Source organism: Cyanistes caeruleus, chromosome Z (assembly GCF_971803275.1).
Source record: "Cyanistes caeruleus chromosome Z, bCyaCae1.hap1.1, whole genome shotgun sequence".
NCBI lineage: Eukaryota > Metazoa > Chordata > Aves > Passeriformes > Paridae > Cyanistes > Cyanistes caeruleus.
In genome coordinates, this window is record NC_141732.1 from 17,096,904 (window position 1) to 17,157,851 (window position 60,948).

The 60,948-nt window shown below is 37.5% G+C and overlaps 1 long non-coding RNA gene across 1 annotated transcript; it reads right to left on the minus strand.

Moving 5' to 3' along the window:
- Positions 1-26,239: 26,239 nt before the first annotated feature.
- On the minus strand, positions 26,240-49,891 carry LOC147648179 (uncharacterized). Its single transcript, XR_015280824.1, has 3 exons — positions 48,831-49,891; positions 33,222-33,276; positions 26,240-28,265 (listed from the first exon to the last, which is right to left on the minus strand). It is a non-coding gene; the product is annotated as an uncharacterized LOC147648179 (long non-coding RNA).
- Positions 49,892-60,948: the final 11,057 nt, after the last annotated feature.

A 60,948-nucleotide genomic window follows, 5' to 3' on the forward strand; every position in this document is an offset into this window, starting at 1 on the left:
TGGTTAGTATAACATTTATTTCTGCTTCCTACTCAGTGAGAGCAAGTTTTGCCTCTACTTTGTAGTTGCCAAAGTTTCCAAGACATAAATTATGAGATTCAAAAGGAAAGTTAGGGTTCATATTCTCTTTTTTTTGATGGAAGTTCACTCCATGGAAAATACTGCTGCAGACTGCAGAGAGGCAGAGACAGGTAGAAGAGGTATGCAACAAAGAAAAAAATAAAACCAAAAAACAAACCCAAACAAACAAAAAAAAAAACCCAAGAACAACAAAAAACAACCCCCCAAAACCACAAACAAACAAACACACACAAAAAAAACCCCACCAACCTGAAAACTAGGAAACCAAAAAACACATCAAAACCAAACAACAAAACAATAGAACTCCATAGATCCCTTATTTCAACCCCCCATTAAGGAAAAATAAGGCTGAACTGTTCAATGAGATGGTTCTCCACTGCTCCTTTTTCTTCCCCTGCTGTGACAGCCCCTTTTTGTCCAGTTCCTTTCCAGAGAGTTTAGTTAGGTGTAAGGTTGCTCCAGGAAGAATCAATGATCTACAGGAGAAGTAAATTCTGCCTTTTCATATAACTATATCACACACACTGCAGTATTTAAGAAACTTTCAATGGAGGCCAAAGATTTGATTAAGAAAGTATGGTTGAACATAAAGAGGAAAAAGAGATTAATCCAAGCCTCAAAACAAGACCACCAAGCCCACAGGTGTTTTGCAGCAGTGGGAAGATGATGCTAACTTCAGTGCAAAACCAGTATTTTTGCAGCTCTTTGCTCTCTGTCCTCCCTTACCCCTCTCCATATGCAGCTCTATAAGGAAGATTATAACTAGAGCTGGGAGGGATGTTCCTGCAGCATTCTCCAGAAGATGCTAATTGATTAAAATTTGAAGAATTTGTTTATAAGATGAGTATTTGCAAAATGAGACATTCAGAGGGAGAAATGGAAAAATTTTTCTTCACCCCATTTCATTGTTATTTTAGTGAAAAGTTCAAATTTTTAGCTTTCAGAAAATACAGGAAGACTTATGTGAAAACAAAAAATTAAATTATAGATCACAGTCTTTTTCCAAGTTTCAGCTTGTAAAACTTAGAGAGACTGCAATTTCTCCTCCTGACTTAGCTCTATTTTCAGTGAGAGCACATGCAGTTCTAATGAGTGCCATTAGGTCCATGACAAATTTTCTGTGTATCAAACCAGCTTATGGTAAAACACAGACTTCACAAAATTAAAAATAGAGTACTGAGTTCTTTAGGAGATTGAAAGGCAAACATTCTGAACTGTGAATAAGTCATTTTTTTAAAACCTGTAAGAAATCTCAAATTTAGAGAGGAGCTGAATTTGCATGCAAGATTTACTGTAAATTTTGAACACAAATGTCATCAAAATGTTCACAGAATTAGGTTACACAAAAGACAAATTCTGACTGAAGACTATTATTTGTAAGTATAACATAGACAGATAGCTAAAGCAGTTATGAGTATGAGTTTAAAGTCTGTGGATCAAGGCTTGGATTCTCTGAACACATCAAAAAGTCTCATAGCAGCTCCCAAGGTTCTGCTGATTAACCCAGTAGGATATTAATTAAGGAAACATCTGCCATCCATACTCAGCATTCTCTTTCACCAATTAGGAGAGATCTGGGTAATTCAGACTTCTGAAGCACATCTTTTTTTTTCTTTTTTTTTTTTTTTTTTTTCTTTCTTTTTTTCCACTGAGAATTAAGTCTGTACAGCCCTGACTGAAATAAGCCAGTTTACTGCTAAAACACACTGTAATACCTACTGGAAGTAGCAGAACTGAAGGAAAAAGGAGATTATCATTTTAAAAATAGTTCAAGCTACCTGACCCAGTTTTGTGTAGCTGCTGGATTCCCATGCTGACATCTTCCTGTTCCTGTACTGGAAGAACAAGCAGTTAGCTAGTTCCTTCCCAGAGAAAAAGCTCTGAAGCAAAGCAAAACAACCAAACAATTCAGAGGAGCTCCCCAAAAACAAAACAAAACAAAACAAAAAACCCTAAAACAGAACAAAAAAGCACTAGTTAAGATGAATATTTTTTTGACCAACTTTCAAGTTCACTACAAAGAGGTCAAATTTAGAAATATGCTAGTCACTTTCCTTGTAGTGTACTTGCCTTCATATGATCTTGTGGTGCTATATAAAACGCTGAAGGTGACATTTGTGTGACTAGTCAAAGGTAGAGTGATGCTTCTGTGACATCTGCTTTACAGTGGTTTATATATTTCAATTAATTATACACCAGAGCTCCGCAGATTAGTAGTAGAACATTTTTATTCTTCTTGACAGGGGATAGCCTTACCAGTTTCACACCCTTCCATCTTGTCTTCTCTAACCAAAGCCAGGCAAACACTGAAGCCAATTATGCCTACACAGAGCTTGCAGAGACTTGCCACTCTCCCAGAGCTGCCATATCATCTTCCTTGCAGTCCATTTAGTTTCCCCTTCTTTAACCTGCTGCAATCTTCAGCGTGCACTCCCACACTGTCCAGGTTATGTCTCCTTGGACTCTGCTGAGATCCCAAAACCTCCAACTGGCCAGTGGCAGACACTTCCCTTGTGCTTTCACACTCTCTGTGAGAACTTGGGGCTGGAAAATAACCATTTAATTTTCATGTTTCAAAACTAACCTTAAAAATTCTCCTCTGCCATGATGCTTGAAAAAAATTGTCCATGGTTAAGCAGTTGGTGTGCCAAGACCACTGCATACTGTGCCAGTCAATTTCCTCTTATTTTTAACACTCCCCTTGTAAGACCAGCCATCTGTTTCTTGTTTTATCTCTTGATTGCAATCTTTTGGGGATGGGTTTATTTCTGTACATTTAGCACCAGCCAGACTGGGGTCAATGAACCCAGGCAGCCCCATTCAGTAGTTTATAAATAAATCATATAGACCTTCATACTATAGTGGTGGGGATTTGGTATATTTTTCTTTGCCATTGCAATGGGAAGCAATCCAGCATTTTCCCCTCAGTTCATTTTATTCATTTTTTAATTAGGGTCCAATGAATGCAGAAAAAAATAATAAAAAATTGTTCAAGTATTAGACACCATGAAGTAACAACATTTAAGAATGTAATTGGTTGCTGAATAACAACTGCAGTGAACCTTTCTCCCTCACATAAGAACACTGAATACTAAAGCAATCTATGACACATTAGGTTTGTTCTGTAATTCTTAATTACCACTGAGAAAGATTGTATGTTTGTCTGTGATTATCTTTACCACAAAAGAAGTGAAAGTAGAGAAGAACTGGAATAAAATGATAACAATTGGGAGCCTTGAAAGACATGTCTAAAAAGGCTTAACTTCAGCGACTGCAGCAAGACCTGCTTTGGATCAGTGGAAGATCTACAAAGCAGAATTACAGAACTCAGGTAGATTGTGCCCATTACAAAACTCGCATAGATTGTGCCCTCTGGGTGGTGCCATCCAATTCATTGCTAAGTTTCAGGATGCATCAAACAGATGCCAAGCTTTTCCAAACTACCTGTCACTGCTGCCACCAAAGAGATGACTTTTTTTTCCCCTGCTTGTTTCACAGAGCCTTTGTCCTTCTGCTTTGCAAAGTATGGGCATGGCATGTGACAGATCATTTTGTGAATAGACGTTCTTATTACAACAGAAAAAAGTGAGACAGGGAATTTCACACGTTCTTTTTGCCTTAGAAAGCTTGAAGTCTGTGATGAATCTACACTAACTGCTTCCCCTGAAAATTTTGCATTCCTTTAGGCAATACTTAGTAGCTTTTACAACAAACTCTACTCCTTTTTGGAGTAGAATTTTGTGTGTTGTGTACCATCTCATATATTTTCCTGCCATTTGTCCACAACCCAGTGTATTTTCACAGATATGAAGTGTTGGAATACTTACTTTATAAAGGTCAGAGGGAATTAAACATGTTGGTGAGTATTTCTCAGAACTGAAATGTCTTGCTTATTCCCAGCCATGCAGAGAAGATGAAATTTCTGACGAAATTTCTCTTCTGAAAAGGCAGGCTAGAATGGATTTGAGTTTCAGAAGTTACATGTTGAAGAGATGAATTTAATCATCAGAATTTTGGCCTGAGGTGAAGAATGGTGATTAATCACCTAATCACGTAATTTTCAATATCTACTTATGCATACAGTACTCTCCGATTTCTAAAATAGTCCTGTAGGAAAAATAGCAGTGTGGTACAGCTGTTATACAGAAACAAAAAAAGATAATGAAGTTAAAATACACACACACATATATGTGTGTGTGTGTATATGTGTATATATATATAAGAGAGAGAGAGAAGTCCAAGTTAGTACAGAAGAGAGAAGAGAGATAGAAAAAAAAAAGACAAACTACAGTTAGCCTGTCATTTTATCTTGCTGTCATTCTTGACTTATGAAATCCAAGAGAAAAACAGTACTTAAAATAAAAAAATCTGTCCCTTAAATGTTTGCTGGGATTTCAGGTCACACTACAAAAGCTACCTTATTTTAAGAATTTTGAGAGGATTATTTCTCACATATCTCTGAGATCTCTTGGCTATCTGCTTTGAATCCGACATCCACGAAAAGGATAGGTAAATAAAATTAATCAGGTCCACCCTTGAACAAAATTGTGCAATCTGTCACACATCCAAACACAAACAAAAAAACCCCTCAAAACAGGCGCACAGTCCTGCAGGGTTTTCCTCGATGAAATCTTATTTCCCTAAAGACAACCCTAGAATACAGTTCATGTTATTTCACAAAAACAATATGTACAATCCCTCACATCTGGAGTACTCTGAAGCAGAAACTTAAAAGTGCCAAGTTATGTGGTGCTTTTTGTAGTAACAAATGTCTGCTAGGGATTTACAGGAAAAAAATTAGCTCTGGCTAGAATAATAAAAATGTACTCATGTACTAATACTTCTCCACCTCAAACATTCATCTGTGGGTAGACAGAGACCAAACAAACATGACCAACAAACTTGTCCATTCCTGATCTAAATCAAAGAATTAGCCAAGAGGTGAAACCTACTCTACCAATAAATATTTTTTTACTATCCTGGATTCACAGGTTGCAGAATAAGGGAATTAAAGCCACCATTCATTTTGGCTTGTTCCTAGTGTTCTGTATGAAAGCAATGGCTGATGAGCAGCTGCATCATCCTAGCTCAAACCCAAGGAATTTGACCCAAAATAAACACAGAACACTTCAGTTATCAAGAGAAAATATAAACAATCACTAGAAGAGGAGATAATTATTCTGCCATATTTTACTATGCTCTAAAATGTCTTGATTTTGCTTGATTTTTCCCCAGGAAGTGCCAGAAAGCTGGCTGTCAACAACTTTCAGGTTTCTTTTACAAAGCCATAGATTTTCCAAGACTGTGCACCAAACCAGAATTTGTGATGATTTACACCCACTCATGCTGTATGTGCAGATGGAAATCTAAACAATGAAATAAGGCCCATATATATATCCTCCCTTTCCTGACCTGCACTGCAGTGCTTTATGCAGAACACCCAGCAGTATGAGTGGTTTTGTATTGAGTATTGTCTACAGATTTTTGTAATCTAGGGATTACAAAAATATTACAGCTCACCTCAAAACAAACAAACAAAGGCCACCAAAAACAAACACACCCCCCCCCCAAAAAAAAAACAAACAAGCAAAAAACCTAGTTCCTGACAGTAATAGGCACAAGAATGTTTCTATTCATTTTGTGAAGACCAAGGTGTTTTACCACTTGCTTAACGGACAGTTTTATTTCTGAACTGTGAGATTTGTGAGCTTTGGGCAATGGAGAAACCCTACCCTATATCGTTTTTTCCCTGATTACATATCAATGTATCCCTTTCTTGCTTATGGTCCACAGCTATGCAAAAAAGTGAAGTCTATCTCTGCTTACATGCGCCAGATTTGATCACCTGGAGAGGAGAGAAGCAGAACTGAAACTTTCCCTTCAGAAATCTCTTGGCTCTGGTTTTCATCAATTACCAGTCAATTGATACTCAAAAGGACCCACATTGTTAGGCTTTTCCTTCATATGATGAATGAATGCTGCTAAAGAAGTTAAACTGTGAGTTCACATAGATAAACCACCAAATCTAGCTATAAATCTGAGTAGATAAGAGCTTCTTAGCCATTTAGATTCTTAGCTAAATTAAGTAATTTAGCACACAAGTAGCATAAAAGACTCGAACTTGCCCTCAGAATTTACTGGGGGTATTTCTGGATTTCTTGGAAAGAACCAAGAACTTCTTGTGTTTTCTATATTTCATACTTTCCAGGTATTTTTTACTCCATCACTGGTATTTGCCAATATTACCATCAATACCAATATCAATTTCTCCATTCAGAATGGCACTTCAAACCACCTAATTTTAGATAACACTTCTGTCTTACACAAGAATTAGAAGAATATGTATCATATATATACCTTCTGATATGTAGAATACAAGAATTAGAACTAATCTCACTGGTTTTTTTGGTGAACATAAATAATTTGCAATATTATTTTATTATTAAGAAATAGTGACAGAACAAATCAGGTTAATTATTTTAATTCCTGTCAATGATTTGACTAATGCCTAAGTTGTTCTTTGTTTTGGGAATGGAGACAACGTTAAAATCTCAACACAATATCTTAATGTAATCTTATATTACCAGACTTATTGTGATGAGTTGAGTCTATTCTATTAAAAACTGGCATTACAACTGAAGTGAGCCATACCTGTAATTCTGACCAAAAGTGATGTGCAGCTCTGTGTGATTTGGGTGGTAAGGAACCCACTTTCAGACTTCATGGTATTCAACAAAAAAGGCTACAATTCTTATACTTCCCTTCCATCTTCATATATCTTCAAGCAATATAATTTTTTTAATTGCGTAATCAGCAAGCCATTGTCATTAAGGCAAGCATGCTGTTAGCCAATTCCTGCCTTTAGAGCACTGCATGATGCACACCCAGCCTATACACCCAGTGTAAGGTTTGTCTGTCAGCAGAGGCTGTCACCATCCGTTTCAGATTGTCACAGGACTGATGGATCTCAGGGCCAGCACTGCCTATGCTGACAAGCACAACATAAAATTAAGATGCAAAAAGCCCAGATCCTGAAAATCTCCATATTCATGTTTGGACTTTAGACCATTATTGTATCAGATAGGCTACAAATTGATGCTCTTTACCTGTTCTGGTCATGAGTGGAAACTTTAATGGTCAAAGAGAAATGCCTAAGCACTCACTGTTTCCCTCTCTTAAATGTATTTCGTGCTTCTTAAGCTGGTTGGGTCAGGAAAAAAAAAGTGAAATCCACAGTGTGCCTTGAACTGTTAGGATGTCTACCAACTTATTTGACAGCACCGAAGCATCACTTTCTTCAAAATGTGATGGCCTAACAATATAGCCCATACAGAAGTAAAGTCTCTCGGATCTTTTGGGATAAAATTCCTCCCTCTCCTTTTCTTTGCTTTCATTTGTGCTTCCAAACACCCACTCAATACTGGAAAAATTTGTCCAAAAGAGGAATGGTGCCAGGAAAAGTCAGTCTATGCAGCTACACTGCAAGAGGCACCACAAACCCATTGCACCTGCTGTGAAGAGGGGAAAAATATCCCAGAGAACACACATTCCCTTTCAAAGAACAGACTATTCATTACTATTATTATTATTATTATTATTATTATTATTATTATTATTATTATTATTATTTTTGCATCTCTTCTCAGTCCACAATAATGTTGTAAAACAACAAAAAGTGACCTTAAGCCATATTATTGCTTTTGTGTATGCTCAAGTAGTTTTGACTCTGAATGCTTCCTTTAACAACCAGGATTGTGTTGGATTTTTTTTCCATAGATATTTCTTTGTTGACCACTGTTAATCACATATGTAACAATATTCTGAACTAAAATAAATTTATTCAGTTTGAAAAACTGTTATGCTCCCTTCCCTTATCCCTGTGCCTGTTACCACAAGTAATTTTCACAGGTGGGTTTTTTGAAGGGCTGTTTGGTGGTGGTTGGGGTTGGTTGGTTTTTTTTTTTTTCCTTCATCTAAATACATCCTTCCAAAGCTGTCATTGTAAAAACAGAAAGGTGTTTCGTTTTCATTATTTGCTGACACTGTCTACTTGTATTGGAAAGAATAGAATGTACCAGGTAATGTCCCCATGATTCCTGGGTATGAAAGAAGCTTGCCTGTTTTGTGAATTTGGGCCTTAAGGACCTAATTTAACCCAAAAAATCAGTAGCACTCTGATTTATAAACAATGGATTCCCTTAAGGTTTCAATACTTCCATACATCTCAACTTGCCCAAGCCAAGGAAGCTGAAAAGGTTTCATAGTATTGCTTCTTGTTGAAGGTCTTTACTGCAAACTATTAACTTAAATACATGGTGGAGAAACAATGCAGAGGTCCCACCACTCTCAACCACATGGAAGTTGCAGGGACGATTTTTAAGTTTCACATCTGGGGGGACTTTTATAAGTAATACTGGATGAGAAGGTAAAGGCAGTAACTTAATTTCATTTCACAAGAGCCCTGTTTACTAAAAGTCAAATTTTCCAGTAGTAGTTAGACATATAGAAGATGCAACCAATCATTAGCTGTATTGAAATATAGAGAAAAATTACCTCCTACACCCCCCTGCTGCTCTTGAAAAAGGAGATGGGAACAAGTAGACAACAGCAGGCAGCAAACAGACATCGACTGTCTGCTCTAAAACAGGTCAGCAAGACAGAGTTATTGATCAGAGGAGCATCAGGACAGTTAATGGAAAAATTTTTTTGGCTATCTTTATCTTTCCTTTCTTTACAGTGTTGAGCACGAGCTGTATGGGGCTAAAATCTACATGATGAGAGCAGCAAGGTCCACTTCATGAGGAATTTGCACAGAGCATTTTCATCGACTCACAAACCTATGCCTTATGAAGCTCCTGGTAGATATCCAGACGGTTAATTAAGATAATAATAATAATTAATAATTTTAATAATAAAAATATTTGCCTCAGTTTCTTTTTTTTTACCCATCATGATGCAGAGATATTATTGACCAAATATGTCTTTTTTTCGTAGATATGTTAGGTTTCAGTAGAAGATTCCTGTAAATTGAAAATTCGTGGTAGGTCTAATTTGGCTTCTGAAAATGTGTAATAAAATAGATACTGCACAATGTGAAAAGCAACCACATTGGAGGAAAAGGAGAAGCAGGAGAGAGCAACATCTTTACCATCCCCAGACTATGATGAACCACCAATTAAACACTGAAGTTTTGTGAGGCAGATAGTAATTTCCTCAGGCTTAGAATAATGAAAAGTTTAATTCAATACAACAAAAGTTCTGAGGGGAGCCAGAGAAGGTTGAATACATCTTGTACAGGAGCTCTCACCCATCCTTAATGGCCCATTCTCACAAAAGCTCCCTCTTTTAAGGATATGAGTTCCAGTATAAACTGGAAACAAAGTAGTACACAAGTTCAGTGGTGTGAAAGCTTATTTTCTTCTAGGAAGGACCTGTTTCACAAACCTTGTAGAGTTTACAATGAGCAATACTCAATAGCAATAACATTGCTACAACTTGTGATTGCATTAAGGAGTAGTGTTATATTTGAGGAGATGGTTTCCCACGAGCCCTTGGCAGAGAGCTTTCTTTCATCAGACACCCTCTCTCTGGAAGGGACTGATTTCTTTCCCCTAGTGCCTTTACAGAGTGAAGTTCTGTTTGTTACATTTAACCCCTAGGACTCTAAACTTCTGTAAAGAACCAAACTTGACTGATTTTCTGTTCTAGTTCCCTTCTATCAAACATCACACTTTTTCCAACAGCAGTAACAATGTTAAACACTCCATATTTCAAACCAGAGAGGTAAAATATAATATTTTTTCCTTTAAAAAAAGACCTGAAAACCACACCTGTAGGTTTTATCTTTTATCTGACAAAAAGCCATTGAAAATTCTGTCCATTCCCAGTTTTTAAAATTACTTGAAATGTCAGTAGCAGAGGTATTATCCCACATACTGTGCCAAATGGAAGCAACTCTATTCCACTCTCCTATCTTCTTTCTTTAGTTTAATTGAATAGTTTAATTGAAATGTTTTCATTTCCTGCACTAAAATGGTGTGCAACATCCCATCTCAGATTTACCCACCTTCTTTCAATCAGCAGTGTGTTTCTGCAGAAAGGTAAACCATTCCAATATGTGTATAAAATAATTTGTCATCTCAGGTGCTAAGATACTGATTAAAGGCATTATTTAGCCTCAATTTAATACAGTGGGCAGGATCATTGTTTGGGCTTTATGGCTTGCCAATACTCCCAGTGGCTCTAACAAATGAGCCCACTCAAGACAAAAGTTATAAAGAAACAACCTTCAGCCTTTCAGTTATTTAACATCCAAATAAATCAAACAGATACAGAAAATATTGAAAAGGTTTGTGCAGACAAGCGAGCGAGCCAGAATTATTCTTGCCAGCCTTTGCCTACCAAACACATTTAGGAAGTTTCTTTGCATCTAATATTGGAGAGCAGAATTGGACCTCTAGCTACTGTCTCCAGAAAGTCACTCAGCAGGAATGAATGTGGCTCCACATGAGATGACACAAGAATACATATGTTGTGCCAGGCTATCACTAAGCTTCAGATGGGTTATCAGAGATGATGCCAGAGGACGGATGCTGCCGAGAGCGATGAGTTTTTCCTGTAGAAGGAGGGAAGTTACTCCAATCAAGAATAACCTACAATGCTACCATGATTCTGAAAAGGTCCCTTCAGTGTTGCGGGGGCCTTGGAGATGATGGGCCGAGGGCAGCGACAATAGCTCATTAACTATTTCTCTCCAGTGTATTCCAAAAAATAGTTTATAATTGAAAAATATCCCAACGACAGAGAAAATGATCTGAAAATAACTTACTTCTTTTACTAACTCTCGCTCCCTCCCCCCTCCCCATTTCTTCAAATTTCTTGGCTTTAAGACTTTCCACACTCCTCTCTCTGCTTCCCCCTCTCCCACCTCTCACCTCCTCCCTCTCCAATCTGTCTTCCCCGCCTCCCTTGGCAGGCTCTTTAGCTTTAATTCAATAGTTAAAAGGCTGAATCAAAACTTGTATAATCTGCTTGAACCAACTTTTATTCCATGTCAGAAAAGGAGAAGAGGCTAAGAACAGCCCAGGTTTTATTCTGCATCCATGGGAGTGAGCGCAGTGACCTACCAAAATTTCCTCCTTCACATGGATATGTTATTTGCCAGGTGTTAAATGTTACCTGTGTGGTCAAGAGCAGCAGTGGGGGAATCTGAGTGACAGGTATGAAGCACCACAGGGCTGTTCCTTAGGCCCTTCTTATCTGAGACATTTCATTAATGCTGTGATTTGAAACCCAAAACCTACAATCTGCTTTAGCTTTAGTGGAAGGCAAATTTCAGGGAGAAAAAGGCAGAACAAGGTAAGGACATTAGACAGATAGAAGTAAGAAAAAGTGGAAAAAGACTGCCTAGATTTATTATTTGAATCCAAAGCAACTCAATTTCAGCTTAAATAAGTGTAGAACATGCAGATAGGCACTATGAGAAGTCTGCCATGCAGGGAAGAGCAGAAAATGCCTTGATTATCCAAATAAAAATGCTGATGTGCTATGACTGCTGAATTTAATTGTAAAGAATGAGCATAAGTTACAAGAATGAGAAAATCCATCAGTGCTAGTAGGCAGTATTAACACAAAACCAAGTGTAAACATGCTGTTGGCCAGTTTCAACACTCTGAATAATTCACATATGCTGAGACCAGGAACAGAGTCTCTATAACCTGGCAACCCCTGCTGATCCAGCAGCTGGCTTGTCATAGGAGGATCACAACCTGATACCAATCAGGACTCAAATAACTGGGTGTAATGAGGTTCAGGTAACAGTATAATGCAAACAGGAATCAGCAAGTGATGAGAGTGTCTGAAACTGCTGGAAAAGTATTAGATACCATTGGAGTTGATTTTATTTTTGTCCCTGCTATAAAACAGTATAAATATAAGGAAGAAGTTCTTGATTCTGCTAGTGGCCATGCACTGAAACATATTGCCCAGAGAGGTTGTGGAGTATCCCTCAGTGAAGATATTTAAGAACTGTCTGGACCAAATTCAGTGCCATGTGCTCTATGATGACTCCTCTTGAGGCAGGGAGGTTGGATCAGATGGTTAACCACAGCCCTTTCCAACCTGAACCATTCTGTGATTCCGTGATTTAGATTATTTGGGTAGAAAAAGGGGGAAACAAGTTTTACTTACTTGGGAGAACTGCATTGGCTTTAGCTTAAAAATTAAAAAAGGAAATAAATCATGTCTCTTTATACAGCTAGCAAACAGAGCAAAACCACTACACAGATTTTTTACCATGCTTTTCTCTAAAAGAATCAGGCTGATTTTTTCCCAAAGGTTAGCAACGTACCACTTGAGTTTCATGAACTCTGAAAAAAAAGTTATATATTACAGGTGTTGGAGCTTCGGTCCTCTCTTTAAACTATTTCCTTTAAGGTAAATGGAAAATTAAAAATACAGACTATATGAATTTATTCTGGCTGTTCTTGGTTTTGTTTGTTTTTTTTCCCCAGCAATTTAAGCATTTAAAAATAAATGAGCCATACTGACTTGCTTGAGAAAAAAAAAATCTTAGATCTCAGATATAACTTCCAAAGAGAATTTTTTCTTTTTTTTATATATATATATATATATATATATATACATTTTTTTTTTTTTTAATTAATCCTAGGATTTTAAAATCTGCAGGGCATGTGGGGGGTGCACACATATCTTCACTTGCACTGAAGTCTGGCACCTGTACAGGGACTAAATTTTAGGTGTGAGTGAGACTATAAGGACCTTCCATCATCTGGGAAATGGGAAACACACCACAGCAGCAGATCCCCACCACACATGGCCACATGTGTTTTGCATACAAAATATTCAAATTACACATACTTTACAGAGCAGGTTAAAGTTTTTACCAAGTTGCAATCAGTGTCACAACAATTGCATATTTTGACTTTTTCCTTTGGTTGGATTTTTCTACCTATCCATTCTTCCTGAATGTAGTAACAATATACAAAACAAGCCCATTATTTCCTTGTGATCTAGGGGAAAATAAAACAACCTAAGCAATCAGAAAACACATTAGTTACCATCACCCAAAGAACAGTACACATTTTTTTGAGACCAATATTTAGGACACCTTTTCCAACCACTTTTCCCAGATTTCTTCTTAAAACATAGGAAAAAACCTAAGTTTTTATGTAATTTTTACTTACTTATTGACAACTTAATAAAAAAAAAATGAAAATAAACCAAGGAAAGCAAAAACTTTGACTACATCCTGTTATTATACGGGTTTTTTTATTGCAAAGAAAAAAACAAAAGTTGCATTCATTTCATCTCCTTTTCCCATGTTTTCCTCTTCCCTTGTACATACAAATCTGCCCTACACACAGTGAGTGCATATGGGACACTGGAACTAGTATTAGCTCAGTGTGGAAGCTTTGATGTGTGATACCTTGCAGAGCTGCCAGCAGAATGACAGCCTACTTACCATAACACAGACTATTCTTCATCTATTCAGCTCACTTCCAGCAGTCTTATATCAGTGTCACAAAGTTTCCCCCTTCCAAAAGAAGGACTTGCAGCCCTGAGGGTTAGTTCTTTCTCCCAGAGGACTGAATGTCAGTTCTGAAGATTTTTAGAATTTTTATCTGATGAAAATAAGGATGAAATGCAATCAAATGAAGACAAGTAAATACAAACAGACCAAAATAAAATGATTAGATAAACTAGAATTCATATTCTTACTGCATTGTTTCCAGAGGGGAGTACTTGGTTTTTGTAGCATATCTTTTTTTTTTGTAGCAGTGAAGTTGGGACTTCCACTTTGAACATATAAAGAATATTGCACTTTGAATTCAAATGTACAGATTGCAGCAGTTAAACATTAACTGTTTTCTCCTGGAGAATTCATTGCAATGTACTGTTCTATGAGATAGATTTGTTGCATTTAAAACTATAAATGGTGCTACATATGGACACCAGAAGACCATGAGAAATACCTCAGAGGCTAACCTATCCGTTAGAACCTGTGTCTCCATTCTGGAGACAGACATGGCATGCAAAATTTTCCTTTGAGTGGGTTTGTAGATCCAAGGAGAGAAGGTGCCACGTAATTTGCCAAACATATTCTTGCTGAGGTTACAGGACCACAATGCCAGGTGCTATAGACAAAAAAAAAGAATCCATCTGGAAGATTTACAGCAGAGACCAAATAAGATGTATAAGTAACTTCCTGTAGTGATATAGCAATATGGTGGTAGAGACAAGAACAAAGCAAAGGTCCTAAGTCCTAGTCTAGCAGTTCCCTCCTCCCCACTCCATTCCCCACCACGGTATTAACTGTACTTTTGAGGACAAATTTTTAAGGCTGTATTACCTGTAAGTGTGGGAACATTTTGTGTGGAGGAGTGCTACTAAAAGGCTATTTAAAAGAACAAAAATACCATATGCTTCCTGGATTAATTTTGAAGCCTCATTAAGGTCAACATAAAAGACTCAGATACACTAGTGATTTGGCATGTACTTGATCAGAGAGGGGTGGTATTTTTGTAAACAAAGTTGCTAATTTAACCCAGTCCTGAATAAACTTGTGTGTAAATATTCTGAGCTGCAATATTGCTGTACCTTGGGAGAAGAAATGCCAAATAGATGCTGAGTTTACTAATCTGAAATAATGATGGCACTTCATTTATAAATACAACTGAGAATTAAAAAAATTTATATTATCTAGCAACTCCTAAGCAGTTTCCTACCAAACTAGCAGCCATTGCTGCAAACTTGTAATTCTAAACTCACATAGAGTCTGTGTCAGAAAGGGTGGGTAATGTTGTTCCTGTTAATAGCAAATTATGTTTTAAATAAGGTTAACACCTTCAAATACTGTCATTTTATTCTTACTACTAGCTATAAAATGCATGAGAAGCAAAGTCTGAAAAGCTACCCTGAAATATTCCAGTGATACCAAATTTAGTTCCAATATCCATGAATATTTTAAAAAAAAGTAATATATTAACTACAGCCATATAAAATCCAAATGCATAATTCTACCCCAGTATTGGTTCTGCAAATAAAATACTATTGATGTTAGTTAACACATACTAAATTTTTTCAGACTGGAAAATATTTACTTTCAAATTGCCAGCCAAATACCTAGGATTCCATTCTGAAAGCTCTGACATTTATTTTCATGTTAACAAAGCTTTTTTTATTATTATTATTTCAGTGACCAATCAATTAAAAAAAGTAAGAAAAATCATAATTTCTAATCTGACAGAGTGAACTGTTTTGCATAACTTTACCTTGAAACTAATGAATTCATTATTTGAAGAACAACATCTACATAAACTTCATTTAACCCTAGAGATCACAGAATCTTATTTGATGTAAAGAGAGAAGCAAGGACAGGCACATTTGATCAAACCAAAAGTATTTGTTCCTCTTTTTCACTGAAAGTTTGTATTCATATTTTGAGTTTTAATAGGAAATTGAATTCAAACAATTTTAATTTTAAATCATCTTTAAAATGTACATTTTCCAGGTAGTAATTACAACACCAAAGGGCAAAGCCTGGCAGGTAATATAAATAAATTTTATATTAGGGGAAAAATCAGATGGACAAAACAGTAAATACAGCTGTTCAATTTTTCCAGCTTTCAAGTTTATGTTTCTATTTACAATTTTTTTATGAACACCTTTCCTTAAAAAGAAAAAAAAAAAAAAAAGAGAAAACAAAAAAAAAAACAAAAAAAACTTGTGCAAACCCATTTTCCCTTTGAAAACAGACCTTACTTTCAGTCTAAAGAATATTGAGCAACAAAAATCTTTAATTTGAAAAAAAACCAATCAGTAACAAATTTGAAACTTTCCCAAGGGACATCTTGATTTCGTACATTGTTTATTAGACCACACTCTTTAATTCTAAATTTTTCTGTATTTTTTCTGCATCTAATTACTTCTACTGATGTTAATTTAGGATATGTTTCTTTGCTGACAGAATTTGTATCCACATGTCAAAGCTATGCTACTTTAGTCACAGAAGAATAATTATTCCCCTGTAAGATGTTTAACTGAAAATTATTGTGTGAGTGAATTTCACTTAAATTCAAGAAGATCTGAATGTTGACGAGCCCTCAGGAAAACACTTCAACAGACCTACCCCATTGACTACATGCTCTAATCTATTACATACCTCTAAAGTCTTCTAAGATGCAATTTAGAGGGTATTAAGAGTGTATTAAGACACCTGCTTTGGAGGAATTCTCAACTAACAGGAAAAATACACCTTCATAAGGCTGAGTTTAAAGCATCTGAATTTAGTAATGAAAAGTCAGTAAGTGTCAGCTACGTAGTTTGCTATTAGGAATGTACTAGCAGTAGGAGCTGTGGCAGGCCAATCGTTCCATGATGGCAAAAGCCCAATTCTCCCTCATCGCACCTGGCACTTGTGTCAAATTTCCCACCTAAAAGCCTTTGATGAAAGATCCTGCCTGGAAAGATCACAATACCTTTTCTAATGCTTCCCTTTTCTGCTACCCTTGTCCTAATAGAGAGTTAAAATATTTTGCAGTTTAAATGCTTACTTTTTTTTATCTGCTTCTTGGGCACAGGGAAACTTTGTAAACCTTCTCATTGCACAACTGGTGTGTTATTAAACCCTTTGCTATGATAATATCATTCAGAGCTACATAAGCCCAAATCACTCAGTCCTTCCTAGCAATCACTGTCTCACAAAGAACCATACTAAAAGCCAAGAATCCAGACTTTCCTGAGGAGATGCACAAATTATTGGACTTTTCTTCAACTATAATGTCATCAGATATAATGTTTTCTTCCTCTCTTACAGACAAGTTTTGTTTCAGTATAGATTTGCATATTTTGACCTTTTTTCTTTTTTTTTTCTGTACACAATAACGCAGGCAATTCATTCCAGCTGCAAATGACCCCACAGCCCTGTATCATCCAGACAGAAGGCATGTACAGATATTTAGCTTCTACCAAATACAGGTGTTTATAGTTGTTCTTGTTGCAGTGCATCATCACTAATTTGCCAAGGCTCTTTTTGTTTCTGAATTCCAGCCTGCAAGATTTCTTCAACCTCCCATGCTATGCATAAACCTAAAAAGACCACAATACATGGTCATACAGGATTTCAGACTTTTGGTTAGGGTTATATATCAAGAGTGATCCTTACAGAAACTTGTTTTGACAGAAATAATTTCAAACAGCTTTGAGTGTCAATTTTCAAATAGATTCTTGCTTTTTTTTCCTGTGCTTTAATTTAGATCAATTGCAAAGAACTGTCAAAAGCCTTACTATGTTAATGATATATATCTATGACAATTAACATGACTCTAAGTGCCATTCCTCTAACCAAATTGTTGGCTTCCTTATTATGGAACAGGAAATCAGTGAGAAGAATACCTGATTCCAAACTATTTCTTAAATTAGCAATCTGAAATTAATTTTTTTTCCTGTAAAACTGAAGAGAAACAAATTTTAAAAATAAAAATATTGCCTCCAACAATTTGTGTACTCTTTTTGTGCCAAGTATTACTGTGTTCTCTGCAATTTTGAGGAACCAGAAATTGCAATGACATCACCACAAGAAGGGAAATGCAAAAGAAATACTCAAAATGTACATTAAAATGTACAGAACAGGTTTAAAAAGAGCCTGAAGGTTTCTAATTGAGCATGTTCTAGAGAATGTAGGACAAGTACATGGTAATGGGAGGTTGACAGGAGGGAAAACAGAGGTGAGCAAACAATTTAAAAGCCGTACATCAAAGAAAAGCAGAGCACACTATCACAGCATGAACAGGCAATGCCTCACAGGAATGCTTATTTTTCTGTATGTTCCTAAGACAAAGACAAAGAACAATAATCATTTCAATGCTAAAACAAAAATAAAAAAGAGAAAAAGCACAACATAGCTTGTAACAGTCTGAGAAGCTGATCAATCAGTACACTAGCAAAAGAAAAATTCATATGCAATAATTTGCTTAAAGTGCAAAAAAATTTTTTTAAAAAACACACAGAAACAATTAACACACATTTGGGTATTGTTTTCAGATTTCTTTTTTGATGAAAAGTAAGCAAACATGAGGAAGGCAAGGACTAATTACCTTTTCTTTTTAGGCCAGTCCCAAAGCCATTATCAGGTCTTGTTGAATTTAATCTTCATCAGCCTTTAAAAGAGTGGGTGAGAATATTGAGTTTCCCATCCACATACCTGCCCAGCAGCACAAGAAATCACTGGGCACCTTTAGCCACTATGAACATGTAGGATCTCCAATAGAAACGAGATCTGGGGTCTGTTCAGGAGGCTCTCTGGATAAAGCGCAGGCACAATCTTGAATACATTTTGACAACAACAGCAGAGCTTCATCAGTGAACAGGAAGAGTCCCATCAACTTTTTTTCCAGGACCCCACAATTTTCCCCTTCCACCCTCTGCTCAATGTAGACCATACTGCTTTAATGCCAGAGCAGATCTTAATACTCCTTTGGACATTGACCTGTAATTTTTACAAGAAAGTCTTTGCAATTCTCTGGAGCTATATAAATAATTGACAACAATCAACTACTGCTTCACCTACCCAAAAAGTGAAGAAGGTTATCTATCATCAGAAGTGGAAAATTACTGAGGTCTTTACTTCAGCCAAGCTCTACAAAAGGATGTTTCTCTATTCCTTTCTGTTGTGTTTTTCATTGTTTTACAATATATATATATATTAAATAGTACTTTCTGCAACAAAAATATTTCATTAGATTTCAGAGATTTTCAGAGGTATGTGCAGCAGCTAGGGCACCAATATCAATATGCTGCTGCTCATAATTCCTGCTTTTAACAATGCACAAAGCTTGGAATGATGCTTCTTTTTCTAAGTCATAGGTTGGACTCAATGATCTCAAAGTTCTTTTCCAACTTAGTTCATTCTGCGATTCTGTGATTCTTATTTTACTTACAAGGGGTGCCAAGTCTAAAGACACCACAACATCTCACATTTATTTGCACAACCACATTCTAGACATTAGCATTTTTTAAACAGGTGACCAAGGTGACCTTGCAGCCTCTTACCAGCAGGAATTTTTCTTCTATGTTTGCATAGTCTAATGCAAGGAGATGTTATCTACAATTTTCTCTTGCCACAACATGATGCAAGTCATACTTGGTTAGAACAAGAGCTGAGTTGTAGATAGGAAAGATAATCCAACACTCTGTGCTGAAAGAATAAACCAGCATCTATAGGTAGTTAAAATTCCAATTTCCAGGCCCTCTTGCCTTTCTTGTCAACTCCTGACAAGAAAGATCTTGTAAGCATAGGTATGGCTGGCATGCCTATCAGGGCAACTGAAGCTTGAGATTGAAGAATTCCAAGTTTTCTTAGTAATTAAGACCCAAAAGAGGTGAATTCTCCCCACAAATACAACAAAATAAAATAAAAAAAAATGAGACTCTCCTGAACTATTTCCTGTATGTTAATTCTGAGAAACGCTTGCAGTCCTCCAGTACTAAAGACTAACAAAAGATAGATACAAAGTTATTTTAATTGCTAGGAATGAAGAAAAAAACCGTTTGATATCTTTGAGGGTTGGGTGGTGTTTTTTCTTTTTTTTTTTTCTTAAGCAAAATTTCTGCGTTGGTGTAAGGCAGATTTTCCAGGCTTCAACAAACCAGATGGCCATCCAAAAATGCGATATGAAATTTTTATAGGAAGCTAAGAGCTGAACCCATCTAAGGGAGAGATTTTTCAGAGATTCCAAACTTTTAAAAATAAATATTACTGCAAGATCTTATGTATCTACATTTGAACTGCAACGAGTCAATAAATAACCACAGTGATAATTACCTAAATTCTATATTTAGAAGGAACAGAACACATGCAATAAACAATAGCACATTGTGATATTAATGAAGCACTTGCTTCCTCTAAATGTAGAAATTCAGCAATTATCACCAGAATTGGCATGTATAAAGGTGCCGGTGACAATTTTAAAAAGGCATATTGCTTATATGATAGACCAGAATGCATGCTTTGGACCCAGTGCATTCTGTTATGAAGGATTCAGTGACACAGTCCCACACTGAGCCAAGCTTATGCTCAGCACAGCATCGGCTCTGGTGGGGAGGAAGAGGTGATTGCAAGCTTTCCTTCTGCTTGCCCCAACTATGAGTTGGCCAGAGGCCAACTCAGCCATCAGTACAAATTAGAACTGCTATAAAGATGTTCTACTTTACACCAGCAGGTTTGGACCCCTGAGGAGTGCACCACTCAGGCATCAGAGCATGTATTGAACTACAGACCTTTCCCATCAAACCTCTGTCAGACGCCTTCCCTGCTAAAAGGTGTCTCCCTGATTCTCTCAGGCATGTCCCCCACACATTTAAACCCTGTCAGAAAAGCTGGCAGGGCTGGGAACACCAAGCTGAAATTTCTCTCAGTCACAGGACTTGCTCTCTTGAGCTTTAGGGTCACTCTTAGTAATTCTCTTTTGTGGCCAAAGATTTGGCCTGAAGACCTGCTGTCAAAGAAATACTTCCAGGCAGCTAGCTTGCTTTTTCAGACCTGCATCCCTGGTCTTGTGTGCACACAGAGACAAGCTGCTCTGATGCCTGCACACCTCACTGTGCCTCTCCAGCCCACTTTTTTGTCCTTAACTCTATCCATCTCATTTTCCTGGGCGAAAAATATCCTGCTTGAGTTTTCCCTTAGGCTTCTTCCTGGAGTCTGGTTTCCTACATCCGTATTGTATTTCCCTCACAGAAAGAAAATAAAGCTCACAGAACGTAGGAAAGTGATCATTTATCACCTGAATAACTGCAGGGTTTGAGTTTTGGCTTTCTAGCCTATTACATGCCTAGAAAAGTCAGCCACAAAGCAGAGATCTCAGTCAGTGGATGAAGTCTTCTCTAATTCTCTGAACAATGAAGGCTTCATACTCGTGCTTCTCCTTCACATAATACTTGCTATGCAGAAAGCACTGAACTGCTTGGAAAAATTTCTTTATTTTTTTATTGGGTACTACCTGGCCAAGGAACCTGCAGCACAGCCTGCAGTGATCAGAAGGCTTTCCTTGTGTTTGGAAAATTGGCGTAGGTTATAAAAGAAAATTAATTACTGAAAAGGATGAGTAGTCATGTTTCCAAATTAAAGAAGTCAGTTGTTTGGTTCATTCACCAGCATTCTGAATGTGCATATTCTGCAGTAAGGTGTAAGTTGTTACTGTGACTCTGCTCCTCTGAGTGCATCCTGAAAGATGAACAACTGCCCCAGCACTCCTGCTGGAGCTCTGCTCACCCCCTGCACTCACACAGATGTGTGACATGACTGCACATGGTCCCAATGTCCCATCACAAGTCCCATCACAAGGCAGTCATGCTCCTTCAAACTCCATCTCTGCCTCAGGAAGTATCACCAGAAGTTGACTCCCATTGCTTCAGGGACATATTCACAGGCAGATGCTCCCAGTCTCAGGGAGATGACAACCATCACACATTGCCAGGATGGGAAGAAAATTGCAATATTTTGGAGCAATATGGCACTGAACATACACAAGATCACATGGAGAAGATAACATGTGAGGAAGAATTCATACACCAGCCGTGTCAAAAAAGAAGATAAATAAAAGGAGGGCAGCTCATGCTTTCCTCTTCTGAGAGGTAATGCTTCCAGAGGACACGGGGTGCAGAAAGCTCTCCATAGGAGTCTAAAGAGTGTCATGGTTTAACGCCAGCCAGAAATCAAGTCTCACACAGCTCATTTGCTGTTTCACCAGCTGGATCAGGCATAAAAACTGGAAGGGTAAAAGCCAGAAAACTCCTGGTTTGAGATGAAGACTGTTCAACATGGAGAGCAAAACCCACACACAAAAAGAAAGTAAAATCAGGAATTAATTCACTGCTTCCCAGGGGAAGGTGTTCAACCACCACCAAGAGAGCAGAGCCCCTTGCATTACAAACATGTAATGGTTAGTTGGGAAGATGAATATCATCACTCCAAATGTCCTCTGCAATGCTTTCTTCCTTACCTCACTTTGTGTATTGCACATGATGTTACATGGTTTGACATATCCCTTTGGATTTGACCCAGCTGGGGTCACCTGTCCCAGGCATGTCTCATCCCAGCTCCCACAATCTCCTCACCAGCATGGCAAGTGTACGAGCAGCAGAAAAGACCTGGGCTCTGTGGGAGCCCTGCTCCACAATAACAGAAACGTCTCTGTATTATCAACCCTGTGTTCAACACAAATCCAAAACACAGCTCCCATACCAGCCACCAGTGAAGAAAATTAACCCTGCCCCAGCTGAAACCAGTACAAGAGACAGCCTAAACAGACTTTTAAGAGGAATAACTGCATTTTTTCTACCAAAACTTGCAGAGATGATAGCATGCATGATTACATTCACATCACTGAGACTCTAGATATGCTGATCTAAATGGCTGTTAACATAAATTTCTTACAACTGATCCCACAGATTTAGAGCTCAGAAGCTTTCAAGGTCAGTAACCCAGTTCATTCTGCAGTTGTCCTGATTCTTACATCTCCACGACTACCATATAATGTCCTCCTCCAAAAAGAGCCAAAGACACAATAGTGAAAAAAATTGCCACAAGAATCAAGAATCCATTGAGACTGGATAAGAGTTCCAAAATCATCAAGTCCAACCTTCAACTAAATACCACCATGCCCACTGAACCATACCATAAAGTGCCACATCTATTCACCAGGGATGGTGACCCTACCCCTGGGGACCGTGTTCCAATGCTGACCACTCTTTCAGCAAAGAAACTTTTCCTGATACCCAGCCTAAGCCTCTCCCCACGCAACTTGTCCTGTCACTAGCTGGCTTGGAAAAAACACTGAACCCCACCTTGCTACTACCTCCTTTAAGACAGTTGTAGAGGGCAATAAGATCACCTCTGAGCTTTCTTTTCTCCAGGCTAAAAAACCCTGTCCACAAGGACAGGAGAAACTTCTTAGCCACCTAACAGCTGGATGTCTTTCTGACTTGGAAAAAGTAGTTGAAGTTCACAAACACTAAGCTGGGAACTCTTATCACAGCAACCAGAAAAGAACTGCTTCTCTCGTACTAGGATCTGTTTCCAAATAAAACCTGAATACTTTCTGTCTTCCCATCAGTTATGTGAACTCTTGAAAGTCATGTACTCTGTGGCATCTTGGTCAAATAACCTAATAGACACAGGAATTACAGTGTCTAAGAAAACATAAACTTCCCCTGTGCCTGCCTGTGCTGGGCTGTAATGATAAAATACCTGCTGCAGGGGCACCTATCCCAACTATGACCATTTTTGGGATCTCCTGAATATGCACAGGGGCTATTAAGCAAGTGTGCAGTCCAACTACTTCACTCTGCTCTTCTCAAGATGTTCTTTGCTCACATAAACTCTTGTGTTTTCCACTTAGCAGCCCAATGACTGCAAAAACACGTAGTTATAAATGAGCACACCAACTGGTTCTCAACACAGAACAGAACAATTGGGTGGTGGAATGCGCTGGGAAATTCCCTGTTCTGCACCTTTTGTTCCAAGGCTGCTAATGTGTTTTCCATGAGAACTTCTTTTGCAATGGAGAAAAATATTTTAGGCAAACAACTTATTTATTATTAGAATGAAAGACAGAAAAGGGAGTTTAACAAGGCTTTAAACAGAGACTTATTCTGTTGGAAAAATGTTTTTAAAATGCAGAAATATATTTCAATAGTAGCCATATTTGAAAAGAACAGACACTTCAAAGCCTCACAGCCAAAATCTTCTGAACTGCATTCAGATTAGCTGAAACATAGTCTGCAGCATTGTTATGTGCATACAAAGTTGTAGAATCAAATCTCTACTACTGGCTGTGGGACCAACCTACCTTAAGGATGTTTCTCACAATCAAACTCACTGTCCCTATGAAGATGGAGCCATACACCTAGAAGGAGCCAAAATTAAAATGGACATCACACCTCCTAACATTCTAGGCTACATTTAGAGTGCAAACTGCCAAGAGCTTTGTTTGCCATGATGTTGCCCCTCTGAAGTCATCTAGTTGATGGTTGGACAGATAAGGTACCTAACTCTGGAGCAAAGTCCTGAAGCAGCCCTCCAAGAACTATCTGTTTTCCAGCATCCTACCTATGAGAACGAAGCACAGGATGCAAGGAGGAAAAAATAGGAGAGGTGGTGAAATAAAAGGAGTAATTATGCAGCTGAAATGAGGCAGGGGAAGAGGGGCCGAAATGGAGATGAACACATACAAAAAAGTGTGATAAGTGCTCAGAACTAATTCTGCAGTGAAAATACTGCCATTCTATGTGTTTTTCAAAACAGCCTTCCTGTAACAGATAATCCATGACATTTGTCTCAGTCCTCTCAGCATGCCTAAGCAACAGCACAGTCTATTGACTGAATTGCTACAACCTTGACCATAACTACAGTATCGACATCCTGCTACCTACAGCAGCCATAACCTCTGGGAAATAAAGTCCACACACATAATAACATGCACTGGGGAATTACATTTTAAATAGCAACAGCTCTGTAAACATGCTATGTGTTTACACATAGCTTTTAAACATATCTTGTCTGCAAGGAGTGCATAACTCAGGGCTACAAAACATCTTTTAGCCTTTTCTCAGTATTTGTGATGTAGTTTTTTCCTCTGGCTATTTTCCTAAGGCACAATCTGTTTTTTGGCTATGTAAACAACAACAGTTTGTGCCTTTTCATTCAGGGGAAGCAAGGCTGGTATGACACCTGAATTGAGCATCATCAGGCCCGTCTCTTCTGCAGTGGCATTGTGGTTTTGCTACAAGGACAGCCAAATTAAATAATAGTGTTAATGAATACAGCTCTATGCAACACTCATTCTGAACATGTGACTTAGGAGTGAAAATAAAAGGATTGTATACTGTCCATAATTGATATTCTTGTGCTTGCTCTGCTGTACCCCAACCACATACCCTTCTGCAGCAATCTTGTGTCTTGTTTACCATGCAGATTCAGCAAACATATACATAGCTGAATTCTTGTGCAAAACTTGATTTGTGGTCATCAAATTCAGTTTTAATGAAAACTTTCCCAAAATATCAAGTATATCTTTGATTTTCCAAGATCAATTTCCCAGAGAAGAAAGGTAAAAAAAAAAACCTTACTCCTCTGGAATGTCTCAAATACTATGTTCCCCTCCAAATTTGGACTTTGGAACTTACAGCATCAGCTTGCACTAGTGTATGAAAAAGTCTACCTGTATCTTTAGCACAGCTACAGACTTGGAAAAATCTCTTCATCTTTCGAGCTGCAGGTTAGGCAGACAGATTTTAAAGGTGAAAGAATGAGAGGGGTACAATTAAGAAGTCAATGACTAATATCTCAAACTGCTGTCTTGCAGGGTGAGTAACCTGCCAAGGACTGGAGAAGCTAGCTACTTGCTATTGCCTAAGGTCACACAGCATTTAAAATTTTGATTAAATAATATAGCAAATGCTGAACAGCAGCTCTTTTCTACTGTGTTGCAATGTTCATGGTCACACAGCCATGGATAGCACACTGAGGTCTGACCAGAATTTTGCTTTCTTGGTAGTATGTGATAGCTTAAGACACAGTTTTTCCCCTAAGAGTCGAAATATAGATGAAGATTAAAGTTAATCAGAGTTTTTCCCCATCAAAGCTAGCTTTTCCACAGCAAAATCCCCACCTTTTCCTTCTGATTCCATTTCTTATGTAGAATATAACTATTTTTTGGGGGGAGTGGGGGTTGGAGATTGGGGAATGCGGGGTGTAGAAAAATAAAACAAACCATAATTCCACAGGTTCCATCAAATTCAGGTTGGTTATACCATCTTCCAAGCAGCACAGCTCAGTCTGTTCTGAGAAGGAAGGATCTCCTCAGACCTGCTCCACTCTGCGCCATTATCAAGGCCCTGCATCTTTTTTCTGACCTGAGCCTTCATATGAGATAGTTCAGCTCATGAAAGTTGCAGAAACTCATCATTCTGCATTTTTCCAGCCTGATGTATCCAGGAGGTCCCTGGGTTGACGCTAGAGAGGGTGGTAACACAAAGCTCCAGAATAGGGCACTGGGGGAGGACTTCATTCAACAGCAGTACTCAAGCTAAGCACCATCTCTCACCCCCATCCATGCCCAAAAAAAGATTTTTGAGATTTTTTTTTTTTTTGCTTTTGGTCAGTAATATTTGCACAGGTGGATAATTTCTTTACAGAAGCTATCAAGAGGATTGTGTTCTCACAAACAAAAGGGCTCCACTGATGTCTTTGAAGAAAGGGAGGGAACTGAACCCATTTGAGCCACTCAGGTCCTTTCACTAACAGCTTTTGTTAAAGCTTGGAGCGCCTTGGCTGACTTCTGAAGCCCGAGGCTACCAGGCACATTGTGCTGGGTAAGATCAGGAAGCACATGCATCCCTGCTCCTCACTGCATAACCACTGTGAGGGTGTCATGCAATACACTGAAAACACCTTGGGTCAGAAACTAAAGTTCTCTTCATCTGCTAAAATGACTCAGATGTCAGACTAAGGAAGTGCACGGTAAACTAAGCTCGTAGAAGAGGAAGTCTGGCTTCTCTTACAGCTTCCTTGCAAACATATGCAGGATTGTCCATTACCCCTCACTCAGCAAGGAATAAATTACTCTCTAATTAGACAAATCCGAAGTCATTACATGTATACCTTCAAATAGCAAGCAAAGAAACTAAACACAGAAGTTAGAAAGGGGCCAGGGAGAGATCCTTGGAAGTATGACTATTTTTCTCCTGTTTAAGGAAGGTTATAGCTGCAGCAGAGATAAAAAACAGCAAAAGATTTAGCAATAATTATCACATGTTGGATGTGACCAGGGTTCATTCAGGGAAAGTGCAACAACTTTGGGCTGCAAAGCACAGAAACAAGTTTACACAGAATTAAAATTATGTTCAATATGAATGATAAAGGAGTTAAAGGGAGAAGAACCTAAACCTTTCAGCTGCATTTGAATCGTAAATTAGTATTTTAAATATATTTAAAAGAAAAATTAATTCTAGAAAAGCTAAAAAACTTTGAAGCAGGTATTTTAGTGGAGAATCAAACACCCACGAATTGCAGACCATCATTGTACCAGAGGGGATTATCAAAGGAAAAATTCCTTTGGAGAAGAGGATGCTTCTCATGCATGGGGAAAACAGCATGCCCTCTTTTAGCATCCACTCTGAGGCATGACATGTAGTCATCTACAGGTTTTCCTGCAAAGGCAAGGATGACACACAAAAAAGTAGAAAAGCACAAGAAAAAATTATTCCATTGGGATAGGTTTTTTTTCAGAACTGGCAGGATGACCTTGCCTGAAAGAAATCAGGAATAAAGATAGGATCAACCTAAAGCTTCCTTCTATCTCAGTCCCTATCTTTTTTATTTTTCATGTTTCTTCTTACTTGTTGAATTAAATTTCTCACCTTTTTCTTTTTTCTGTAATTTGTTTGCTTGCTTGTTCTGTTAGATGCCCAGCAACTCGTGTGCTCATATTATGGCACTTAAAACAGACACGACTATTTTTTGAACACCTAATCTCTTTTCTGTTGCACAGAAGTTTTGCATTTATTTTCATGTGTTGGTACTTAGAAAGTTTGCTTTAAAACAAATCACAAATGTTTAATAAATAATACAGTTCAAAGTAAATTAGCACAGAAAAGTATTTGGAAATAATTTTAATAATATTAGCTTAGGTAGAAACAAACATTTGAGGGTGGTTTCTTTCATTGTGTAATGCCAGTTGTGTAATTGCAGACAAGTTTTGCCATTGATGTCCTTTCCCCTTGTGCTGCATAGAACACACAGGCAATATTTAATTTTCTTAGACCTGGTGATCTAGGCAAAGATGGTGAATATTCTCCCAGAATGAAAGGGACTAAAGCACTGCACCATTTTCTTTGCAATCCCTTAAAAAATACTTTTATCCACTAGCAAGCTAAGACATACCAGGTTTGTTCTAAAGCAATTGCCCAGGTTTCTTTACCCTTAAAGTTACTTCAGCCTTCAAGTGCATTAGTTCAGCAAATTTTGAGGATCCCCATCCAAGTCCTGCTCACTCAGGATGAAGTAAAGGTCCAAGCCCACCTTTCTCTCATCAGCTGATGCTGTTCCATTCTCCAACTAAGCTGTTAAACTGGAATTAGCCCAAATGGTGGGCATCAATAGGCTGCAAATGAAACAAAGAAACAAACAAAAAACCCCACAAAAACTCAACCAAACAACCAACCAAATACAAAACTCACCAAAACAAAACAACAAAACCCTCCAAAACATCAAAACCCTTTTGTAAAGTATTACCATCTGAACCCAGTTTATATGTTTCAGCTCCTTGATCCAATTCTAAAACAGGTGGGAAAAAAAGGGGTTGCTGAAAGGCAGATACCTTTATAAAGGCATATATCATTTTTATATATATATATATATATATATATATATATATGTGTGTGTGTGTGTGTGTGTGTATATATACACATATATGTATATGTATATATTTATTATATATGTGTATGTATATATAAAATATGTAGATATATTTATAAGAATAAAACAGAAAAAACTACTTAGTTTGTCTTAATTTAATTTAAGGTGTTTTTGTCTTTTAAAGCAATTCCAAACCAAGACTCTATCCAGTCTTTTGTCTCTATGGGTAAGGATTAATTATAGCACTCAGATTAAAGTTTGCAAGTAGCATGAAATGCCTTCCTATGCAGAAGCCTTTATTAAAATAAGGAAGTTACACCAGAAATTACGCTGCCTCTTCTGTGCTTTTGAGTCATCTCTTTTGCTGAAGGCCTTATTCTAGTCTCATTCAGGAAAGCCAGAAAGTTACACGTAGAATGAGAAATGATTGCAACACCCAGAAACCCACCTGCTGTTTACTTTCAAAGAGACTCTCAAATGTACCATGCCTGGACTACTTTTGAAAGTGGAAGCAGGTCATTCAGATCCTGACTCTCAGATGTATTTAATAAAATATACATGTTTAAATATCTTGGCTGACAGTGCCTCTGAACCTCTCTCCACTGCTACAATGCATGTTCAGCTCGTGATGCTAAAACTGCAATAGGATTACTAGGAAAATCACATGTGGGAAAATCACATGTGGGGCTGAGATCCTAACCTTCTCCTGTGATTTGCCTCCATTTTTTACAAGGAAGCATGTGTTATTCTGGATATGGTTTCTATATTTTTGTAGTACAAAAATGAAAAACTATTCCACATTAAGAGGAAAAAATTAAACAAAAACCTGACACATTTGAATTGCAGGCACATTGAGACCAAAATATCTTTCTGGTGCTAGTGATTACCAGCTTTGTCCTTCAGGCAGTCCTTCTCTCCTCTTTCTCTATTTTTCTTTGTCTCTTTTTATTATAAAATAGTGATAATAGCAGTCTATCACCTGTACTGACAAGACTGAGATGGTTTACTTTCCTTCCCCTAGGAAGTTGCTTTCCCACGGGCTGTCCTTCTGCTGGGGTGACAGCAGAAATGAAGCACCCAAAGGGTTTATCTCTCTGCCCCAGTTAGACCCATGCAGCCCCCTAGGACAGTGTAATTAACTCTGTCCCATTAAAGCACTCTGGCAGCCCTTCAACCCTGGTACTTGATAGATCTGTCCTAGTTACTCACAGCACTGTCCATTCTGTTTTGGGGCACAATTACAGTAAAGCCTGGAAATAATATCACTGAAATCAATCACTGCTGAAGAGTAAACTGTATATTTTAAATTTAAAGTCAAAATGTCAATGATACTTAAAGGTAGAAGCTCCAGCTTTCCAGTAAGATGATGTTTGCGTGTCTCCAAGCTTCTCTCTGCAATATCATCTGGGAGATAAGGGGGAGTAGGAATACTGAGAAAACAGATTTCTCTTAAAAGTCATTTGACCAAAAACCTCTGACTTATCTTGATATGTAATATAAAATACTAAAAGCCTGACTGTGCTGCAACATTTTCCAACTACTAGGCAATGTTATACAAAACACAAATGTGCTAAACGGATTTTAAGGTCAAAACAACAATTACCCTTCTCCCTGACACTTAATTTTACCAATTAACTTTTTAATATTTTCCTATTTCTAAGGGACATAGAGCAAAACTATAAACTTGGAAATGCATTTAGTTTTGAATATGAAATGTAACCTGTTCAACAACAGGCAATCTTTCATTTTCAGGACTCAAGATCTGCACAGATTGCAGTGTCACCTCCCAGCATTCCCCACTGTGAACCTCAAGTTCGTGGGAATGACCAATACTAATGATCCCTGAACTGTTTCCCACAGCCAAATGACAGCTGTGATTCTTTAGCCCCAGCTCTCTTCCTTAGAGCTGATTCAGCGGTAAATTTATGGCACTTCCTCCAAAGTGTCCCATGCTGCTTGGACATTCATCACCCAACCTTAGCATCAGAAGATACATTTTCCTCATAACTCATAGTCAAGTGCCTACTTCACAAGACCATGGGTAGTAGAAAAATGCAGGTTTGGCTATATTCTGGGAGATAACCAAGGCATTTACCTTATTACAATCTTTCTTAAGTGGAGAAGGAATAAGGATGAAGCCTCATGCAAAAAATTAAGCAACTCTGTCTAAAACAATGGGTTCAAAGAAGCCTTGGGCATTTCTAAACCAGGATATTCTGTTGAATCTATTTCAGGTTTGAGACTTCTATACTGCCCACCTTAGAACTCATAAAAAATATCTATATCAAAGAGTGTCTGCTGGCATGGAACAAACAGTTAAATGTTAAACAGTTAAATGTCAAAACGGGAATTATTCAGGTGTCATTACCCAAATCTATGGCAGTTAATCAACACATCTCCAATAAATCCATGGCAGATTTAACATTTTATATATTTTCCTTATCAGTCTATTATAAAGCAAATAACATGAAGAACTTGGTCTTTCCACATGTAAAAATTATCATTAAAGCCAGGATACATTTCTGAGTTTACCACTCAATCTATTATAGCCTGTGTGAAAAAAAAACCCCAAGAAACAGCACCAGATAAGCAATAATCCCTCCAGAAAGAAAACTTCAGCGCTTAGCACTGTTTAGCCATAATGGCAGGTAAAATCAGTACAGAATTCTGACCAGAAAGGGAGTACACAAAACCCTAATATTGTCCTGATTGTGGCTTGTTCTTGTAAAATAGGGTGACGTTTGGCTACTGTAGGTTTTTCACTTGGGTAGAGAGAAAGGCACTAACAGGAGAAATGGATTCCAGATTCAGATCTGGATTTCAAACCCCTTCTTTTCCTTCCCCAGTCTCAGCTTTTCCAAGCAGTATTTTATTTTTAAATGAGGACAAAACCCAGTGTCTTTAACTTCATAACTTTTTGTTCAGAAACTCTAGCAGTGTGTGATAGTCTGGTTAAGAACTGTTTATCCTGCAGCCATGCCAGCAAAGCAGTGCACCCTTGATCTTTCCATATGAGCTGTTACACAGAGAGCAGGTTTCACAGCAGGTTCCATGGCACAAAAGACATCACGATGCAGAAATAATGCTCCAAACAGCCAGACACATTCTCACTTCTACAAATGTCTGAGCAAACATCCGCATCTGGTATTCTAATATTTTTGTTGTTGTTGTTTCAAAGAATGTAAAATTATGAGTATTAGCTCTTGTGCTGCATCATTTAGAAGCGATTTCAATGACTGAAACAAAGAGTTCTTGCTTTGGATCTGGCTGGAATTTGGTCACTGTAATCAGGAACACATCTTCAGCATGTTCTGTGCAGAACAGATTTAAAATGCAAGGCCTATTTTTTCATCACAATAGAAACAGCAAAGGATAAGCTATTCAAAGATGGCTATCAAAAACCAGCATGTTTTTCAAAGTTCTGTGTAGCTGCATATTCAAATACCATTTTAATTTGTACCAGGAAAAACATTTTTCGTCCATTTTGAAATATCACTGAAGTTCTCATTCAAAGTGTTGCTATTCCATCTGGGTAGTCAAAATGAGACAAGCAAATCCTGAGCAAACAAATCAGACTTTTGCACCTCACTCCGTAAAGACAAATATTAAAACTGCAAACAGTAGATAAATAGAAACATTCTAAAATGCAAATTAATTGTTACCAGCAATGTAAGGCCAAGACAGTAAAGAGATCTCATTAAGAAACTTTATGGAGGCCATAGATTTAATTATCAGGGGCAGTTGTACAACTCGTTCTGACCTAGTAGCAGCATTTTTGGTTTGCACAGATGGGCCATAGTGCTGTCTCTTTCCTTCATCCATCTTTTCTATTCCCCAGAACAGGCAAATTACTGAAATCTGTAAGTATTCTGCTCAGCAAAACTCTCACCCTTGCTTGTCAGTCTTGAATGCAGCAAGCTTTCTGCTGGCAGTAGAGGTGGAGACAATTTTCAAGTCTGTGAAAATCTTGTGAGTTTCATTCCTTAATAATTATTATTATGCATTTGGCAAAGATTAAATGCATCCTGTTCTCCCTGCTCATTTTCTGCTAGCAGAAAGTAAGTGCCCTACATACTTAAACACCATTTCTCGTGGATGTACAGTGTGGAGGACAAAGACAAAGCTTACATAGTTGGCTTCATAAATAAGGAATTTCAACTGTCTCACCAAGAGTGTATAACTTTTTTCATTCACCATTAAATAATGAAGTTTAGGTGTTGGTAATGGACATATACTATACTTGGCCATGTTAGCTGTACAAAGAAGGGCAAGGACTTGTGAGAGGACTGGACTTGTTTCCCTGAGAGGAAAAATGAAACTGTCCACAGAACACACACATACACAAAATAAATACAAAACAAAACAAACAAATAAAATAGCTAAATAAACAAAAAACACCAAAACCACACAGACTGAAAAACAAAGAACAGCAAACACAAAAAACCTCTAACAACAGTGATGCAAATTCCACAAAATAAGGCCCTGAAAATTTCTTCTGTATGATTTTTCTTCGCAAAAATAAATTAACCCTGCTTGTTGGAAGAATGTCATCTGTGCTCCCACCCAGGAGTTCTTGCTCCTATCATTCTGGCTATTCCTTTGAGCAATCAGTTTTCTGTGATACAGTAACCTGTATTTCTGTTCTCTTACCAAGTAAATATATTAAAAGTATGTGTTGGCATCCAATCCTTGTAATACTTGCCTTTCAAGTTTTGGGCGTATCAGCACTGTCAGAAAACATTTTCCACTCAACGCTTCTGGATTAAAAAAAAAAAGAAAAGAAAAAATAAGAGAAAATATCCTAAGTGTTGTGCCATCTTCAGAACTTTATTCTGTGAGCAAAAGTCTTAAATCACCAAGTCATATCTGAAGAATGGAAACTTCTGCCTAAATTTCCTTATCAGTCATAAACAACAAGATCAGTAAAAAGCACAACTTTCCTCTGCAACACTACGTAAGCGGATAAAATAATACTTGACCTGACTATTTTAGATGTATTAAAAAAAATATTCTGAGTGCCTGTAAAGCCAATAAATATACAGGATTCCTCAAATCTTGTTTTTTTATTTTTTACGTTAAGAGGACCTGTCTTACATTCGTCACACCTTCCTTCATCTTTTCTGATCCATTTCTTAGCAAAGGTTAAAAGAAAGAGCTTCTGCCTGGGCTCATGGCTTCTGACTCACACCACTCAGAAAGTTAGGGTGTTATTTAGGGTAACAATTTTCCCACAGAACCCAGTTTTGAACACTAGACTTTATTTTAACAAACTTAACTTTTAAAAACAATTTTCTTAACATTGATATATCCATGCACTTAAGCTACAATGAAAATATTTCCTTATTTCCCAGCACTGATGTTTAATTTCTCTTAGAGAAATCCTAACTGCATTTTACTTTTCCTGATGCTGGGTGCTAGCTCTATATTTCCTAAGTTTCACACAGTGTGGTTGCATTCACTGTTTTAATTTTAAGTTACATACATTTTTTTTTTGTCACTCCATGTGTTTCTAATTGGTTTCCCAAGCACCCACAGTAATACAGCTGCTCTACTTGGCAGCTGCCAGTGCCCACAAACTCCTGTGTCTTCCTCTTCTATACTGTTTTAGGTATTGTCTTTTGGCACTGAAGTGAAAACAGTTATAATCAGATGTAAAATATTAAAAAACTCCAAAACATCTGCGTATGAGCTATCTTCATATAAGTAATTACAAGCAAAATAACGACAAACAGAGAATGAATGACCAAGACATGACTGGTGGTGGAGCAGAAAAAGGCAAAGGCAGGGCTGACCACAGGACTCCTGGCTGAAAGCTCATCACACCTGCATCCAGGACTGCCTGGCTTGGCTTAGGAGGTTGAGTTCTCTTCCAATTTCTTCTGTACATTTCCTGACTTAATAATGGCCCACTGAAGGTTCTTGCTTTACGGAAGAAAATGTAAATATTCTAAATTACTCAGGTTCTTGCATAAAATGCCAAAGAGTATGCTTTTAAAGCACTATCTTTTATGAATAGCAAGGGGATGAGCACAGCTAGGTACTTCTCAAATTGCCTGCAAATGAGGACCAGTGAAATGCAGTGTGGGATCCAATTAGGGAAAGGGCTGTGTTATTTTTACTGCACATGCAGAGCAGATGGGTCTTCACTTTGATGTCTCTGATCCCACCTTGGGAAAGCATAAAAGTGAAAAGCACAGTGCTCATTTTATCTCTCACACAAGAATGAAGAGTGCAGCCAAACCTAGCACATGCCTGAACCTCTGGTTTGAGGAGGTCTAGGTGTTTTAAAACCAGTCCCCAAACACCTGAGCTATCCTGAGTGCAGAAGTCCTCAGCTCATAGGTGTACTGGGCTGGAGCACCACTCTAGATCCAGGCTGGAAACCAAACAGCACTGAACAGGGTAGTTAAACAGTGCTGTTCTTGTGTCTTTATCACTGCAGTCTTGGTTTACTGGGCTAAATAATTTCATAGGTCTGTAATACAAGTTTCTGATAAAAAGTGAATTACTATATGCACGTAGAGAGGAACTGAAAAAAAGTAGTGAGTGAATCTCAATCTCATGCTCAGTTTTCATAGAACATTCTGTAAAACAGCTTAAAAACATGTAGGGGAGCAAAATCTTTGCTTAATAAGAGAAGGGTGCACAATCCACACAGGCAATCCTTGTGGTGCTTCTACAGAGTCGAGCTTTATGTGAGGGTAGAAAAGAACTTCTACAAAATATGCTGTAGCAAAAATTGTAAGTTTTCTATTTGACAACTTAATTAAGAGAAGAGTTAGTGTAGGGCATGCAGAATTAATGATGAATCACACATATTCGTACAGACTTCATTTTAGTATTTCAATTATACACATTCTTAACTGATGAACAGCAACATAGAATTTTCTGGTAATAAATATGATATCTGCTGGAATTGATAACATTAGTTCAGTAATTACTGGGCCATTATTGTCAGGCATCGGGAAAAAAAAAATAAGTGGAATAATGTCCTAGTTATTAAAGTTTAGTATCAGCACTGGAGTAAACACTGTGAGGGGTTTTTACCTACAGGAGCAATACTTAGCACAAGTCCATGACAAAAGGTGCATATGGATCCAATTAGGAGACAAGGGAGAGAGGAACAATAGCTTAATGACTGGAGAACCAGACTAAGGGTTGGGAGATCTGTGTTTGATTCTCATGTCTATAACAGATTTCCTGTGTGGTTAAAGTCAAGTTGTTTCATCTCTTTATGCCTCAACTCCCTCTCTGAAATAACAATAACATAATATGCAATACACCTCTCACCCACACTTTTTCTGGGATTACTTCTTTCTCTTACAGAGCTGTCTTCCAATATTATGGGGAAGTATCAAATGTGCTACCATAATATGAATAATTGCAAATCCAACTGTCTTTTAAGTCATTGGTGGGGGGCGGGAGGGAGAAGGGGGGTGGGGGGAAGTAAGTCCCTCCTATGTAGATGCTTAGAATTTGACTCTGAGACTTCGAGAGAAAATGAGGCAAATTTCAGGAAGAATTATTTCAATAATAATTTCTAAGGCAATGTTCTTAAAATACCATTTTGAATTCAGACTTTCCAAGGAAAATTTCCTTTTTCTTTCTCCCAAATATGGTAAGAAGGAACAAAATATCATCCCTGACAGAGCTGACAGTAGAGAGTGATGGATGAGAATTTAGATGCAAATTCAGCCAAACCATTCATGTTTGTTCCCAAAGAAGGGCTACTTTCTCAACAATAGAAAATGAAAATTTGCAAGAGGTGAGAACACCTGAAGATGAGTCTTATATTATGGCAGGGTTTTTTCTTTTCCTTTTACAGTAACAGCAGTAACTTGAAATCAATTATAGATATTTATTTCTCCAATAACCTATCCAAAGTTACTTATACTATCACAAATACAAACACTACTACAATTGCTTTTGAGTGAATTCATAATTACCTCTACCAGGATTACTGATCAAGAGCCTCACATGAAAGAACAGCTGTAAATGGCTTCTTGTGAAACTTTCTAATGAACAATGTCTACTTTACCTCATCTTTGTCAGTGACCAATAATGTACAAAGCACCTGACTCCTATTTCCAAAAAAATATCTTTTAGAAACGCATATTCCCTTGATGAGAGGTTCTGTTTTCATCAAGTAAAGCACCAGGGCACTTAGTGTATGGAGCAGCTCTAGTTATTTTGTACATTATATAACAGAAACAAAAAATACATGTTTTGGCACTTCAGTGCACAAAATACTAAGAAAGAAGGGAAGAAGATGAAGATAAAGAAGCCTCTCCCTTTAACCTACAAGTTTACATCATTTTTTGAAATCTAGATGGAAGACATGGAAACAAAGGCCATCAAGAAGCATCAAGAAACAAAATATTATTTCCTGAAAGGATTTAGGCAGAGAAAACAGATAAGCATCACCACAGTATTTGAACAAACTCTACCTGATAAGGTAGACTATTGTGACAGTGCTGTCATGAATGCCCACTGCTAAAGTTGTTCTCCAATTTATCCCACGTTTGCTTGTTAATAGAAATTACCCTAACTGTTCCAGCTGAATGTCTTTGTTTTTCTTTTTCCCTCTGGAAAACCATGGGAACAGATGATTTTTATGAAGTTCTTGTTGAAGCCAAGAAAACTGGAGCCATGCCATTTTTGAAAACCTTACTCAGGAAGGTTTCTAAAATTATCCCATGTGACTTTCTGCCTGTTCACCTGATACACTGCTAAAGAGACCAAACTCCCTCATGTCCCAGGACTAGCCAAACTTGGAAGCACAGATATTCAAGATGTCACCTCTGGAGTTTGCCAAGACTTGGGAAAGTTCAGAAAGAAATATTTTGAAATTAATGACAAAAAATAGAACTTTTATTTTTGTTAAGCAGAGATGTGGACATTAGGAAGGCATTTTGGAAGTTTGTTTTTCACTTGATTTTTTTACTCTGTTTCTAGATTTTCCACCGAGTGCCTGACAGCAGAGTATATTTCTTTGGCTTGTAGTTACCATTTCAAATCCATTTCAATTGATAAAAAAAAAAAAAATTACACCAGCCCTGGTGACTTTCTCTTCAGACAAGATGACTCTGTAAAAGAACAGACTGGTGGAGATGTCTTAGTCATTTCCTGTCTATGGAATGAACAGCATGGCTAACTGAAATTAGACTAATATAGAACTTCAAGATGTGCACAATTCAGAATGATAAATCCTATTCATAAACTCTAAAAATCCTCTGAACTTAGAAGAGATTTGGCATGCTACCTACTTTAACTGGAAGACATAATCTATTACTTACTTCTCTTCAGTTGCCTAGTTTTATTTCAGAATCTTTTCAGAATCTTCTCAGAAACTTTGTATTCAGAATATTACAAAGCAGAATTGGTTTGTAATGTTTGTATTCATAAGAGTTTGTTTCCTGAATATAAGTTGTTTTTTTTTTCCCTAGCGTCTGAAGCTATTACTCCATTTTCTTGGCTTTTTATTGTACCAAAATGATAATTTTTAGTTTTAAAGTTCATCTAGGTATGGTTGCCACCTTTATCAAATGTCTATTTAGTGCTGTTTGCTACCTTCCTCTGATGTTTACTGATTCACCCTTGTCCTGAAGCTTTTTATGATTTGTCCCCCTATTCCTACAGTAGAAAGTTACCCTGCAGTTTCCCTTTTTTTCTCTCCACCTTGAAGAAGGGATGTAACTGGGACAGATCAAGGGTTTACAAGTTTTCACTTTGAGTGTGCTGGTTTTACTCACTATTTCCTATTGAATTACTACTCAAGGTGTCAAAATCCATTTCTTGCGGTTGTTTCACTTCTTCCAAGGCTAGATTTTTGGGTGACACCAGCTTTGTGCCAGCAGCTGCTCATTTTGGGGCTAGAGAGTGGATGTCAGAGGTTTAAAGTTCTTCATTGTTTTCGCATTCCCTCTCTATGACTTTCAGTGCACACAACCTCTAAAGTATCCACGTGGTTTCTCTGCCCTCTTCAAAATGATTTGTAGGGTGCTGTAATCTACTGCAGAAAAAAAGTAGAATCCTGTTTTCATTCTGCCACTTCTGTTTTGCAAAGAATATTTGTGAGAAGAAAATTTGTTTCCAGACTAAAGGGATCTGCAGGTCTTTAGATGTCTGAAGGCATTGCATACTCAAATCTTTTCTATTTTAGATAATTCATGTTTCAGCCCCTTAGCCTCACCAGACAGATCTGTTTCTTTGGGCACAGGAAAAGTTCTTAGCTGTTCGTTAAAATGTGAAACAAGATTTTGCTCTTACAACAAAAGCACTGCATTAATCAGTTTACAGAGGTGTAAATTGTTTGTCAGAACACAATTCCAGCAAGACAACTTTGTTTAACAGCAATCTTAACCCCGGGCTGGAAATTAGTAATCAGACAAAAACAGGGATGAAACTGAGAAACCACCTCTTTCCTATGCATCTGCAGTGCAATGAGACCTCTCACGAAACACTGGGAAAGGAAACCGGCTTCTCTTCCTGTGATCCTGACACCAGCATTTATGCCACAAAAGTACACACATTCTGTAATATGAGAAATGACGGACAGGAGAACAAACTTTGCCTAAATTTGCCCACCTCTAACAGGGTCATCCCCAAATTCCACAGTTTTATTGGCAATCACACTGTGATTAAAATCAAATCAGTTTTGGAAATCACATCCTCAGAGCACAAAAGTTACACAATTATACATTTTACATATAGAAGAATCAAATAATTCCAGTTTTAATGCCTTAGTATGGAATTAATCTTGTGCCTATGCTCATAGAGGAGTATTTCCATAATCCAAAACATGAGGAAAGCTGAGAGCATCTAATTTTCCCTCACCAGTTACTACATGGATGAGACAAAATTTATTGAATAAAAGCTGCTTTTTTTTTCCCTACTAATTTGCCTTGCTTCTGTCCTCAGATCATCACTGATCCCATTACATTATGACAATCAGGCAGCACATCAAAATGAAACAACTGAAACACAACTTTCAGCAGAACTGGAACAGCCCCTTCATTTTTTATTTTTTTACTTTCATGCGTGAGACAGGGAGAGAGCAAGAGAGGGCTACTGAACTTTAAACTTCCTGATAAGCTGTATTGTGGGAAAGTGCCATTTTTAGGTTTACATGAAGGACCTACCTCTGAGAATGGCCTTTTAGCCTGTGAAAAACTAGAAACAACCCAGGAAGTCTCCAAAACATTGCAGCACTGTGAGAATTTGTATAAAAATAAACACTGGATTATTTCAGTACTACTCCCTTGAGAAAATGAGACCAAATTACTCAGAGTTACTAGCATAATCTTGACAGAGAAAGGGAAATTAGCAGCTGATGCCAGGGGCTTTTTTTGTTTTGTTTAGAATTTTTTCCTGTCTTTTTAGTGTACAGTAATACTTGAAAGAAGCAGCAAAGGAAGGTAAAGCCTGTGATTTGAAATGGGCTCCAAGCTGAGACCAAGCCCCAGAGGACAGCAAACCAAGCAAGAAGGAGCTCGTTTAAAAGGTGTAAACTGGAATTCACAGAAACATGAGAGCATCTCCTGACAGACACAATGCAAAAGCAGAAAAAAAATCTGTTCTTTAGAGTTCTTTATGTTTTTTGTCAAACATTTTTCTCGGGAGAAATTAAGACATGGAAGACACAAGGAGTGATACGTGTCCCATGCCACTGTAAAAGGTCTTTCTAAGCTTGGTCAGAAAAGTCATTAATTTCATGGAAAGGTTATAATTTTTCATTTTCATCAGGAAGGGCTTAGAATCCAATACTATAAAAAAACCCACACTTTATTCAGCATTGGTCCCAGAATTGGTAAATGCTGGTAGGACAACACGAGATGTTGTGATTTCAGTTAGCCACTGGTGATCTCTAAACATCAAGAGAAAGATGCATAAAGCATGGAGCAGGAAGTCTGAAGCAGGATTATCTGAAGCCATTATACTAAAAATTGTGTATAAGAAAGTAGAATGAAGGCATCTTCACAGTTTTGAACCATTCCACAATACTGAGCAAAGTTGAGCAATTCTTTGATGGAAAATATGCATCAAAACCCTTGTGAGAGGGTCTGTATTGACTCAGAGAAGAGAACAAACTGTCACAGTCCCCAGTTCAGAGTGATGCTCCAGAACAGAGACTTCATTAATGATCTGACACATGAGAAACGAGCTTCAGACTTTATTGTCACTCTCCATACCTTGCATGGCATCAGAAGGATCAGAAAGAGAGTATAATACAATAGGGAAAAAGAAAACCAAAAAAACCAAACAAACAGGGAGAAGGTATTATGTCTGCTGCATTGGCTGGCTCTGTATTCAACAGTCAAAAAGAGTTTCTTTAATCTGAGCTGGAAAGGCAGGATTTTTATCTGGACATGCAACAAGCATGTTTCCCTGGGATGAAAGACAAAGAACCCTCAGCAGGCATTGAAAAAGCACTGCAGAAGTAGACACTGCTACATCCATTTGGCAAAACTCCTTCTAAGGAAGGCAACCCAAGACTGAAGGTAAACACAATTTTATCCTATTGCTAACATACTGCCAACAAAAGAAGATAAAGGCAAAAATCTCCAATAGGAGCTAACAGAAAGCAAAGAAATTGCTTCAGAACAGGGAGAAAATGAACACCTTCAGAAGGAAAAGGAAAAAAAATGGTTTTAGCTTCACTGTCCAATCAAATTAATAAAACCCTTCAAAAATCATCACAAAACTCTATCTACAGTGAAAATTCAATATCTACTGCTTTTAACAGCATCATTAATAACAAATGTCTGTTTAATTACTCTTGCTAAGATTAAAAAGGCAAATATTCTTGTAACACAAGAAATTTATTAGCTAAAAAGTCTGTTTAATGACAAATGAACCACCCTTAAAGGAAAAGAGTTTATTATTTGAAGGTATTTCTATATAAAGGCACTTGTGTTGCTTGAAGCAGTATTACTCAGCTGGGCTGAACTTCATGCTGCGACAACAAGGAAGTGCTTTTACATTTGAGAAGATCATATGAAGCTACAGGATATTTGATAACAGTTTCACTTATAACTCTTTAAAATGCACAAGGACAGAATTGGATTCTCAGATGTGACTAAATCACTTACTACCCTTCATCTAATCGAAGGGAAAATAAATTCTTCTGAAAGATGGGTATATCCCCCAGCAAATTTTGGAAATGCTGCCCCAAAATCATAATTTTTTTCTTGTCATGTGCCAAAAAGGACTTGCACCAACACTATAAATCCTAATATTGTGGATTATGCAACGTCCACCTTCTGTAACCAAATTCTCAGGACACCAAACACACATTTGTCTTGTTATTCAAGAGAGGAAAATATAGCTAATGTCATAGTGCTTTTATCTAAGTATCAGTATGTCTGATATCCATTTTTCATGTCAGTAAATTCTTAATGTTTATTCTATCTTTAGAACTGAATGTGGTTGTACAAACAGATATAAACAATACCATCCTTCTGCAATTGCAGAAGCAATTACATCTATGAAACAGCACGCTTCTCCTGGAGTCCAGGGCAAGCAGAAGATCTGATCTGTGGCAAATGGAAAGGTAAATGCATTTCCCACCTCTAATCTCTATGGATGCTGCTGGAAGCTTATAGAGAAAAATTATTGCAGTTCACAGTAATAGCAAAGAGGGATGTGTTCAGCAGGGTAGTTCACTCTGAGATCAGGAGTAGCCCTCAGTTTATGTGCCACTCCAGCTGGCTCACCTATACATCATGCATGCCCTGAAATCATAGCAACAAGGAGGGAGACATGCCAGGAAAGCAGTAAAAAGCGTAGGTGTCAGAAAGATACTCAAGTGAATCGTATCTCAAAAACAATGCTGAAAAAGGCTCCCTGCTTAGCCTGTTTCACTTATCAAGGGCTACACACTGATGTCTGTTAAAAATATCTTTTGTATTTTAAAACAGTTGAATTAACTCACTATTGAAACACATTTTTAAGGCTGGGTAGAAGGATGTTAGGAAATATAAAGGAGCACTATAAAAGTCAAGAGTTGTTGATTGCTGTATTTGTCTTTGAGGCAAGGGCTTTCAGTGACTTACTCTCCCTCATTTCCTTAGAAAATGCCAGCAGTCATAGATGCAATTGTCATTGATGTAACAGGAAACCATGAAATGTTCTTCAGCTACTTGATGCAATAGCAGGACAACAAATTGAGAATGAGTACCACCATACTATGAAAACTTCAGATGTATACCAGATCTTAAGAATAACTCAAAGCCACCAGACCTACTTCTTGGGCATATTTGCTTTGTTTTTCTACTTCTGACAGAGACAGCTACCAATACCAGAAGCTCAGTATCTATGTTGTTTTTTACGCTGTTTTAAACTCTGAGCCTTTTGTCTTGTATAATATCACTCCCAATTCATATCTATTTGGAGGTGATTCCATTTTTCCTATCATGCTGCCTAGGAACTTCTACTACAGTGGGATGTAGACAGTTCCCTCTAAAAACAAAGCTTGTGATGATAGCACATCATTGATTAGCAGTTACAGTTCAGGGACAGACCTCCCATGTGACACACTGGATGCTTTTACATAGTGAAAGCAGACTGAGTTGATATTTTGAGGAAGTAGACATCAGGGAACCTGAGTAGTAATTTGGCAAACCAGTAAGTTTGTCTCCTAAATACAAATCTATCTGCCTTGCCCTACTTACAGATGTTCACAAGCCTTGTTTTGCAGTCACTCTCCAGCAACATATGAAAGCACCTCCTTCACATCGGGTACCAGTATATGAGTACCTACCACAAAGTCACAAACATGTGCTAAAAGAGTTTTCTATAAGCACTTCTGTTCCATTTCTAGGTCATGCAAGAAAGTACGGTAATTCAGTCTCAAGAGCAGTAGTATTGTAGGTCAGTAATTATGTTAATGCAAATAATGATATGTATTTGTATTAGAAAAGTTTTTTTCCCATTTAATTTTGCAATGAAGCAATTGGTTTTCTCTGTTTAGCTTTACATATGGGTAGCAGATGGATTAAAACAACAATCGTAAGTTTGGTAAGAAAGGAGTAGTGGGCAAGCAGGTGACCTTTATCTTCTTGTCTGCAAGCAGAGGGCCTTAACTATTTTCTTTCTTCCTTATTTTTCAGTGTCTTGCTCCACTTCATAAGCCTTTAATAGTTAGCTTTGAAATGCCATATTCATTCAGTTATGCCTTTTTTATCTGAGAAATTTTACATCAGAAACAAGAACTAGATTGCCAAAGATGAGTGTAGCAAACAAAAACACTACAAATTAACTACAGTGATTAACCACTTTCTGAAATAGGTGAGGAACTCACAATACACCTTGAAGTGTCTATCACTGACCAGAGCTGTCAGGAATGCTGATGTTTTTCTTAGTACCAAGCGAATTGGTAGGTTGTCTTGGCTTCCAGTTTAATTCTTAGAGCTTAAACCTGAATATGATTATTAGACATAAAATATAACCATATTCTCTTTAATATCATCAGTCAACTAACAGCTTTAAATACAAGCGTAATATACAAGAGATAATGATAGCTACATTCTTTTCCTTAAGAGCAGTATGATTACCATACACATCCAGCTATCTTACACTCTAGGTTAAATGAAGCCATGGTACAAACACAACCCATTCAAATGATATCACTCAGGGGTTACTTTGGCCCATCACATTCCAATTACATCCCTGAAAATTAATACTTTTCTTTTTAAAGGTAAATAGTATTTTCTAAAATTAGTTTTATGAAAAATGGGGGGGGGGGGGGGGGTATTTTTTTTTAAAGAAAATTACATATTTGCAGAGTTCCTGGACTTCTTATGCCATTACAAGTTTCATCTGTTTTTTCTCCACTAGTGCTGTCCAAGCCAGCTTTAAAGGTAAAGATAATCCAGAGCAAGCCAAACATCTGACTAAATTCTATAAGCCAAGAAACAGCCAAGCCACAGAAGGTATTTAGGCATGAGGCTCCTGCCCACAGCACAACACAGCAATCCCCAGGAATGTGCTGCAATTGCTCTACAGCCTACAGCTGGATCCTGGCTGCAGCCTCCATGACTGAAGCAGGGGTTTCTTCCCATTCCTATCCAGCCCAAAGACAAAAGCCATTGCTGGATTTGCGTGTCTGCCCTTTTTCCCTTCACCTCACACTGGCTGTTTATCACCACCCAGCCTGAGTTAGGCAGGAGGTGGACAAACTTCCTGATGTTTGAGGATCTGCAAACACTCGCTCTTCCTTCTTTGCAAAAATAACTCAGGTCCACAAGTGCCTCTCCTTGCAAAGTCAAACACCTGACCAGGCAGCATGAGTTTGTCTGCTTGTTTAAGTGAAAGATTGAGGTGTGTATTTCCACATTATAAAAGCTGGGCTGACAGAAGGGGTTTCTGGCTCATTTCTTATATTTTTTGTCTGTCCTTGCCTTTCGTGTTTCTATTGTCTACAGGATGACTCAAATACTAAAAGTGAATCTGAGCTTGCTGAGCAAAAATCTGGTCCCAAAAGAGTTTTGCAGCTGATTTCATGAGTGCAAAGAAAGTATAGATACTTATCCCTTGCAAAAAGACATATTAACTATATATATATCTTAATAAAATCTCTGTGTTTGTTTGCAGAGAAGGGGCATGAAAACTACTTGCATGTGAATACTGCAGAGCAGTATTCACAGTAAAATATTGCTTTACCCCATGATATGAATCCTGGCTAAGGGCAATTGAACATTCACCATGAAAAATGGCCATGTAACTGAAAGAAAGATTCATACTTCCATCCCTCCTTTCTACAGATGTAGCATTTAAACATATATTCTTCTTACACCTTCTCTGCAAAAAGCAGATCACATGCAGGCAAAGCTGAGAAAAACAATGAAATCTTATACCAGAAAAAGTCCACACTGAAGTTGCAGGAAGAATCAATTTATTAAATAATTGTGCTTATGGTTCTCAGTCTCAGCCACCCACTCAAGTTACTTGTGTGTGTGTATGTATGCAGATGTGAGTACATCTAGGCATATCCATGTGTGTTGTATTCTGCTTTCCCATGGAAGATTTTAACATCGCACCAAGATGCAATCCCTTTTGGCATTCCATTTCCGTGTTGTCCTCTAATACCTCCCCCAGTCTCCTGAAAGCATAGCTTGCCTGTCTTTCCAGAGCTGTTACAAAGCTGAAAGGCTCATAATAATAGCTCAGCCAGCCAGACATGGCCATGACCAATGTTGCTATCACTCATGGAGATGCCGTGCACTGCCCTAGAGTTCTCCTGTCCTTCCTGTGTGTCTGCTCTCATGTCACTACTGGGGGAGCTATTCCTGTCCTCTTCTTTCTCAGTGCTTCATCAACTGTTTCTGAGTCCTGCTGTCATTGTTGCCCAAAAGAAAAAAAATTGCATTTCTTACTGCAATGAGCTTAATCAGATGGGTTCTGCTGGGACATGAACCAGCGAGTAGAAACCTCTCTGCTCCACAAGACAGCTGAAAGTAAAAGTGGGAAAGACTTCACCCTTCTGGAAATTTCATGTTTTGGAGAGACCACCTCATAGAAAAGTTCCCTAAAGTGTGTGGTCACACACTTTATGTGTCCTCAGGTTTGGTGTGGTTGTTTCCCTTTCCTGTGTACCTATGTCTCCCTTTCAGGAGTCCTTTCCCTTCTCACCTTCGCCAAATGTCTTAGCAGGGCTCTTGTGCTTCCAAAAATGAACTGTCAGAAACTACAATTATTTGTATTAACATTTCAGCAGATTTTCTGTCTGACATTTTCTACCTATCTAAAAGGAAGATTACAGGGCTAGAACTGATAATATTTTTTACTTTTGTGATTTTTATAATAAATTGCCAATCAGGATTACAGAACAAAAATAGCAATTGCAAAATCCTACCACTCATATATGTTTTTTATCACATTTTCACTGACTTGCTCACCTGGCATATGCAGAGTTTTGCCTTGTACTAGTAGCCTTCTTGGTCACTATCAATTTCATTTCATTTACAAAGGAAAATTATGTTCTTTGATTCTCCTTTGTAATTTAAGCAAATTGCAAACTAGCTATTCCTTAAGAGGACCATCTTTCATTTGAGAAAGGACGAACCAAAGAATTTTACCGTAAAATGTCAAATCCTTGCTTTGTTAAGACAGATGTGTCCTATTAAGTAAGAAAAAACCAACAGCAAATCTGAAGGCCATGCAGTCTAAACATACTTTTTCATGTCATTTGGGAAAATACTTGGTGAAATAGGGAAGGAAAACCAATTCAAATTTTAGGTGCATTTTAAAAATATGTGTCCCTTTTCGAAGATATTAGTTTTTCAATGTTCCAGCTACAATGCAGCTTACATTTCAAGAATCTTATTTAAACTAGGCACTCTTTTTTGCTAGTTGTAACTTTTTTAACAATTAATTAAAATAGTTTCAATAGTTTCAAGTTAGGCCTGAATTTATGTGAAACACCTTCTGTGCCCATTGCATTCCAGGCTGGTGGTTTGTCTTTTTCTTTTTTTTTTTTTTTTTTAATTAGGGAAGTTCCAGCAGTCATTTTTGACTGCAGTGGCATCTCTGCAAATCCTCTCTTGAGTTCTGCTACACTGAGTACATTTGTGTCATTTAAATTTTTGCTCTTTAAATATCCGCTTATAAATTTATTATGGCAATGCATTCATATCTTTAAGCTTAATCTGAAACTTCAATAACAAGATATATAACTTCAGTAAGCAAGAGATTGAATGAATGAGTAGAAAGGAACCCAGATAAAAATTAAAATACTGTTCTGTCATTGCCCACATGAATTATTAGGGATGCTGACAGAATAGTATTTTAACTTTGTCTTCTTTGAGTTGCTTTCTCCATCCACCTTCACTCTTCCACCTTCATCTTGTTAGCTAAGCTTCTGATCAAGCACAGAATACCATACACAACATGCTCTGGACATCTTTAAAAAGCAGGAGAAGCCGTGACACCAGTTAATAACCACTGTACCTCAACCCAGAAGAAAGGATCTTTTCTTTCATCATTATAGGTGCCAAATTATCCCCACAGAAGAACACTCTTATTGTCTAAATAATGATGAAAACCAGTGTAACTTAACCCTGGGTCTCCACCTATCCATGATTTACAGTTATGTTATGGGACCAATTGCTTTTTCCACAATTCACGTTATGTTGCTCATGCAACATCTATTTGCAGGCCTCTCACCAAGCCTCCCTAAAGCAATCAGTTCAGAAGTACTTTCACCCCATAACTAAGAGAAAATAAATCTAATTTATTATCTAATTAATCTAATAAAATCTGAATTTTGCTGGATTTTTTTAACATGTAGGTATGACTCTTCTTTCCCTCAGTTAAGGGAGAAGAAAACAAGTATTTTTTTCAGATTTCTTATTTATTGAGTATCCAGGTAACAAACTACTTAAAATCAAGCAAACAAAACTTGATAATTGGCCCCCATCCTCATCTGAGCTGCAGAAGTATGTAACCATGGCAACAAGTAGTTTAAAGAAGACCATTTTGTGTAACTTTCAGGGTTTAAGCTTGTGAAATTCTGTCCATTCCTAAATAGAATTGCCATTCTTGAAGCCATTTGTTATTTATTTTAAATAATGGTTAAAGATGGGGGCAGAAATAGTCTGGACAACATATTCTGGGGTGGAGGGAAGAAGAAAATGTTGAAGGTGATATGGATGCACACACAAAAAGTCAAAAAAAAAACGAAAAAAAAAAACCCCAGAGTTCCTCTCTGGAAAGGAGCAAACAGGAAAAGACACTGCAAAATATGGTAATTAAGGGACAGTTAAGCTCAGCAGCTTGCCAAAAAGCTTACCTGCAAATGCCTTTTCTGTTTAGAAGGCTAGAACAAAGACAGTCCTATATCAGCCCTAAGGTCCAGCATCATTTTCCTTGCTGTAGGTAATTCTTTTTGTAAATCTATGCATATATCTCAATAAAGAAATACATCTTGGGAAAGAAATTTAAGGCAAAAACAACAGACCCATTTTAGTGAGTTTGACACTGGACAAATGCTAGGCACACATGAAAGCGGCTCACTCACCCTTTCTTGCTCTCAGATGGGCAGAAGAGAGGGGAAAAAGATTAAGGATTCATGAGTTGAGATGAGAACTGGGAGAAACACTCTAAGGCAGCAAAACAAATTCAAATGTAAAGGTATAAAGCAAATTTATTATTATCATAGGAGGATAATGAGAAGTAAAATAAGCCTTTGAAGCACTTTTGCTTCCCCTAGCCCCTCCCTCTTTCCCACTGACAGCGCAGGGAGACAGGATGTGGGGGTTTTGGTCAGTTCATCATTCAAGATCTTCTGTTTGCTCAGAAAGAGGAGTCTTACCTCTACTATGCCGTGGGGTCCCTTCCATAGCAGACAGTTCCCCATGAACTTCTGCAGCATGGCTCTATATTCATGAGCAGCAGTCCTGACAAAACAACTGGAGTCTTTCCCATGGGCAGTCTTCCCAAAACTGCTACATTGTGGGTCACATCCATGGGGTGCAGTCTTCTAAGGACAGGCTGCTCCAGTTTGGAAGCAAGGGCCCTCTCTCCCTCTCTCTGGAAGCAGGAGCTCTCTCTCTCCAGGTCTCCCACTAGATCACAGCTTTCTCCAGCATCCACCCACTCCAGCACAAGCACTTTTCCCACGGGCTGAGAGTGGATCTCTGCATTCCTCATGGACTTCATGCTTTAGAGGGGGCCAGTTTGTTTCACCATAGTCCTCACCACAGCCTGCAGAGGAATCTCAGCTCTGATGCTTGGAGCCTTCCTCCCCTTCATCTTCCATTGACCTTAGTGCCACCATGTTGTCTCCCTCACACGTCCTCCCTCTCTCCTCTGTGTAGAAGAAAAATTGCTGTATGTAGGTACCACTGCCAACAAATCCTACTAACTTAAATATTCTTGCAGTATCCTGCAGCCCTGAGAAGATGATCGTGTCTATGTTCCGTGTGGGGGGATCTATCGCTATGTTTCCACCGCCAGCCAGGTGGCCCCACCACCATTGCTCGGGCAGTGGCAGCCACTGCGACGCTGTTGCTGCTCAATGCCTCTATCCATGCAGGGCACTGGGAAGGGGAGGCTCCCACCCTCCTGCCACCCCTGACGGTGGCACGGCTAGGGGCAGCCAGGCAGGCAGGGCTGGCCGCAGGCTGTGGGTGGTGATGGTGGCAGCTGCTGCGGTGGGTCACCACAGGCCGTACTGGGATGGCCTCAGCAACAGTGCCCAGAAAAAAACTGCCTGCGCTGTTTTGATTTTCGTCTTTAATATAACCTCACAAAGCTATTACCAGCCTCTCTAATTGGGCCAGCAACATGTCCATCTTCAGAGCCATCAGATTGGTGATGTTGGGCCTGGAGGAATCTTCTAGCAGCTTCTCACAGAAGGCTACTTCTGTGCCCGTCCCCCGCTACCAAGTGTCAAATCAACACACCCACATTTGTAACATGGTAACCTCCTTTTAACTATGGTTTTCAGGATCAAATGAAAGTCAATTTAATACTTTGTCCCATTACATAAGGTTTCCTTGTTGTCTTCTATCTGCGTAATCCAGCCATCCTTGTGTGCTTACAGCTAATACCTCTGTAACATTACTGTGTTCATAGAGCCCTGCATATAATTTTGCTTTCTCCTTTCATTTCACTAATTGAATTTTATTTTTTAGTGTAATTAAAAGTTGGTCTTGAAATCCGTTCTGCTAATGTTGTTTTTTTTTGTTTTCCTTTTGAAACAGAAACTACAAACATAACAGAGTGTAGCTGTCTCTTTACATGAGACAAGTTGCATTGTTTAACCAAAGCCTGATTAGTCAAATTAGCCAACATGAGAATAAGTGGTTGTTCTGAAGAGGTAATGGGCTGCACAAGACAACGCTCAGAAATATCTTGACATGGACATCTAAGGGAGGAATATGTACCCAGATTTTGAAAGAATTAGATTTGAATCAGAATAAAAATAGTCTGAGTCAGAATTAAATATATTTCTGCATTCTCATATCTTATTAGCCCCTGCAGCACATGAACAGGGAAGCATCAATGGAGGCAGCTTTGTTAATGACTAGATTATGTAATACGGAAAACTACATTCCAGACTGTATAATGCCATAAAATGTAAAGTACACAGGAACACTTTCTTCTTCCTTCTACACAATAATCAGAACTAGTGCTGTTCACTTGTAGTACACACTGCTTCCTCTAGTTAGTAAATTCCATGTGTCCTTTTCTTTTTATTTTTATTTTTTCTTTTTTTTTTTTTTTTTTGCAACAGGTACTACTGTAGGTATCCTATGCATCTTTCTTAAAAACAGAAGTTTAAAATAAAAAATAAATTGATGGAAAGACAATCACAATATTTAAAGGTGACCTACACTCAAGTCTGGGTTTTACATGGCTAAAATCGGATTTTAGACCTGAAGGAGTAGGTATGCTTGTTATCAGTTCTCTAACTTCAAGGTGCAACCTAAAATAGACCATCCAGTTAGATTATAATTACTGTGCTCCAACCAATCTCACTGCCATCACTATTGCTGCTACTGTTACTACTGTTATTAATTTTTTTTCAAAGAATAAGCAGGATTTTATTAATCAGCAAATAAATATTTTTTGCTATTTAATTTTATCCTCAGAGAATTTTGCATCTTGCATGCTTTGATAGAAATGTAAGCTCATTAACAGAATATTTTTTAACCAGACCATTATGACTTCATTTTGAATCAAAGCTCATTAAAACAATTATAATCAAATGTTTCATTTTCTTTTTCCCTTGTGAGGAACAGCTGAAAAGGTTATGTTTGTTTTTCTTTATCTGAATCTCTAGGGCTATATAAACAGACTATACGGACTTGGTTTTGCTTCTTTTTCTTTCCATTTAAGGGTTTGTTCAGCAGAGTATGCATGGTTGCTGTTACTGGGATCCAAGAAGAGTTGTAGCATGAGTTGCAACCCAGGCCACACTCAAATCAGCAACAGTTTTCAGTTTTGTGCCCAGCTATGCTGCTTCCCTATCAAAGGTCCAAACAGGGGTCATCTCTTGATGCCACATCATTTGAGAGTAGACATAGCAGGGATGGGTTTGCTTTTCCTTGCCTTGCTGCACATGCAGGAAACTACACACTGTGAGCAGGAGGAAAGGCTAAGATGGTGGAATGAGTGAGAAGAATAAGTGCCCCACTCCTATCTTAGATTAAGTAGTTCATCATTCAAGACAATAATGACCAATTAAGAGAAAATGTATGCTCAAAACCCAGTAAATCAATGTAACAATAAATTTAGAGCTAATAAACCTTATTCTCACAAAGCATTACCTTCATATGGAAAATGGAAATTTTTTTTCTTTTGAAATCGCTAACAAGTATACATCATCTGCAAACCAGAAGATCAGCACTTAGCTATAGTCCAGAACCACTTACTTCACATTAAACATTAATTTTTTTCAGTAATGAGATTAAAACTGGAAAGCTGAAGAGGAGATACTAGCTGAAAGCTCCAAGTTTGTTCAGATTTCCCGGTTTCTGTTGAAAATAACAACTTTTACTATCCTAATACAGCAAAATTTCTGTATCAGCTCAGTGTAACTACAATTGCCATGCAACAAGAACCAGGTAATACAAGGCAGATGATGTGCAAAGCTCTATAATGACAAGAAATCAGTAACACAAATGTAAAATTATTTTTTTTAAAAAATGCACAGCTTTTATACTGCTAATTGACCTAGACATTTATATCTAATTTTAAGGGGAGAGATAATACAATATGTATGGCCATATCTTGAAATAAATAATATTTGATCGCTTTCTAGAAGTAAACTTCTTTGTGAAGATATATTTCTGCAACCATGTGGTAACCAAAACTCAGTGGTTAGGGTGATCACTTGGATTTACGGGTTAAAGCCAACAGTTTCTGGAGTGTAAGGAGAGAGCCTGTTACCAATCTCTTCTCCCTTGGCACAAGACAAAGATGCAGCAATCTCAAGGTTTTTTCAACACCATGAGGGCCTGAGTTGTTCAGCTCACTCTCCAAGACCTATTACTTGTCCTTTTCTTTTTTTCCAATTTATGGACCATTTTCTATGTTGTGAGGTTTTTCATGACATCACAGCAACAAATAGGAATAGCTTCCACAAAATCTTCTGGACTGATATATTAGAGAATCATTTCATCTAAATATGGATATGCATATCCACAATTCCTTGTTTTAACTTAATTTTAAATGCTCTATAACCGCATTGCTAACTCAAGCAGGAAGATCACTGTAATTTTTTTTCCTTATGTCTTTTTCTTCTTTTTCTTTATTCTTTTTTTTCTTTTTCTCTCTTTTCTTTTTTCTTGTTTTTTTTTTTTTTTTTCTTCCTCCTTTCTCCTCCAGGCTCTAACAAGATGAGAAAATTTCCAAACCACAGATAAAGAATTGATTTGGATGTGAATGTGCAAGGAAGTCTCCTTTAACAGTAATGGACATGAGAGCTCTGCTCTTTCCGAGGTGCCACAGATCTGTCTGTTTTCTATAAAGATCTTCCATTGATGACAGGTGTGAGGTGGGCAAGCATCGGTATTTTAAAGGATGGCACATAAGAATTAGATAATGTGTCATGTCTCAGAGTCCAGCTAATTCTTTACAACAAACCAGAATAATAGTAAAATGAATAGAGGGGATAGTTGCAGTTACAGTTCATTTCTAAGTCTGTTTCCAAATGCAGACCTCTACACCAGTGGACATCAGATTTATTTCAGTTTAATATCAGTTTAACTTTCAGAACTGTCAGCTGTGTCGTCAGTCATCCCTAGATGGTTGCCAGGGGTGAGGTACAGAAGAACAGGAGTGCAAGGTACAGAAGGAAGCAGAGAAACAAACATCTTTCAGTTTCCAGACTTTGGCCCTTCCTAATTAAAAAGCTTTTTCCAAGAGACAGTAAGATATGGACACTTCATTGTGTGATGGAATATGCGATGTTTTTTAACCCTTGTGTCAAATCTGTTCTGCATCCAGGGTATTTTGCAGTAGTCCAAAGAAGAACTGCCTCTCTCAGGACAGTGCTACTCTGTACATATTTCTCCAGCTCCCACACCATGGCAGCAGTCCTTGCACCCTACTCACCAGTGGCTAAGTGTATTCAGGACCATCTTGCCTACATAAACAGGGTATTTTCCCCATCATAATCATATTTGCCTGCAGGATCCAATTTCTGTTTGAGCATGAGGATTTATTTTAAATTTTTTCTTGTTGTTAACTGCTTGTTTTAAGGACGGCAGCAGACTAAAAGGTAGTGACCTACTCATGCTGAGATCATTTAAAGTTGTACAATGCAAGCAGTATCGCCAAACCCAGACATTCCAATGTCATGAATCAGGTCTCATAAATCATGAGATAGCCTCAAAATAATGATTAAAAAAATAAAAAAAGAGTGCTGGTTTGTCTCCACTATCTTCTGGCTTTGTCATCTTTTAAGGTACACATTAGGTCAAATTTTCAAATTCTTCTCATCTAACATGAGTACTATGTATTTTTTGTTTTTAAGGAAAATTGGTGTTGTTAGAATACTAAACAATGTGCAGAACTTTAGTTTTCAAGAAAAATGTCAAGTATGACCACTCTTGTGAGAATATCACAAGAGCTAGAAACAAAGGAATAGTCTCTATATTGCAATAGTCTTTTCCAGTCAGTTTTATAAGAGTTAAACATTCTATATCCAATCAGTGTTTTAATTAAAACCAGTTACTTTCTTTTGTTTGAAATAGATGAAACAATTCAGCACTTAAAAATAAATAAAGGAAAGAAAATAGAAGAAAGAAGCTATCTGGATGGGTTTCTAGTAGTGGGTGTAAATCCAGTCATAATCAAGATTTATTTGTACAAATAATTTCAGTGGGAAAATAGAGGCTCCAAAGTGTGCATTCAATTAAATGTCATACCAAACCTTTGTTATCTTTCTGTTAGACCTGGCTAGTGTCTATGTACTTTGTAAGTCAAACATAACAATATCATAATCATAAATAATTCCTATTTATCATGAAAAGTTGACTCCAGTGTCAGTCGTTGGGGGTCTGCATTTCTGTTGGTGCTTGTAAATGCCTGAAGGCAATAGCAACTTTATTATTGCAGATTAAATCACAATGAAATATTAACTTATGAACCCTCTTCAGACTTCAAAAGTTGGGCAGTATTTTTTGCCTCTTATCTGAATTCCTTAATAATGCATTAGAAGACCAAAATTTCAGAAGAATTTGTTTGAAATTTCTTCTTTTCTTCATTGCAGTTCTCAATGAGCAATGCATCATCCAAACACATTATAGAAATTAGAGTCTGCATTCCATTATGCATTCAGACATTTATAGCAGAATGATAAACCTGTCTGTACCTCAGGGAGTTGGCTTTATAAATCAAGGCTTCCTGTAAAAAGATTACATTCCTATTTGAAATTATTTGGGTTCTGAATCTTCTTTCCATATCATGTTATAGTATACATCAGAAAAAGAATGGAGAATGGAATTAAAGTAGAGAAAAAGTGAGGTTTTATTAGAGGCAAAATGTGTTACTACTTTATTTTGATTTTCTGTAAGAAAGCTGAGATTCTGAAGTTTGAGGATTGAATGCTTTACTATTATAGAGCTTATAAAAAACCCCCAAAAAATAAAACAAAACAAACTAACAAAAAACAACACAAAAAACCACACAAAACTTCTCATCTCTCAATCTATTTAAGAAACTTATCTGCTTCTGTAGTGCCAAAAAAACTCTGAAGTCTTTCATGGATTTATCATCACTGAACTCCTCTGAGGGAGGGAAATACTGTTATCACTATTTTAGAGATCAGATGTTCAAGCACAACTTTCCAGGTCTCGCACGTCAGCTCTGGCACAGCCAGGGACTGAGCCAGTGTCTCCCAACCCAAAGATCCCACAGGAGATGGAGAAACTAGAAACACAATCACAGAATCATAGAATATTCTGAGTTGGAAGGAACCCACAAAGATCATTGAGTTCAGCTCTGAAGTGAATGGTCTACAGGAAAACATCCTTTTTCAGCAAACAGGACACAGTGGGTCAGGACACACTCTCATTAGCAATGGGAAGGGATTTGGATGGGACATTTTGCAGTGTGAATGTCCTGGAGGCACCACAGCACAGTGCTCTAGATGCCATATCATCTGTCCCACAGGTACGGTGCTTCTGTTGAGCTCAGAATGTCACTGCCTTAGCAAATGCAGTGAGAATTTAGTGTGCTGATGTGTGAGGAGCAGAAATTTGAGTTCCACAGAGGACATTCACTTATAACCATATCTTCTTATAATATCTATAACATCTATCATATTATAACCATGTCTTCTTCCACCACAAATCAAATATCCCCTTCAAGCCTCAATGGGACCTTTCTGAGATGTCTGTATTGCAAACTGTGGTTAATGTAACAACAATAGTCACACAAAACCAGGTGAATAGATGTGTAACAAGGTCTCATTTTTCTTGAAAAAAAAAAGGGTTTACTCTGTGATATCAAGTGAGCATGACAATCTCTAAAAAAATTTGGTTCACCTGAAGTTAAGAAACCAGTATACATGGCAGGGCTTATTAGGATGAGACTTTGAATAAGAAATATTGAATATAAAAGGAATTAGGGAATATAAGAAATGGATTGAGAATGTGAAATTATCAATGGTTTTCTGCTTACATATTGTAGTTCTTAAATTCATTTCATTTATGTCTGTAAATTCAGTAACTTCTGACTTCAGCAGACATGCCTTTCCTCTGACAATCTGACACAAAATACTTTGTTAATTGTATTCTGTGTATATTCAATATCCAGAAGGAAAGAAACTCCATGATGGAGATTCATTAAAACAGTAATTTTGGAGGTGGGTGAATCTCAAAAGTCACCTCCCATAGTAGTTAACATTGAAATGTACATATGTACTGCGAATTTTCTTGATTTTGTTGTTTAAATATTTTCAACACAATTTCAGACCCCAAAATAAAAGAAAAAATACTAGCTAAACTGACAAAGTCTTGTTCTTGTGGGACAAATCACTTAGTCAAGGAAATGGCCTGAAATCCTATTAATGCAGTAGAGTTAGGTGTTTGGGGTCTTTAATTTACACCACGGTGATTTCAGTACCTATGCCTTAACTTCTAAGCCACAAGGACCTATCCTCTATGTTATTAACTATATTTTATTCACTGATTGAAACAGAGCTCTTTAGGGCTAAAATGCCTCCTGAGAGCTACAGTTTATATCCACCCTGAAGTAATTGAAAGGCTTCATGGCTCTGAAAACCACAAAAGGACACCACCACATGTGTTCATATGACACTAGAACCTCACCTGAATTTTTTTTTCACGTATGTAAATACAATTATCCTTACTGGGTTTTTTTAATTTATTTTCCAAGGAATAAAGTCTTGTTCCACTGTTTCACTATAAAAAAATTCACATCTTTATTTTTCTATCTAGAATCAAAGGTTTCATGTACCACCCTTAGTCTTCTTAAAACTTGAGACACTTTTTATTCCATGACACATAGATCTGCCATGTCAAGTGTAAACTATTTGTCACTCTACCATTAAAAACTTACTCAAAAGCAAAATCTGATAGGTCCATTTGATCAAGAATATTTATCCTGCATTGTTCACTGAATCTGGGATTTAGAATCAGGAAGCTGTGGAAATAAAATCTGCAAATGGAATCCGAGTTGACAATCCTTACTCTTTCCTAGTTTGCTGCAATTAGAGATGTAGCACAATATAGATAAGGACTCAGGAACATATAGAGTATTGATTCTCTTTTGTGATTGTTTTTTTTTATTTTATTCTTACATTATGAAATACTCCCGAGAGATACAAGAGAAGTTTGAGGTGGCCAGACAAAGCTGCTGTGCCAGCACTACAGAACAAATTCAGTGTATGCAATCATAAAACCATAACCATTAATCTTTTGATGCAGTGCATCTCTGAGAGTAGACTCATAAAGCATATAATAAAACACAGATGTGCAACAACTATTGGAGTCAAGTCCTGCCTTTTCTCAGCCACTTGACTTATAACAGCAGAGTAAGTGCATGGGAATGAGCACAGGGAAAAGTCTAAGGATTGAAATGGTCAAACCACTTACTTCTCTAAGACATTAGATTCCTTTAAGGGCTAATTTTTAGTTTTGCAGGGTGATTATAAAACCACCTATTCTACAGTGATACTTTAAGCTCTACTTTAGTTTATTGACATTTTCCACTGTCAAGCTGTCAGTTTCACTCTTTAAAAATCTTTAAAAATTTAATAATCTGAGTGAAACTCTTCTAAACCTTACATTGGAATTTGGGAATATTTCAGAATATTTCAGAATATTTCATTAGCCATATCTGAGATTGGGGTAATGAAAAAATAGTTTGGGGTTTTTTTTCATTTTCTAACAAAGAAATCACCATAGTGTCTTCTCTAAACAGTTTGAATTTGTCTGCTTCTACAGAATGTAATTGAAATTTGACAAATTTGACATTTGAATCACATGTGTGACTTTGACTGTTTCTGGGAAATTGTAACCAAATTTATATAAAATCATAACCCTATTTTGCAGCTCAAGGGACCAGCAAGGAAACATAAAGGAATTCTGTGAAAGCTGTTCATTCTGCTGTGTAAAACCAAAGGAACTAAACAACAGAAAACAGCAAATCTGCTTGGGCATCTTTTTTTTTTTTTATGTGTGTTTATGTGGGATTATTAGTTACAGCTTTTTATCCCTCTTTTTCATAAAGCAGTGATGAGATCCACACAAGAAAATGTTAAGAAATAAATCAAAGTGGTTTTAGAACAAAGCTTTAAGCAAAGGCTGACAAATGAAGGAGAGAAAAAAAGTATCAGATAAGTCATAATTAATCAACAACTATTCCAGTCACTAAATGAAGTAGCCATCCTTGAAAAAACTAGGATGTCATCATAAAATTTAAAAACAAATATTAAAACTTGGGCACATTTTTATGCTATTTTCTCATCTTCAAGTGCCTAACATTGTGATCTTATTAATGTAGTCTTGGTGACAATTGTATTTTACTCATAGTGAGAGGTGATAAGAACAGCTGGATTTCCAGGAAAAACATTAATTTTATCAGACAAGGTTCAGGTATCCATGCCTACAATCTGTTCCTCTGATGCTCCTCAACAGGGTATGCATAAGATACGTGGATGTGTGTGCATGTTTGTGTGTTATACATGTCTCACAAATAAATAATATAAGAAAGACATGGTTCATGTGCAAGAGAAAAATCTCATTGAACTATACCAGTCCCAGATGTTTGGTTTTTTTCAGTAGAGTGTGTATGCAGAAGTAGCTTCCCCTTAAATTGTTTGCAAACCTCCTAGACTGTTCACTGTACTCATCAATCCAGAGCCACCAGAAAACAGCCAGAGCAATAATATATATAACCAGGCCTTGAATGTTTGTATATTTTTAGCAAACATAGTTATTTTGTACCCAGCTGCGCCCTTATGCTATTTTTCATATTGGTTTTGTTGCTTAAAGATCAAAAAGCACAGGAATAAACTGTATATTGTAAAGAAAGGAAATGAGGAGGCAAAACTTCGATAGTTTAAAAACCTCTCTGGCACCTCTCCAAAACATAAAATACAACTGTAGAGATACTCATGAATATTACATGTACCTTGTGCAGGGCCAGAATATCTGCATTGTTTGACTTCTGTTACTCAAACTTCCAAATAGTGAAATGCTCTTAGTATTGGCTTCCACAGCCTCATCATCTCTTGTACCATCAGCTACATGAGCCTCAAAGAAGCAATTTTAACTTTCAATAGTAAAATTATTCAATAATTACAACTATTATTCAATTACTCAATTATTTCAATTGCATTAAATGTAATAATTTAATATTACAAGGCCTTTTGTAACCTCTCTGAGTGTGAATATATTTTTCTTCTATCCTCCTTTCCTTGACAATAATTCAAACTGTGTCACAGACCATTGAGAACTTTGTTTCAGTAAGACAATATTTGATTTCTGATTGATTGATACTGATTTCACCTCTGTGTTTACTCTATAGGATCTTAAATCACAGAAAAGTATCTCACAAAAAAGGAAAAAAAATATATAGCAGGAAGATGATTGAGATGTGTAAAGCTAATATCAGTGAGAACTTTTCATTTGAGCACAAATGGCAGGAGTGAGAAAGCTGCTCTATGTAGGGGCTGCCCAAAACTTGGGAGGCCTGTCCAGGGTGTTGTGGTCATGGTAGGATGATCCCATGTGTTCATACGGGTTCAAGAGTACAATAGGGTTCAACAGCAAGCACAACAGACTGAAGAATAGCTGGTTGTGGAAGGAAAACAAGCCAGGGAAAGATATAAGGAACAGTTATGCATTTGGCCAAGGGAAGAGGTCACCTTTGCATAGTGACTCACAAAGACAAACTCAGATTTATGAGCAAGGAATTTCCATATTGTTTGCTTCTACTATGTGCCAAAATGATTTTTTGACCAAGAAATTGCTTCTTTCTCTTTCTTAATTCATGTTGATGTTTTTGTTGGTTGAGTTGGGTTGGGTTGGGTTTCCTTGTGGTGGAAATTACATCTAAAGTTTTTAAATCTTACCTCTTGAACCAAAATCCCCAATACAATTATGTTTCATTTCTGGAATCATCATAAGAGATATACAACATAAATTTGTAATGCTTAAATCCAATCTCTTGTATTCTCTGAGTCTCATCTTTTATGCAAATAGAACCAGCCAAAGTAAGTGAATCCTTATGCAGCAAGAAGTGTGACTACTCCTCTGTCTGCTCCATCTGAAGAAAAGCTTTTTGATGTGGGAAGGAAAAGTGCATTTACTTCATATTCAGCTTCATTAGGCTGCAAATAAAAGATGTGGGCATGTGTTGATGTACTTCTGTAAAAAACACAAATGCCACAAGTATTCTAGGTTATTGTACGCAGATAGTGGCGAAGTGTATATGGATCTAGATTTTTTGCCAAATGAAGTCTCAGAGTAAAACACATTAAGTTCCTGTTGACAACAAAGGAACCTGAAGGCACACACATCCAAAGGTAAGATCTGAACCACAGCCCCACCATAGGAGAAGTTCTAACATTGAAAGTGGGTTTATCCAATTCACAAAAACACTGAACAATATATCAAAGTGCAGTGCAAGCACACAGGGAGAGAGATGCATGAAATAGGCTGTGGAGTGAGTACTGGGGAAGAAAGATGCAAAGTGACGTGCTAGAAAAGCAAATATCTGGCATACATGGAAACAAAGCTTGTCTGGATAAAGTGTAAAAGCAGTCACTCAAAAACTCAAAAGGCATTTGGAATTTAAATGAGAGGTCAGTAGCTGAAATGCTAAAAAGTAAAGAAAATTTTAAAGATAAATTCTGGTGTGGGTCAAAATAAGCATCAATAGAGTTGTCATTAATTTATCTGCACAGAGAACAACAAATGGGAATTTTGTTAAAATCACACTGTTTCTAG